Source organism: Punica granatum, chromosome 1, assembly GCF_007655135.1.
Source record: "Punica granatum isolate Tunisia-2019 chromosome 1, ASM765513v2, whole genome shotgun sequence".
In the NCBI taxonomy this organism is placed as follows: Eukaryota; Viridiplantae; Streptophyta; class Magnoliopsida; order Myrtales; family Lythraceae; genus Punica; species Punica granatum.
In genome coordinates, this window is record NC_045127.1 from 41,314,224 (window position 1) to 41,386,312 (window position 72,089).

The 72,089-nt window shown below is 38.7% G+C and overlaps 4 protein-coding genes and 3 long non-coding RNA genes across 9 annotated transcripts; 2 read left to right on the forward strand and 5 right to left on the reverse strand.

Annotated features, from left to right (window-relative positions):
- The first annotated feature begins 6,107 nt into the window (after positions 1-6,107).
- On the forward strand, positions 6,108-10,851 carry LOC116207185. Of its 3 annotated transcripts, none has more exons than XR_004156894.1 (5): positions 6,108-6,425; positions 7,249-7,802; positions 7,887-8,101; positions 8,216-9,617; positions 9,705-10,851. It is a non-coding gene; the product is annotated as an uncharacterized LOC116207185 (long non-coding RNA). The 3 variants fall into 3 exon arrangements; XR_004156888.1 differs by having other exon boundaries at positions 7,249-7,418; positions 7,547-7,802; positions 7,887-9,617; XR_004156884.1 differs by having other exon boundaries at positions 7,887-9,617.
- A 9,786-nt stretch (positions 10,852-20,637) lies between these two features.
- On the reverse strand, positions 20,638-21,498 carry LOC116206144 (disease resistance protein RPM1-like). Its single transcript, XM_031538925.1, has one exon. The coding sequence runs from the start codon at positions 21,496-21,498 to the stop codon at positions 20,638-20,640; it is 861 nt and encodes a 286-aa protein (XP_031394785.1).
- Positions 21,499-23,955: 2,457 nt separating this feature from the next.
- Positions 23,956-25,531, reverse strand: LOC116206150 (protein BREAKING OF ASYMMETRY IN THE STOMATAL LINEAGE). Its single transcript, XM_031538937.1, has 4 exons — positions 25,195-25,531; positions 24,740-24,835; positions 24,495-24,616; positions 23,956-24,182 (listed from the first exon to the last, which is right to left on the reverse strand). The coding sequence occupies exons 1-4, from the start codon at positions 25,522-25,524 to the stop codon at positions 24,083-24,085; spliced, it is 648 nt and encodes a 215-aa protein (XP_031394797.1). The 5' UTR covers positions 25,525-25,531; the 3' UTR covers positions 23,956-24,082.
- Positions 25,532-26,101: 570 nt separating this feature from the next.
- On the reverse strand, positions 26,102-29,960 carry LOC116214292 (disease resistance protein RPM1-like). Its single transcript, XM_031549695.1, has 3 exons — positions 29,776-29,960; positions 29,632-29,678; positions 26,102-29,519 (listed from the first exon to the last, which is right to left on the reverse strand). The coding sequence occupies exon 3, from the start codon at positions 29,231-29,233 to the stop codon at positions 26,408-26,410; it is 2,826 nt and encodes a 941-aa protein (XP_031405555.1). The 5' UTR covers positions 29,234-29,519; positions 29,632-29,678; positions 29,776-29,960; the 3' UTR covers positions 26,102-26,407.
- Positions 29,961-30,333: 373 nt separating this feature from the next.
- On the reverse strand, positions 30,334-37,031 carry LOC116214299 (DEAD-box ATP-dependent RNA helicase 5). The gene is made up of 13 exons (XM_031549706.1): positions 36,389-37,031; positions 35,901-36,025; positions 35,135-35,242; positions 34,245-34,325; positions 33,593-33,671; positions 33,191-33,276; positions 33,060-33,116; positions 32,905-32,972; positions 32,719-32,787; positions 32,518-32,611; positions 31,620-31,784; positions 31,434-31,526; positions 30,334-30,760 (listed from the first exon to the last, which is right to left on the reverse strand). The coding sequence occupies exons 1-13, from the start codon at positions 36,903-36,905 to the stop codon at positions 30,665-30,667; spliced, it is 1,638 nt and encodes a 545-aa protein (XP_031405566.1). The 5' UTR covers positions 36,906-37,031; the 3' UTR covers positions 30,334-30,664.
- Positions 37,032-44,771: 7,740 nt separating this feature from the next.
- LOC116192954 lies at positions 44,772-46,022 on the reverse strand. Its single transcript, XR_004154173.1, has 3 exons — positions 45,870-46,022; positions 45,233-45,512; positions 44,772-45,138 (listed from the first exon to the last, which is right to left on the reverse strand). It is a non-coding gene; the product is annotated as an uncharacterized LOC116192954 (long non-coding RNA).
- Positions 46,023-46,035: 13 nt separating this feature from the next.
- On the forward strand, positions 46,036-50,508 carry LOC116192960. The gene is made up of 2 exons (XR_004154174.1): positions 46,036-46,834; positions 50,068-50,508. It is a non-coding gene; the product is annotated as an uncharacterized LOC116192960 (long non-coding RNA).
- The last annotated feature ends 21,581 nt before the right edge of the window (positions 50,509-72,089 follow it).

Below are 72,089 nucleotides of genomic sequence, written 5' to 3' on the forward strand. Positions count from 1 at the left end.
TGAAAGCTATTCATAATGAAGATCAACGAACTGAATTATTAATAGTGCATACTGAAAGTACAGAGGCACATATCAAACAAGTAATGGAGGAGGTGATTGAGGGTGTGATCAGTCAAACTTGGGAGAAATAATTTCGTCCTTATCGATCAGGTTTCAATTAGCTTTATACTTTCCAAATTCACGTAAACAATTTTCTTCTTTCATACAAACATGAAAGAGCACTAATGATATTGAGTTATGTCTTGAATTATCTCAATTAGAAAGACACATGCCAAATTGCCATATGAAAAGTGGAGAAGGTAATTACTAATATTAGAAAATTTATTATTTTGGAATGATTCTTCAAAATTATGCACAACATTTTGTTTCTTAGAAAGATTACGTAAATCAGCTATTAATAAAGATTTGTTTGATTAACATCATCCTCAATAATATTTTGTGTTCCATGAGAACAAATTTTCATAAGGAGGCAATACGTTGTCCTTTCTATTATGAGCCATAAAAACCAGTGACAACAGAATGTCATAAGCTGACAACATATTGTCCCACACACTTTTGCCCTTTTTAATGGGCTCACGAACTAGAACTGGATAAGAAAGAAGGGTGGATGATAGAACCAACTAAATTCACTCGATAAGATAACTCGGAACGAGTAAGAAAAATAGATTTGATTCGCCACGCTCAAGGATGAACAATAAGAATCGGGGTTTTCGCCACTAAACAAGGAACTTATTCATATAAGAAAAGAGAGGAAACGCTCTAGGCAATTTCATTCAAAATATTCACCAATAAGTGCTTTTGAGATATCCTCTTACAATTAAGTAAATAGCATATATATAGAGGGTAGACACCTCCATTGACTTTAGAATAGGAAACTGACATCTAAACTCCTCTAGATTACTTTCCTAAAATAAAATAAGGAAACAATCTGAAATAGGAAACTTAAACTACTGAATCAAGCTAATATAGGAAATAATATCTAATTAAGAGAAACTATATTATAGCAATATATTAAATTTAATATATAATTAAGCTAAATTCTTGTTCCAAAGTCTTCTAAAATGCGTGTTTGGACCCGAAAATTCGAATACGCGTTGGGCTGCAATCTGAAGCACACCATGTAGGAATCACGCGCCTAACATAGCAATAGCGGGAAGCAGAAAATTCAAAATTTTCTATCGTGCAAAACCTAAGAACATGATCATACTAGAAGAATAGAGGCAGAAAAGCGTATTGGGCGCGATCTTATCGCGTAGAACTAATGTCGGCTCACCAAACCAAGCGCTTCATGTGTCACGCCTCTACCGGTATGCACGTCAACCTTATCGACGAAACTCCGGGCTTGACGGTGCTAGCGGCTTATACTCGAAGGAAGGCACTTACACAAGATAAAACTTTTAAACTAATGGATCTGAATAGGGCCCTTGAGCTAGATGTAATCATATTCCAACTTGCGAATCAGATAATTCCTTAACCCAAACATCGATGCTTTAAAGCATGGACCTAGGTGCCTATATATAGGGCTTTGGAGGAGGGATGGATGGATTCTCAAATCAATGTGGGATTGCCAAGAGTATGTTCTCTATGTGCCATTTCGCACATCCTTCTTGGGCCAAGTGGTTGGCTTGCCTCCATGCCACGTGTTGACTTCTCATTGGTCTACTTGTCATCATATGATTGGACCAAGTGTCGTACCCGATTCGTCCAAGTGTCAACTTATGATTTGGCCACTTGTCATTGCTTGACTATGCCACATGTTGACACATGATCAGTCCACTTATTTGATCCATTTTATCTAATAATCTGAATCCAATCAATCAGGAAGTTTAATCTTATTAAACTTTCGACATTTCCGTCTTGTGCTTAACCTCATCCAATCTCTACTAGATGAAGTCGCCTTCATCATTCGCCAATTCGGTTGTTGCGTGTGATCGTGTAGGTTCCCAATTACATTGGCAGAAATATCGAAATCTCTATTTCGACATTACAAACAGTGAGCGGCATCTAACAATGCATCATTGTTATCCAAGCAATCGGAAAAGTCAACTGTTTGAAGAACCTATGAACTATGTTACCTTGCAGCAATGTCCCTTTGCCCTCTATATCTCGATCGAGCCCAAGGCATGGTCGATATTATCCTTTGGATGGCTCAATCTCTTTTCTTGGTTCCGGGTAAGTCTATCAGAACAAATAAACTCGATATCTCTATATCGACTCATTTGGGTATGCGCATACACTTCCAAACTTCACCCACCAAGGGGCCCAATGAGATATCGCTCTCATTACGAAGGAATGAAAAATCCTATCTTGGTCACTCACATTCCTCTCCATGCTCTGTGACATACCCAATAACTATCTTTATAACTAGCCTTTTATGATGGCGTTCGACAGCTTCAAAATATACGACATTATATGAAAGAATCCATGGTGACTTTAAGTCAAAGGACCTCTACGCCATAGTCACTATGAAAAGTGCTAATGACAATCTCGTAACGACCCATGTAGCAGTCTCATGACGGGTCAGTCCAGTACGCATTACCCTTAATGCATACCTGTGGTGTGACTTAATGTCTCTACATCCATGACTTGTGAAATTTAGTCATCAATCGCCACCACACTGGCCTTGCTGCATTATTGTCGTCCTAGTTAACGATAATACTTTGACCAGGGACATTTGTAAATAGTGTTCATCATTGATAGAATCTCACAATCAAGTCATACTTGATGCCTATCGAACTTACTAGACGTTATCGTATAAAATGAAAACACAATCACATGATAACATAAATGCCTCATGGTATATAAATGTCATAATACAGAATTGATTACATATTGCTTCTAGGGCACACATCAATCCCAACACATCATCCCCTCTCGGTTGGAAAAATACGCGTCCTCGAGTCTTCATCAATCTTCTCTTGATCTTCATGCGTGCGCTTCGGTGCTTTTTAGCTTACCACTTAATGATCAACTTTTCTGTCTGGACTCTCTACTATAATTCTTCATAGATCGACTTCTTTTTGCTTCCTTGCTAACCATCTCTTTAGCTGAATTGTTGCTGCTTTCCCGATGGAGTCATAGATGCTTCGGCTAACTTGGCTCAATTAGACTTAACAACCCTAATAAAATCTTCCATGGCAATTTCTCTTTGAACCTACATCTGGCCTGCGTTTAAAATCAGTTCACTTTGGACCTTCTCTGGAGAGTTTGAAATTAGTTCCTCCCGAAGAATCTTGCCAATCGCTAAATCCTTCTCGATCAGAACATTATTATCTTGTGATGCTTGAGCTGCTTCATTCTTGGACTCTATTTCTTCGTCTTTTAATTTGCCACCCTTCATAGAAGCTTTTTCAAGTTGTACCTTTTCCTCAACATCAACAATCGTCATATGAAAAGCATTTGTTTTTCCATTCTCAAGAGGATAGGTAGACTTCATGCAATCGTCTTCAGATTCATAGAGATGTTCTTCGTATCCCAAAGGAAAGAATCTGACCTTTAAGAGTTGTTTCATACGCCTCCACGTAAATACCAAATCCCTTCCATCTTGAAAACGATTGTTTTGCAATTTCCCCCACCAAGTATAAGCTTTGCCCTTTAACCGATAAACAACTCTATCAATTCGGCTACCATCATCGGGGATGTCATAGTAGTCGAAGAATCGATCCTCATTCGAAATCCACACCAAGAATTTCTCGGCACTCATGCTTCCGTTGAAAGTCGGGATTTTCTTTGGACGATAATCCTTCTGCACCCATAGATGTCTTCTTATTCCACTGGAACTCTCGAAGGCTTGGGTCACTCACTCGAGTCGTGCTAAAATCTCTTCTCTTCGTTGGAATGTGAGGAGCAGGTCTTGGTCGAAAGTAAGCCCTCTTGGAACTCATTTGGGGTTGCCTTTAGCCATTATTTTCGCATATTTAGCAAAATCCACTCAATCACACGTGTGTTCACTCAGCCAACAAAAATAGAACCTTCGCTCTGACACAAAATGATGGGCTCACGAATCAAAACTGGATAAAAAAGAATGGTGGAGGATAGAACCAATTAAACTCACTTGATAAGATAACTCGCTACGAGTAAGAAAAGTCGCTTTGATTCGCCACACTCAAGGATAAACGATAATAATCGAGAATTTCGCCGTTAAATAAGGACCTTGTTCGGATAAGAAAAGATAGGAAACGCTTTAGGCAATTTCATTCAAAATATTCATCAATAAGTGTTTTTGAGATATCCTCTTACAATGAGGTGAATTGCATATATATAGAGGGTAGACACCTCCCTTGACTCTATAATAGGAATCTGACATCTAAACTCTTCTAGATTACTTTCCTAAAATAAAATAAGTAAACAATCTGAAATAGGAAACTTAAGACTACTGAATCAAGCTAATATATTAAATAATATCTAATTAAGAGAGAATATATTATAGCAATATGAGAAACTTAATATCTAATTAAGCTAAATTCTTGTTCCGAAGTCTTATAGAATGCGTGTTTGGACCCGAAAATTCGAATACGCGTTGGGCTGCAATCTAAAGCACATCAACTTTGACAACACGTTTGACAACATTCAGTGGCGAAATTACAATCTGTTGACACAAAAATTTTGAAATTTTCTAATGAGTGGGAATTTTTCGGCGTAGTTTTTTATTTTTTCAAACAAAGGCCGATGTTTGAAAAGCGTCGGCATTGAAAAACAACATCGGCCCTTGGCCCGTCTAAGGTGACGTATCTGAAGAGTCGGGAAAAGTTCTAAAAGCATCGGGATAGGGTAAACAAACAACGACGGTTTCTTTTGCGTCGGCTAAAGCTCCAAAAACATTAGCACATGATTAACAAAAGTTGACGTTTTCGGAAATGTCGGCTAAAACTGGTCAATCAAGACGTTTTGAAAATGTGTTGGAATAGACCCATTTCGGCCAATTTTTGCCGATGCTTTCCATTGCATCAGGACCGAAACGTCACCAAAACCACAATCTGCTGTACTGCTGAGAGGTGAAGTTTTTCCAATTGTGGATTTTTCTCCATTCACATTGCTCCAACCGAAGGCCTTCTTAAGAAGAAGAGATGCCATAACACCTAAATCATCAATCTATGTTGATAGTTCAAGTGTTACTTAGATAGATGAACTAACAAGTCCTATTGAATATTACTTCTATTCACAACAACAATTAAATCATGCCAAGTAATTTTCCATAACAATAACAATGAAATACCATGATTTTGATCATATTATCTGGAATCTTAAATGAAAAATCTAATGGTCACTTGAAAAAAATATAATAAATCGTATTGTTTTATGATTACATATAATTTTATATAATTAAAATATATTTCTATGGAGAAGGACGGAGCCGGTGAATGCTTATTCTTGCTCTCACTTATGTTGTATGCTTTTTCTAATTTAGTTACATGAATAGATTAAATAAATATTTTGCTTAATATAAACCTTAATATGCTTTTTTGTAACTTTATGTTGGTAGGCCTAGATGAGATTGAGATGTAGAATTTCTAAAAAGATTTATTTTGTTCTAATCCGGTACAAAATTGTTAAATATATATCATTAGACAAACTTCATTTTCATTACTTTTAAGGGTGATGCTATCATGATTGTTTGTTAAAAATAACTGCCGTAGTTGTTTTATTTTGGACCGTTGGATTGAATTTTGCAAGATTCAAGCCGTACACGTATTTTAATTTTTTAATAAAAAATTCACCCTTTTTATCTTTGAATTTCAATATTTTTTGTCAAGAATCTTCTCGAATATGCCCAACCACATCCGTGAACAAGTAGGAGTCGGTTTGATATTACACCGGACCAAAATCTATCGATTCACTTAAACAAATAATTCACCGTTTATTAAAAAAGAGAGAAGAAAAATAAAAATACACAATTATATCGACACCTACATGTTTATTGCCCCATTGTTTACATCAAAAACAAAAATAAAAACAATAAAAAATATTATGCTGCGTTTGATTTATTAGTGTAATTTTAAAATTATGATTTTGATTTTAACTCAACATACTACACAATAAAAATACATATTTTTTCAAGTCAAATTTATAATCTATCTCATTAATCTCTTGAACACGTCTGCCTTCGATCGCCGCACATTCCTGGCCGACTCCTTCCCCGCCGACTCCGACTCCTCCCCCTCCCCCTCCCCTCCGGGCTACTAACCTCACGACCCTTCCCTCCCGGCGGTCGCAACCTCACGGGAATTTCAGCAGCCCAGCAGCCCCTTCCTTCCCTTTTCCTGGCCGGCTCTTCCATCGGACTAGAAGCCTGTTCAATCTTCGACGCCACCTCCTCGGAGGCATTCTTCTGCGGCTACAAATCACTTCTGCCATCCCCGGCCATGGCCTCACCTGACATGCCTGAGCCTTCCAGCCCGGAGTGTACCATTGTAACCGACGAACAGGTTCGAATTGAAAATTGTGTCTAAATTTCTTGTTGCATGTCTCTAGAAGATGTCCGTGTCAACTACAAATTGGTATTAATGTGTGTAAAAGAACTTTAGGGACAATCAAGAGGGCTTGTTTAATCTTCCAAAGGTCAGTTGAGTTTATGTTGTGTCGGTTGTATAGAAAGCGATACTTTGTATAAAATACACTAAAATGCAACAAGTAGCTATTGCAAAATCTTGCTCAATTTATTTTATATAACTAGAAGCTCCGTGAAAAAACTCAGTTCTACCTCTAGGAAAAGTTAAGTATTCTCCGATAACTTTCATCTAGTTCTTGTGTCCCTTCCGCTAGCTTTGTTTGTGGAGCATTGTAAAACCATATCTACATCAAAAGTATAGAGAAGTAGTAGGAAGTAGAAAATATAGATCAAAAAAGGTTTTAGCAGCTTATAATGTAACAGACCTTATCCCTGCTTTTAGGCCAAGGGACTAGCTTTTTGTATCCTGTGGGATAGGAACAAGACAGGTGGGAGCTTCACTTGGATAGTGCCTTTTTCTTGGTGCTGAAAATGCGTTTTCATCTGATGTCAAGTTTGGTTAAAATTTTGTTAATTTGTCAAATGCTACAATTGGTAGTTCAGAGGCAGCTATTATTTCATATTAATAATAAATATATACAGTCTTTTTATTTCATATATTCGTATATTTCCGGAAATATATTTTGAAGTATGGATCATAATCTTCCATGTCATGGTATCTATTTTCTGACCTTGTATTTAGATACCAAAATTTTAAAGTCTTAACAATTGCCCCAATGTCTCTACAATTTTCTATGCAGATAATGGATGAGCTCAAGAAGGAAATGGCTATCAATTCCGGCATTGGACAGATTGATATGATAGAAGAAGACGCAGTTAGCCTAGGTGATGATGACAACCTGCATAATTCGTGTCAGGAACAAGCGAGGACAGATGAAGACGACCAACAATCATGCAATGAGATGTCCTGGTTAAAATTATTTGATAATATCAAGGAAATCATACAGCAAGTCTTGAAGAACTTTTCTTTCAAGTCATTGGAAAGAGCTGAAGCATTTTACAAGTTTTTTATGCTCATGAGATGGTTTTCGGTGTCAGGAAAAAAGGAGCTAGTTCGAACAAGACTAGCAGGGTTATAACATCAAGAAGATAAGTGTGCATAAGAAAGGGTTTACACGAACCACGATTCCTCAACTTGCAATCCAGGAAAAAGACCACCGAGGCCATTAATGAGGTGCAACTGCAAGGCACACATTCAATTCAAGCGCAAGAAAGATGGCAGGTACTTGGTGTCAAAGTTTGAGCCCCGACACAACCATGATCTTGTAGCAAAAGAGAATGTCCAACATCTCAGGTGAATTAATATCATATCTTCGCAATGTTATTCTTTTTGGACAATATTCTTTATGATGCTCATTGCATTTTATATTGGTTTCAGGTGCTTCAGAAATATCCCAGATCCAAAAAAAAAAAAAAACTGCATAAGGAAGAGGTTAAGGATGGGGACTCTGAAACCGTGCTGGCATATCTATATGGAAAGAAAACTTCTGATCCATCCTTCTTTTTCGAATATACAAGGGACAAAGAAGGCAGGCTCGAGAAGCTGTTTTGGTGCAAAGGGACATCTCGTGCGAACTATGTAAATTTGGAGATGTAATTGCTTTTGACACAACTTACAAGTCTAAAGCTTATAACAAGCCCTTTTTGTCGTTATAGTCGGAATCAATCATCATCAGAAGAAGCTCATATTTGGTTGTGCCTTGGCAGTACATGAGGATGAGAATTAGTTCAGCTGGGTGCTTATGCGAGTGATTGAGGTGGGAAACAGGAAAGAGCCAGTGTCGGTGTTGACTGACGGGAACAATGCCATGGCAAATGCAATTAAGGAAGTTCTCCCTAAAGCAAAACACCTGTTGTGCCTCTGGCATCTAATGCGAAACATCAAGGTGAAAAATGGTGGCAATAAGTTTGCTGGTGGTTTTTTTGATATGTTTACAAGTTTCGAAAGCCAGAGGACTTTGAGTTAGCTTAGAGGAAACTCGTTGGGGTAAATGGAGTCAAGGACAAAAGGTGGGCCAATGAATTATATGACGATAGAGAGAAGTGGGCAGAGGCATTTATGGGGGGGGGGGGGCACTTTTTTGCTGGAATCAGGAGCACGCAACGCTGTGAATCTATGCACAGATCACTGAAGAGAGTGCTAGAACAAAAGTTGATGTTGTATAGATTTATCCAGTTGTATGATCAACGGCTTGCCGAGATGCGATACAATGAATACTTAGATGATTTCAACACCTTGCACAGTGAACCGGTTATCGATGGAGCACTTGCCAGTGTAAAAGCTCATGCGGATAAGTTGTACACGAGAAATTCGTACAATATACTGTGCCAGGAGATGAAGTACGAGGCCATGTACGTGGTTAAATGGGAGAAATCGCTTTCCGACGGCCCAAGTGAGCCAATCTTTTGTTGGTTACAAGAAGTTGAGCATCGACATACCTGGTATGTTGTGGGACGACACGATGGCTACAATACAATGGATTGCTGTTGTGCAAAATTTGAGTCCACTGGGTATCCATGCCGTCATATTTTTGTCGTCTTGAAGTATGCGGGAATGAAAGAAATCCCTGGCAGGTGCATTGCCATGCGTTGGACCAAACACGCTAAGCCAGAAGTCATTTCCAGGGAACTAAATTCTCAGTGTGAAAGAGACCCTGCAGTCATGGCTCAGTATGCTTTCCTAAGCGCATGTGCTAATGAAATTTGCTAGAAAGCAGCAGCGACTCTTGAAGGCTTCAAGGAGATGCAGGAAACATTTTCTAGGATATCTCACCAGCTTAAAGAGAGACGTGCTAAAACAAGCAAGAAAGAAGATGTTATGACACGGTTTGGAGTTGGTGATCCCGGGGTCGTAATAACAAAGGGTGTGAAGAAGAAACAAATTGAAAAGATGTCGTAAATGTAGCAAAATCGGTCACACACAATGGACATCCCAGGAAAGGATGGCAACACTGAAAATCTAACACTGATTTAAAAAGGATGCAAAAGGAAGAAGATCAACAAATGGGTCAGTCAATCAACTGCAGATGATGACATGCCTGATGGCTCAGAGGAAGGGGGTTTGATGCAATACAAGCCTAATACATACACGGAGGGAGAGTTTCGAGAGGTAAAATAATTCTCTTCCTAAAAATATTTGAATTGTGTTTATACCAATATCTTGTGTGGCATCGGTTAGGACATAGCTTTTTGGCAGGTTATGAACGATCAAAATATTCGTAGTATGGATGTTGATCCCACAATTATAGATTGGAGTCCAGACAGAGAATGGTAAAAAAGTAAGTCATGCAACTTTTTACTTCTGTGATCTGATAATCTGTATGGTTACAATTTTGTTGAAGTACAATTCCAGCATAGGGCTGTAAGGGCTGTGAAGATATCCTTTGAAAAAACTTATTGCTGATGATTTTTGTAGACGAGTCTTTTTGAATCTTCTGAAAGTATATATACTGATGTACACTAGTAATTTAATGATAACATGAGTTTGAACATGAGTTTATTCCTCTCAAACTTCTATTTGGTATCAGAGCCTCCAGGGTTCTAAGACATCTCCCGTGGCTAGTCAGACCACTCAATTGGCTTTTCCTTTCCCAGATACTGTTAATGTAGTAAACTTCTTTACTCTCAAGCTTACTGAGAACAAGTACTTCTTGTGGGAGACATATGTAATGTCTCTAGTCGAAAGCCTGGACTTGCTAGGTTTCCTGAATGGGGAGACCGTCCCACCTGCGAAGATGGTGCAACGGGATGGAGCAGGAGTCAAGAACCCAGACTATACGTGTTGGGTATATATTGACCAATTGGTAAAGTCGTGGATTATTCGCACACTGTCGGAGGAAGTTCTTGGTCATGCTGTTGGATTGACCACGGCAGCTTGGAGACCAATAATAGACTCTTCTGGTTTCTCCATAAAGGACTCATTGAAGAACAGGCTTCTTTTGAAGGGCGCAACTAATCAAGGGCTCTACACAACTATGATCCACAGTTTGCTGTGTTCTTCTCTCAGAGGAATAAATCTCTGAATTCTCTTACGTGGCATCATCGGCATGGACACACGAACAACTGCATGCTGTAGCAGTTGAAGCAGAAGAATTTGATTTCATTGAATAAGATGTCAGGGTCGTTATCTACGAGTTGTCATATCAGTAAAAGCTCTAAACTACCCTTTTTGTTTATCTGATAGGCGGTCTAGGTTTCCACTTGAGAAGATCTATTGTGACCACGTAAATAGAACAGGCAGTAAGCATTATTTTCTCTTCTTGCAGTACCTGTATACCCACTACTTGTATATATACTGATGTACACCAGTAATTTAATGATAACGTGAGTTTATTCTTCTCAAACTCTTTTCTCTCAAACTCTCTCTCTGAAAACTTCTATTTGGTATCAGAGCCTCTAGGGTTCTAAGACCTCTCCCATGGCTAGTCAGAACACTCAATTGGCTTTTCCTTTCCCAGCTACTACTAATGTAGCAAATTTCGTTACTCTCAGGCTTACTGAGAACAACTACTAGTTGTGGGAGACACAAGTAATGTCTCTTGGTTGAAAGCCAGGACTTGCTAGGTTTCCTGAATGGGGAGACAGTTCCACCTCCGAGATGGTGCAATGAACTTCGCTTTGATCATCCAGTTTTAAGTTTCCTGACCAAGTCATCGCGCATGTCAAAGAATTCCAACACCTTGAGCTTGGTCAGGTGCTCGATCCCGATGTCACATTCTGCAGCAACTTACATTGCTGTATAATTAATCGGACGAGGCAAGGCATGGCCCCTTCCTCCACCCTTATTCCTGTTCGCATGCAAGAAATCATCGAGACCTAACCTCTTAAGTTCTTACAACCTTTTCCATTGAAATGCAGTACCTTCTGTTGGGTATCCCTCCAATTTGGAGAAAGTTGGGCTCAAATTGTGTTGGGCTTTTATTGGGCTTTAATAGGCCCAAGGACCCGCTTTTGTTAGGATTTATTTTGCAACACAGTGGCTGATCTGTAGAGAAGAACAGAACAGAAAAGAAGCAGAATACAGAGAGCAGCATAGCAGAATTTCAGTCCGACTATCTAAAGATCAAACCTCGATCGGAAGGGTAAACGAACTCCAATTGGGACGAAAATTTGACAGAAGTTTCACGACGTGTGGAGCTAAGTTCTGAACGGTCAGAATTTCTATTCAAGTTCTGTAGGTTCTGTTTCAGCTGACTTTGTGAACCACCCGGTGTGGGAAACGAATTTAGTGTTTGAGTGATCTAAGAGAGTATTTCTCTTGAGTTTGGTGATCCAAGGGTTTACCCTTGATGAAAGACATTGTATAACCTTCATTCATAGTGGATCGTTGATTCGGAGTTGGTCCCGTGGTTTTTCCCCATATCGGGATTTTCCACGTAAAATTCTTGGTGTTCTTTTCTATATTGCTTGTTGGTTGATTTGATTAGTTCCTATCTCGATTACACTAGTAGGGGAGGAAGATTAATCGCTGCGTTGTAGTTTGGTTGAGCACATCCCTTCCCAATAAGTGGTATCAGAACCTCGGGTTAGAGAAGTTTGAGTTTTTTCGGTGTTTTTGCTAGTTTCACGGGGCCAACGGAAGCGAAAAAGGAACAGAAATTCAAAATTTCCTACCCGTGAAACTAATCCCAAGACCTACTAGAAGAATAAAAGTAAATAAAAGCGTACCTGGAATATTTATAATTGTCCACTGGGCGTTCCACGCGTGAAGCCTCTATCGGTGTCCACACCGACTTTGTCGACGAGTTTTCGAGATCGGTAGTGCTACTGGCCAATACTCAAAGGAAACACCGATGCAACACCCGAAATTTATTAGACTAATGGACCTAATTTGAGTTGCAATTCAACCCAAATTATATATATATAATATGCATACACACTTACGCATATATATATATATAAGTATATGCATATACACACACATACAAGCATTCTTGTAAGCATGCTTACTGCCCCCTTTTATAAGTAATTGGGAGGGGTGAAAATGAAATCCCAACCGATGTAGGATTTAGGGAATTAAGGTTCCCTTATGACATGTGTCCTTACACATGTTCATCCACATAAAAGTCATGTGCCACCATATGCATCGTGTATCAATACGGTCCATTTAATCTAATAAATTGGATCTAATTAATCGACAAATTTAATCTCATTAAATATCTGATTAATCGATCGCACCATAAATCATCTAATCTCTATTAAACGATTTTATTTGTTTCAAAATATCTCGTCAATTTAGTCGTAGTGTGTGACCCTATAGATTCCCAATTACGTTGACAGTAATGTCAAAATCTCTATTTCAATATTACAAACAATGAGCGGCATCTAGCAATGCATCACTGTTACTCAAGTAATTGGAAAAGTCAATTTCTCGACGAACCTCGTGACCTACATTACCGTGTAATATAATCCATTGTCCTCTATATCTCTATTGAGTCCAAGGCATGGTCAATGACATCCTTGTATGGCTCAATATCTCTCTTTCTTGGTTTACCGGATAAGTCTATAAAAAAAAATGAGTTCAATATCGTTATATCGACTCATTTGGGTATGCATACACTTTTAGACTTAACCACCAAGTGGCCGTGAGATATCGCTACCGTTTCGTGGGAGGGACAAATCCTATCTCGGTCACTCACATTCCTCTCCATGGTCTGTGATATACCCAATAACTGTCTTTATAACCAGCCTGTTACGGTGGCGTTTGACAGTATCAAAGTATATGACATTACATGTAGGAATCCATGGTGACCTCAAGTCAAAGGACCATTACACTATCGTCACTTTGAGATATGCTAATGACAGTCACGTAACAACCCATGTAGCAATCTCATGGCGGGTTAGCCCAATACACATTACTCTTAATGTATACATGTGGTGTGACTTGATATCTCCATATCCATAACCTGTGAGACTTGGTCATCAATTAACACACACTAGTCTAACCGTATTATCGTTGTCCTAATTAACGATAATACTTTGACTATGGACATTTAGGAATAATGTTCAGTAATTATAGGATCTCACAATCAAGTCACACTTGATGCCTATTGAACATACTATTCCAAAGACATTATTGTGTAAAATCATATTTAGCGCAATCTACACAATAACAGAAATGCCTCGTATTACAATGAAATACATATCATATTACAAAACTGATGATAGATTGCATCTAGGGCATACACCAATTCCCAACAGTTTTCGAGATGGAGTTTACAGGATCTATATTCAAGTTAAATGCAACCAACTACTCTATATAGAAGTCTCGGATGGAGGATCTTCTATATTGCAGGGACTTGTATGATCTCATTGAAGGGGATTCCGCGAAACCCAAAGATAAGGATGACAAGGTTTGGGAACGCACAAATCGGAAGACTATTGGTTTGATTCGACAATGGATAGACAATAGTATTTATCATCATGTTGCTCAGGAGACGAATGCAAAAGCTTTGTGGGATAAATTGACAAATCACTACGCGAGGAAGACTCCGCAAAATAAGGCCTTTCTCGTGAAGAAGTTGGTCCATCTTCGTTACTAGGATGGAGGTGATATGGCTGTGCACATGAGTAATTTCCATGATATTGTTAACCAGTTGACAAACTTGGAGATAATATTACCCGATGAGTTGCAGGCTTGCCTACTTTTAGGGACTCTACCGAATAATTGTGACACACTTGTGGTTGCATTGAGCAATTCTGCACCAAATGGGAAGCTATCGTTGGCCACGGTGACAAATAATTTATTTAATGAGGAGACTAGAAAGAAAAGCTTTGGGATTTTCATTCGGTTTGAAACTTTGGTTACTGAACAACGGGGGAGAAGTCAAAGCAAAAATTCCTCTTCCAAGCATAGTAACTCACGTGACAAATCGAGGGGTAGATCAAAGTCGAAGACGAGGAAAGTGGTCACTTGCTATCACTTTGGAAAAGAGGGACATTACAAAAAGGAGTGTAGAGCTCTGAAGAAAAATCAGAATTGCAACGGTGAGAGTAAGAAGGAAGAAGGCACTACAGCAGTGGCATCTGATAGAGAGACCTACATCATTTGTGATGAAACCTATGTGAATTTCACGTGTTAGGACTTTACTTGGGTTGCAGATACAGGTGCCTTGTTTCATGTCACTCCTCATCGGGATTTCTTCTAATCTTACACTACCGGGGACTATGGTTATGTGAGAATGGGGAATGGACAGTCATACAAGATTGTCGGTATTGATGATGTCTGTCTAGAGACCGAGCTTGGCTGCAAGTTGCTTCTGAAGAAGGTGAGGCATGTTCCAGAAACTCGTCTTAACCTAATCTCGACAGGTCAACTTGATGATGAAGGCTACAGTAACGAATTTAGCAATGGGAGATGGAAGCTCTCCAAGGGTTCGTTAATTGTGGCACAGGGTCAGAAGATCGACACTCTCTATAGGTTGCGTGCTAGGCACAACTCCGGTCAGGTTGATGTTGCTGAGGATTATCCCATCGAGCTATGGCATAGGAGACTTGGGCATATCAGCGAGAAAGGTATTCAAATTCTTGCTAGAATGTAGTCTTTGCCCGTTAAAGGTATGCACTTGAGCACTTGTGATCACTGTTTAGCTGGTAAGCAGATGAGAGTTTCTTTTGTTAGAAGTCGTCCCTCTAGATGCGACCATATACTTGATCTTGTGCATACTGATGTTTGTTTCATGTCAGATAGATCTCTTGGTGGTGCTCTCTATTTTGTGACCTTTATAGATGATCACTCTAGGAAGGTTTGGGCTTACCCTATGAGAACTAAAGATCAGGTGACTGATATTTTCAAGAACTTCCATGTAGCAATGGAAAGAGAAACGGGCATGAAGCTTAAATGTGTCAGAGCTGATAATGGTGGTGAGTACAGGGGTCCTTTCGAGAACTATTGCAGGACTCACGGTATCAAACTTGAGAAGACGGTACGGAAGACACCACAGCAGAACGGGCTTGCAGAAAGGATGAACCGCACAATTGTTGAGATAGTTCGTTGTATGCTTTCTCAGGCGAAATTGTCCAAGTCTTTTTGGGGCGAGGCAATGAGGACAACAGTTGATCTTATTAATCTTACACCGTTAGTTACACTTAATGGAGATGTACCCCAGCAGGTGTGGACCGACAAGGAAGTATCGTACAAGCATCTCAGAGTCTTCGGGTGGAGGGCATTTGTTCACATTCCTCGAGATGAAATATCAAAACTCGATGCTAAGGCAAAACAGTGCATCTTCTTAGGTTATGCACATGAAGAGTTCGGGTACAGGTTTTGGGACCCTGATAGCAAGAAGATCATCAGGAACAGGGATGTTGTGTTCTTTGAGGACCAGACAATCGAGGATTTGCAAAAGTTAGAGAAGACTAGAGTAGGCAGTCCTCACGAGATCTCTATTCCTGTACCGGTTGATATAGAGCATCTAGTGGAAGAGGTATCTGGTGAGTATGAAGAAACCACGACTGGGGGTGAGATTCCTCAGGTAGATGATGTAACTACAGATGATACAGGCTCGCAGTTATAGTTAGAGCCTGCAAATAATCTACCTAGACAATTTGACAGAGTAAGACGACCTTCTATAAAATATCCGCCTCATGAGTATGTGCTACTGACTGACGAGGGAAAACCTGAGTGCTATGATGAAGCTGTGGCACATGAGCACAAGGAACACTGGTTGAAGGCGATGAATGAGGAGATGAACTCCTTGTCTGAAAATCACACGTATGACATAGTGAAACTACCGCAAGGTAAGAGGGCATTGAAGAACAAATGGGTCTACAGGTTGAAGATAGAGAACTCACGACCTCGACACAAAGCTCGACTGGTAGTGAAAGGTTTCAACCAGAAGAAATGAGTTGACTTCGAGGAGATCTTCTCGCCCGTGGTCAAGATGTCATCTATCCGAGTTGTTCTCGCATTGGCAACTAGTCTGAATTTAGAGATCGAGCAGCTCGATGTTAAAACAGCTTTCCTGCATGGTGACTTGGAGGAAGAAATATATATGGAGCAACCTGAAGGATTCCGAGTTAAAGGTAATGAGCATTTGGTGTGTAGGCTGAGAAAGAACTTGTATGGGCTTAAGCAAGCACCTCGGTAATGGTACAAAAAGTTTGACTCTTTCATATTAAGCCATGGCTACACACGGACAACTTCAGATCATTGTGTGTTCGTGAAACAATTCTCGGATGATGATTTTATCATTTTACTGTTATATGTAGATGATATGTTACTTGTTGGTCATGATATGAGCAAGATTGTAGAGTTGAAGAAAGAGCTCAACAAGTCCTTTGCCATGAAGGATTTGGGACCAGAAAAGCATATACTTGGGATGCATATTTCTCGTGACAGATCAAGTGGAAAAATTTGGCTTTCTCAAGAGAAGTACATCGAGAAAATTTTGGATCGGTTCAATATGGGTAATGCTAAACCAGTTTCATCACCACTTGCTTTTCATTTCAAACTTAGCTCGAAGTAATGTCCTACATGTGAGAAGAAGAAAAAAGAGATGAAGAAAGTTCCTTACTCATCAGCTATAGGAAGTTTAATGTATGTCATGGTCTGTACAATGCCAGATATCGCTCATTCTGTTGGTGTGGTTAGTCGTTTTCTCTCAAATCCGGGGAAAGAGCATTGGAATGTGGTTAAGTGGATCTTGAGGTATCTCAGAGGAACATCCAAAGTGTGTTTACACTTTGGCACTGGTAAGCCGGAGTTAGTGGGCTACATGAATGCGGATATGGTAGGAGATATCGATTCTCGAAAATCCACCTTGGGATACTTGATGACTTTTGCAGGGGAAGTTATCTCATGGCAATCAAGGCTTCAAAAGTGCATCGCTTTGTCTACAACGAAAGCCGGATACATTGCGATGACTGAAGGTTGCAAGGAGATGTTGTGGTTGCAAAAGTTTTTGCAGGAGTTGAGCTTGAAGCAAGAAAGGTATGTTCTACAATGTGATAGTCAAAGCGCTATTCATCTTTGCAAGAATCCCACTTTCCATTCAAGGTCGAAGCATATCGATATCAAGTTTCATTGGATTAGAGATGTGTTGGAGTCCAAGCTAGTGAAGCTAGACAAAGTGCACACTGATGAAAATGGAGCTGATATGATGACAAAACCTCTCGCTAGGGAGAAACTTCATGTTTGCTGAAGTATAGCCGGTATGCTCGAAGCCTCCAAATAGTCGGGAGGGAGAGTTTGTTGGGTATCCCTCCAATTTAGAGGAAGTTGAGCTCAAATTGTGTTGGTCTTTTATCGGGCTTTAATAGGCCCAAGGACCCACTTTTGTTAGGGTTTATTTTGCAACACAGTGGCTGACTTGTAAAGAAGAACAAAACAGAAAAGCAGCAGAATACAGAGAGCAGCAAAGCAAAATTTCAGTCCTACCAACTGGAGATCAAACCTCGATCGGAAGGTAAACGAACTCCAATTGGGACAAAATTTTGACAGAGGCTTCACGACGTGTGGAGCTAAGTTATGAACGGTCATAATTTATATTCAAGCTCTGTAGGTTCTGTTTCCGCTGACTTTGTGAACCACCCGGTGCGAGTGACGAATTTAGTGTTTGGGTGATCCAAGAGAGTATTTCTGTTGAGTTTGGTGATCCAAAGGTTTACCCTTGATGAAAGACATTGTATAACCTTCGTTCATAGTGGATCGTTGATTCGGAGTTGGTCCCATGATTTTTCCCCACATCGGGGTTTTCCACGTAAAATTCTTGGTGTTCCTTTCTATATTGCTTGTTGGTTGATTTGATTAGTTCCTATCTCAATTACACTAGTAGGGGAGGAAGATTAATCGCTGCGTTGTTGTTTGGTTGAGCACATTCCTTCCCAACACCTTCCAATCATAACTTCCTGCAACTCCAGATGGGCAAGATTGGGCATATCTTGGAGAGATGAGAGTGGGTCATCCTTTTGCTTGCACTGTCTCAGGTGTATTGTCACTAGGCTGTCGAGGGTGGGAATCTAATGGGGAAGTGCCAGTAAACGTCCTTTTAAGTAGATCCTCTGAAGTAATGGAGGCGGTGAGATGAGGTCTTGCAGATCAAGGACTTCATCTTCTTCCAATGAGTAAACAGATTGTAATGCCCCAATTTCCTGGCCTCGAAAAATAGGAATTGGGAGGAATTACAAAGGACTTAAAACTTTTATACATATCCATAAATCAATAAATATATAAATATGTAATAATAATACATTATTTTTCTATAAATAATTCGTAAATACAATTAACAATTAAAATACATAAAAATTCATTTTGCTTCTGTTGTGCACTCTGATAACTCTCAAAACTTGTAATAACATCTTAAAGGACAATTGGGAGTAAGTTCGGGGAGAACCTAGTAAGTGATAATGACCAATACTAGCTAGATCGTGCAGGTAAAATAACTCATTTCATAATCATACATATATTTTAATTGTGGAACACCAATTCAATATTCACATACAAACATACATATGGCTACGCCCACACTAGCCCGTAAGAAGTCCAGAAATTTTAATCATTTAGTTCAGCGTATATCTTCACCGGCGGAGTCCAGATTATAGCCAAATGTACCCATACACAAACAAAGTTCCACAATCTTTGGTATCAAATCATATGCACAAGATCAATAGTGTCCACACATGATCCATAGTTTTAGCAAACAGTAAACCACCAATCAATATCGATTTCAAGAATTATTTTCTTTTGAAAATATATTTTCTTCCCCAAACACTAGTAGGAGTCACGATCACATACCTAGCAAATCTTGGAACCTCAAGTCACCGTAGAATGATCAAAATATATTAAATTTTCATTGGGCTTATACGAGTTTGGATTCATTTCTACTTAAAAGCTCAAGCTGATAAGTGGTGGTATCCAAGCCATATATTAACCCATGGATTTTCCTTTTCTTTTCCGATGTGGGATTTGATAAGAAGGAAATCATGTACATATATATATATATAGGAAATCATATATAAAGACAATTTTCTCTCAATTAAAACAATTTGACCATGAATTGATTGCAATTACCAAAAGAGATATTGTGGAAGTTAAAATCAGATTTTGGATATTTATTAGAATGTCTAATAAATCAACTTTTCGGTAGCAGATCAAATCACAAAGGAGCGAGTGGAAAATGAAAGCATATGAATGGGTTTAGAAATTCATAATCATAGCAATTTTAAACAAATCAATTGATTGGCAGAAGCAAATATTGAGGGAGGCACGAATAAATATACAGAGGATCAACTTTAGAAAATTTATTTATTGGATCAAAATCAAGAATAATTACAGAACCAACTTTTTTTCTTTTACTTCCAAAATTAAAAGAATAATTTCCTTATAAACTCAATATGGTAAAAGAAATATGGGGTATTACATAGACAATGCACACAGATTGGTCAACTTTCCAATTGATGAGCAAAATGCATTCCCGTCTTCTTTCTTCAATTGGAGGATGCCCAACCTCCTTAGCTGGGTCAGATTCCCAATATCCCTCGCAATGCATCCATGTAGCAGAGCTTTTGCAGAGATTGCAGACACCCAATATCTGCGAGTGTCCTGAAACCATACTTGGAGTGTGAATAGGAAATAGTTTCATAGTGGTACACGAGCAGATGTCGAAGTCGTTGGAGCTTCCTGATCTTCTCAATGGGCAGTTCAGTGACATACGTATGCTTCAGATCAAGCGTCTCTAGATTCTGAAGATTTCCTATTGATCTTGGAACCGTTCTTACTTCGCTGCTCCTGAAACTCAGGTACCTTAGGTAATACATGTCAACAACTTGGACCGGAAATTTCCTGAAGGGAGCAGCTCGCAAATCCAACACGGCAAGCAGCTTGGGAGCACACAGGACTGCTGCTTTTTTTTGCTGATTGTTTGTCCACAGCAAACGTGGACAAGGAGCGAAGTCAAGAGAATGACCTGTTCCAATCTGAAATCTGAAACTTGCCATGTATTGAAAGGCGGCAAACAATTATCAGGCCATTCAGAGTTCTGTTCATCTAGCCTTGCAGAAAGCTTTGCTTGATCGACGTTCTGATGGCAATTTGCTGCAACAGGTGGTGCATGCGGCATAGTTTTACCCATCCATCACTCGCTGCCTTGACCACTTACAGCAAACTTCTGTTCAGGAGTTCATTAAGGTAGTCACCGGCAACTTCTTCCAAGGTCCTGCCTTCTCTTTTCTTGGACAAATCCTTCTGCCACCCGTAATCTAATCAAACTCATGCACTTGATCACATGACCCTCCAGGTAGACACTCAAGTGCAGGAAACACGACTTCAGGTAGTAAGGCAAATCATCAAAACTGAGTGATAGCACCTTGTTAATTTTTCTCAGCCGGTCATTGCTGTCAATCTCCACTCGTAGTGTTCTCCTGACAAGGTCCCACTCATCGACTCTACGAATGTCTTTCGAAGCCAGAACACCACCAATAGCCACGATTGGGAGGGGCAACCCTTCGCACTTTCTTAAGATAAATTTGCTGATGACCTCTAAGTTAGGAGGGCAACTGTTCGCCTCAAATGTCTTTCTATAAAAGAGCTTCCAGGACTCCTCTTCAGGCAAGGGCATTAGTTCATAGACCTTCCAGCCAAAATTTGCACAGGAGGCTGATGCCACGTCATTGTTTCGCATGGTGAGCATCAGCCTACTGCCATGCTTGTCATTTGGAAATGCGTATTTGATGGCATCCCATTTCCTTTTGTGCCAGATATCGTCAAGAAATATCAGGTACCTCTTGTTAAGCAGCACGCTCTTTATCATCATTTTCGGCCAGTCACAGTTCGAGGTGTCTGCAGCTCTTCTTGGAGTCGATTTTCTGGTCTGACTGGCAACCTGTTGAAGATGTCCTTGAGGAGCTCTTCGGTCTTGGAAGGATGGAGAAAGCGTCACCCAAACACGAACAGCAAAATGCTTCTTCACTGCTGGATCATCAAAGGCTTGATTTGCGAGGGTTGTCTTCCCAAGCCCTCCCATCTTGACCACCAATATTAGTTCCCTGTCCATGGGACCTTCAACCAGCCACTGCAGAAACTGCTTCTAGGGCTCCTCAATGCCGACGAGATCAGCTGTGTCTGACAGAAGGGGACACCCCTCGTTGGTCGTGTGATGGATTTTCATAGTCACCAGTTCGTGTGAGCTGTCCAACCTTCTTGAACTTGTGCCAGAGCCTTTTGTTCCCTTCACAGATGCTTTGGATCCTTGAACTGACACGTCTGAATTCAGATACAACCCGGTAACGAGCTTTGATGATCTTAATGTTCCAAGAAACCTTAGAGAACAATCCATGATTCCCATACTCATGCTCATTCATCGAGATGAGTTTAAATTCATCGAGAATATCTTCGATGCAATAAGCGTGATCTCTGCTTTGTTTGACCCATACTTTGACTTCATCATCACTTTCTGTCGGAGAATCTGCAGTCCTCAGGAAGGCCTTGACACGTGCAAGTTCATCTCTCACATGAATCAACTCCTGCTAAATGTTGCCAAAGAATGGGATCCCATTCTCTAACAAGCTTGACAGCTTGTTCAGCAGAAAGGTCACTGGACCTTCTGCCATTTTTCACTTCCTCGACATCAAACCGTAGGGGACCTCATAGTAACTGCCTTATGATCATATCAAGTTCCTCAGAGATTTACTCAGTCTATTGAATTCCAAAATTCAATTTCTCTTGCAATAAGGATATTCTTGTTTATATTATGACTAGTGAGCTATGTTATGATTAGCTGTCTTCAAATTTAACCTTTGTGCTGAATTTCCTGTGGTTTTCAAATGAAGAAATAGTGAATTTCTACATTATATCGGCCCAACTACCCAGAGAAAAGTTCAGAGTAAAGTACGCTGATATCAAATGCCGCCTAGAAGGTCGCTAGAAGTTGCCACACCTTAGAGAACAGTGATACCCCGTAGAAGTTTGTTTCTCAAAAGGCATGGTGTAGACCTATAGTTCTTGATTTGGATACTTCCAGCCCCAGTTTTTAAGCACCGACTCAGCAAATCGACTGGATGATGTTTCATGTTTGTGTTCTCTGTCCGATTGTTCCAAGTTGGCCAATTTTCTTTTTCTCGGTTTGGTTTATGCACAGTTCAATCCCACTCGTACATTTCCTGTAGGAAAATGATATATGAGTCCACTTTGGCATGAAAATTATAATAAAATCGGTCAAAAGAGACCCCTCTTGAAGGAATTAAACAAATCAAAGACGTCTTTTGCACAAAACACCATCAGCAGATAGACAAAATCGAAGATTTCTATTAAAAACATGAGTGATCTTTCTGGTAAAGTTTTTCCTTTATGTGGTGAGTAATGCTTCTGATAAAAATATGACTCTTGTCACTTTCCATTAGCTGGAGATCCAATATCAAAGCCAATAGTAGGAAAAACAACTTCTAATGACCAAGCCACTTGCTTGGAATTTCTCAAATCACTGCAGTTCCATGACAACCGGAGCGAGAAACAGAAAGGGTAATTTGGTGTAATAAGGAAGACTTTAGAAGCTGCTTCCATTCAAAATTATATTCAAGAAATTAGCCCGAAGTTTCTGTGTTAGTTTCCTTCTACCATTAGTTTGTGGTGAGACTGTTCTGGTCGTGGTATCTGTCAATTATTATATATCCGAGCGTAGACATTTTTATATTCTCAAAATGGTAGTTTCCTTCTACCGGGGGCTAATAAGTTTGTGGGAAGACTGTTCTGATCATGGTATCTGTTTATTATTATATATCCGAGCATAGACATTTTTATATTCTCAAAACGGTAACTTTCATCTTCCAAATGGATCAAATATTGAAGTAATGGGAACATTGCAGGACACAGACCCAACACACAACATCGGAGATGGAAGTAAAGAACCAACTGAAATGAGTAATATGTCATGCAGCATCAGGAAGTCGCAAACACTTGGTTTAATGGGTATTTTCTAGTAAAAAGGTTGAAACAGGTCATGTCCGTGGAACCAATAAAACATGTGCACCTTACACAACTCTCCACCAGAGGCTCTGCATGATTCACATAGCTTGCAATTGGAATTGAGAAATTATTTCTCAGCAGTAACTCCAGCAGTGATCCAAGACCTAACCATCGAACCACAGTATTTAAAATTTATAACTTGGTACGCGAAGGGTGGCCCAAGTTGAGCATACATTTGAGAATCCTCTTCAAAACATGGACAACATCGTATGGTTTAAAGTATCTGCTTTCTTGTCAAATTTGTAGTTTATTCTCTCGGTGTTTGCTGGAGCTATCCTTGATAAATGTCTCTCAGCTAGTAAATATGAAGAGCAACCATGGAGCTGATCTGACTCCGTTCTTTTTAGCTTGTTTGATTTAAATCCATTTTGCTTGGAGGGTAAGCAACAATTTTGTAACTGTAGATTGTGATCAACATTTTCATTCTACAGAACCAACATATCTCCAAAGTCGTCCTAACTCAGCATCAAATATAGACTAGTTGTGGGTCTATTTTAAGCAGGTTTCATTTCATTTCGCAAGTCGAATCCTGCATGGTATAGTTCAGTATCTGCTATTTTACCACAAAACAGACATCACAGAGAGCAAAAGCAAGTGGTAGCTCATTCCTTTCATGTTCAGAATTTAAAGCAATGAAAAAGAATACGAAGGGTCCGACGCCTTCTTTCAACTGGTTGTGGCATTTCAACTGGGCTGCCAATCCAATCCCATCCTAATCTGCAATTACATATCCAAAACTTCGTTCATCATCGTCATGGTCTCTGATAACAGCTACATACGGTCCGTTTGTTTTCAGGGTTAAAATCACAAAATTTTTAACTTTAACTTTAACTCAACCCACTACACAACAAAAATACACATTTCCCAAGTCAAAAATTTTAACTTTAACTTTAACTCAACACACTACACAACATTTTGTCATTTTCCACAATCAAAATCAAAATTATTTTAACTCTGAAACCAAACGTACCGTAAGTGACCCTACCCTGGTTTTTGAATGCAAAACCTGTACAGCAAAAGTGTGCTTACCCGGGAAAGCTAAATGAGCCATCACTACCGGCTGATTGTCTTCCTTGTGCCCCTTCGTTTTCTTCATCTAACTCAATTTGGTCGTATCTCATTCTCGTGCTTTCTTCTCCCATCTCATCATTCTATATCGAAAAGAAAGAATGCAGAAGGCCAAAATAATTGGATTCCAAGTATTATAGGAGAATAATGCATACAATCTTTTCTTTCATGTACAAGAAGACTTGGAATAAAAGCTTGATACATACCTGATTCTCAGAAATCATCAAGTTGCTGTCTGCTGTTCTTTCTCGATCCCTGTTTGAAATTTGACCATAATTGCACCGCTGGACTGGCTCCGCACTCTAACCGGAAAAATCAAGTTATTTGCATGAAAAAGTATGATTATTAAACGATTATGGTAGACTTGTAGTTTTAATTCAATTTTCGGATATATCCACAACTCCTACTCCAATTTTTATTCCTGATTGGAATAGGACGTAATATAATAGATCGCTGACCTTCTAAAAACTTCGGGCATGGCCTGCTCCCTTAATGTGATGGGCGGTGTGATCATTTTTCCAGTAAGGGTTTCAAATGATTTTATTGACATGAGTGTTCTATATTGAAAAAAATCTTCTCCTTTGAGAATAATCAAAAATAGTATTTTTTGGAATAATTACCAGTCAAAAATATCTTTATATCGTTACATGACCGGACCAACTGATTCATTATCAAGACAGTTTATCCTAACCTTCGGATTGACAGACCTTGAATTTTCTCCAACTTTATGAAGAGGGTTTGGGCTCGCTGCTTCTTGCTTACGGTCCTCAACCACATCGAGCACTCCGTCCTCTCTAATGCGGAAGACGATATAATCTTCATCAGTAGAATTTGCCCAACTAGAGTCATTTGGCCAGTTTTCGGCTAAGGCCCGATTCATACAACTTTCGGAGCCATGGATTTGACCTCTATCTTTCTCGCTTCTCTTGTGGCTCGGAAAACTTCTCTTGCTTTTATCCCGTTCTTTCCCAGCTTCCGAGACAATAGCCATGTTTCTATTCGGAGTAGATGAAGGAAATTCACCAGTCTTGCTCTGCGGAACAACAAAAGGATATCAAAATATACGAGTTGCCCTGTCAAAAATACAATAAATGGATCACTTGTTGAATGCATTTCTCTTGTACCCCGAGAGAAAGCTGCAGTCTCGGAACAATGCTCCGTCACACCCAAATCATCCTCAATATCAACGATCAGCAGGAAGAAGAGGGCAGGAGTGAATATTTGAATTTGAAAAGAGAATTCATAAATGAAAGATTAATTACATTATTAACAGCCAATTTGGTAAAAAGAGAAATAAATGGAGATATAAATGGCAAGCTCCACGAGTATTTATATATACATATATGTACTAATATATACACTCCAATGGGGATAATATATGTTTTCATTGACATTCTCAAACAGAGAAGAATCTAATGAAAGCTTCGACAATTTTACATCTAGCTTCTTTGTTCCCAGTCCGAGTAATGAGCCATAATAGCCATTAAAATTAAGGACCTATTTGGTAGGCCGGAATCAGATTTGGAATGTGATAGGCAATTCATATATTATCAATAACTACAAAGATAGGAACAGATCTACTCTTCAGAAAATTCGAAAAGGAAACTGAAAAGTATGTTAAAAGTCGGCAAAAGTACAAGCCAAGGGCTCCAAACATCCCAATGCCAATGAGCGAATGTTCATTTGAAAGGTGACAGAACATTTCCCGTCAACTAATTATTTCGACAACATCAAACGTTGACAAACAGATACAAGCAGATAAAAAGGTAATCGATAACAAGAGATAGATATAGAATTCCATTATCTGAGCATATGAGGTAGATGGTTTTCGGGGACTTAGGAGAAACATTAAACTACATTGAGCTAGTAATCCATCACTTCCAACAACGGGGCAGCTCCCCCGAGGTGAAAGTTTCTTGAGAAGAAGAACACTCTTCCCCACCCGATCTCTTAACTGTCTCGACATCCCAGCAACCATCCCTGCAGAAGCCATAACGAAGCTCGGGAATGTGTGCAACCTCCTTGCAGTCTTCACTCGCTTCATCACGCTTGAGTTTCCTGACTAGTTCATCGTGCACGTCCAAAAATTCCACCACTTTGAGCTGGGTCAGGTGCTCAATTCCCAGTGGGACGTTCTGCAGTAACTTGCACCTCTGTATAATCAGCTGCTCTAACCCGGGCATGGCCTGCTCCTCCACCTCTATACATGTGAGTCTATCAAAAAGATCGAGGCCTAATTTCTTAAGCTTACGGAATCCTTTGCCCTCAAAGTGGAGTACCTCCCAGTCATACACCTTAAGCAGCTCCAGATGCACGAGATTGGGCAGTCTTTGGAGTGACGGAAGAGGATCATCCTTCAGCTGAGACCATTTCAGATGAAGAGCGATCAGAGTGTTCATGGAGCAAAGCCAGCGAGGTAATGCCTCCAAATGGCCTGTCAGGTAAATCCTTTGGAGCAGTGGAGGCAGAAAGCAGAGGTGTTGCATGTCGAGAACATCGTCCTCTTTGAGTGAGGAAACGGATAAAGCACGTAGATTGGTCAGCTTCGTAATGGACGAACACAGAGCTGCTCCATCTTCCTCCTTCAACTTGAGGATGCACAGCCTTCGTAGCTGAGTTAGGTTCCCTAACTCTTGCACCATGATGCGGCTCCTCTCGTCATCTGCCTCTATGTAGCAGAGCTTTTGCAGAGACTGCAGAGCTCCGATACCAGCAAGGGTCTTAAACCCGTATTTAGTGTGCACATAGGACTCCAATTCATACCGATAAACGAGGAGATGCCTGAGTCGCCTTAACTTCATGATCTCAACTGGCAATTCTATCACATTGGTATGTTTAAGATCCAGTACCTCTAGATACTCGAGCTTCCCTATCAAACGTGGAATAGTTTGTACATGGGTGTACCGCAAACTCAGATACCTCAAGAAATACATGTCAACTACTTGTATCGGAAACTTATTCAGAGGTGAATATTGCAAGTCCAAGACTGCAAGCAGCTTCAGATGAGATAGGGCTGCCTTTATGGAAGACTTGTCGACTCCAAAAGTGAACAGAGAGCGGAGATGTGAAATCGATCTCTGCTCTGGCAAATGCTGAAAAATGCCGTGCATTGAAAGGTGGCGAACCTTTTCAGGCCAAAGTGGGTTCTGCTCATCCACTGCCACCGCGAAGCTTTGCTCTTCCGACTTAGAGATGGCCATATCCCGCAAGAGGTGGTGGATGCGGCACCTTTTGATCCTCCCATCACTCGTTGTTTCTGCAACCTGCATCAGGTTTCTGCTCAGGAGCTCATTCAAGTAGTCCTCTGCAACTTCTTCCATAGTCATACCTGCTTTCACTTCAATGAACCGTTCCTCCACCCACAGCCTAATCAGCCTTGCACTTTCGATTACATGTCCTTCAGGAAACACGCTCAAGTGCAAAAAACATGATCTCAGGTAGTAAGGAAGATCATTAAAACTGTGGGAGAGTACCTTGTTGATTTTCTTCAAACGGTCATTGCCATCAAGAGAACGAAGACTGCGCAGAACTAAGTCCCACTCGTCTTTTCTGTGTGTACCTTTCGTAGCCAAGACACCACTTATGGCCACAATTGGAAGGGGCAACCCCTCGCACTTCTTCAAGATATCCGTGCAGATATCCTTTAAATGAGGAGGGCATGGGTTCCCCTGAAATGTCTTCCTGCAGAAAAGCTTCCAAGATTCCTCGTTCGATAAGGGCATAAGATTATAGGCCTCCCCAACCAAATGCTTGCAGGCTGCTGCTGCAATCTCAACATGCCGTGTGGTTAGCATTACTCGGCTGCCGCAATCATTATTGGGAAATAAGTACTTGACAGTTTCCCATCTATCCGCGTGCCACACATCATCAAGAATGACCAAGAACCTTCCTTTGAGCAGCAAGTTCTTGATTGAGATCTTCAGGAAGTTGATGCTCGCTACACCCTCTCTTCTGGGAGCTTTCCTCCTCGGCTCACTGGAGAGTTGCCGGAACATGTCCTTGAGGAGATCTTTCGTATCAAAAGATGGAGAAAGAGTAACCCACGCCCGTACCTCAAAGTGTTTCTTCACTTCGGGGTCCTCGTAGACTTGCCTCACCAGAGTCGTCTTCCCCAAACCGCCCATTCCATGAACTGCCATGGCTCCAGTCCCTGAGAGTCCTCCAAGCAGCCACTGCATCAGGTGACTCTTGCGCTCTTCTATCCCAACCAAATCAACTGTGTCCAACAGGAGGGCATCAGACTGATGATCCTGCCACGTACTATCTGCACGAATAGTGCTCACTCGTTCTCCATTTTGGCTAAACTTGTGGGACAGCCTTTGATGCCTTTCACAGATGCTTCTGATTTTCATGCACAAGCGCCTGAGGTTTGGCATGATACGGGAACGAGCTTTGAAGTTATTTACCCATCGGTGGGCAAATCTGAGGTATCCTTCTCCAGGTTCATGCAGCATGAGTAGTTTATACTCATCAAGGACATCCTCGAATTCATATGCAGCATCTCTCAGATGCTTGACCCACGTTTTGACCTCATCGTCATTCTCCTCCTCTACATCTGCAACCCTCAGGAATGCCTTGACGTGGTCTAGTTCTTGCCTGGAAGAAGTTATTTCTTCCCGAACATCAGTAAAGGGTGCGAACTTCTCTTCAATAATGTTGTCAATCCTACCAAGGAGATGGTTAACTGCAGCTTCAGCCATCTCCTGCTTCCTCAACTTCCTCAACTTCAAGCAGTTGATTTTGGCAGTGATGGGATCATCTAGATGTTCCCTGAAAGTCGAGGTTTATCGAGGTGCTCACGAATGTCCAGTGGTCTTACTCTATATATATATATATATATATATATTATTTTTTTTGAGTGTACGAAATCTAAGCGAATATCCTTGCACTTTCCTCACGGGGAATATGCTTACAATCCGTATCTAAACAACGCCTAAGAAACAGAGTTGAGGAGCCAAATCGTACTTCTCAAGAAACCAAGCAGACCTGCAAGGATGAATTAGTTAATCACAATCAATATGTCATGGGAAAATGACCAAATTTTTTATGAGATGTGAAGGGCAAATAATGATACAAAATATACAAAGTCGTCGCTGACCAATGACCATAGCTGGAGGTGACTCAGACAAAGATGCATTGCAGGGCCTAAAATGAAGAAAGTGAGGAAACAAATATTAACTAAGAAAAAGAAACAAAGAGAAGTTATTTTCATATGCTCAACTCCAAAACACGAAATACTTACCTCGAACTCTCATACGAACCAGATCAGCTTCTTATTGATACCAATAAACAAATGCTTCAATATAGGCAAGGCGGCTTCCTCGCTTCTCCCTGACCGCTTAAGAATGCTCTGAGATCAGTTGCTTGCATTTTTAGTACAGCCACATCAACATGGATGGACAAATGCTTCAATATAGGCAAGGCAGCTTCCTCGCTCCTCCCTGACTGATTCTGAGATCAGTTGCTTGCATTTTTGGTACAGCCACATCAACATGGATGGTGACGCATCGAGCATTTCGAAGAAGTCATCTCTGGCGTATGCATACAAGTCATTTTTATGCATATATTATTAAGCCAATGGGAGGAGAAAGTCCAGTGTCTGAAAATAGAATCATAGACCCATTAAGATGCATGAATGAATTCAGTCTTTCGGTCCACTATACTTTTATTATTATTATTATTATTATTATTATGACCTTTCTTTTTTTATTCACAATTGATTAACCAGACCGTGCCAGAACATTAATGGAAACATTTTTCAACCCCACCGGAACAAGTAACAATACTCCGGGTCAGTTGATGGATACAATATCCAGGACAGAAGAAGCTGGGATCAATGATCATTACACCAGTCCGGTAATGGCTTCAATCTGTAAAAGAATCACTTTTACATCCTGACAATGCTGCTGAGGAAACTATCTCTACCGGCTACAGATAATAACGAATAAAAGATGCCACAAAACTGAGGCCTTCAAATAACTAGGGCCCTTCCCTACCACATACTACAGTTTCAGAAATCCCTGATGACACTCTTTCTTTCTTTGGATCCAATGAATATGAAGAAAAGAAATAAATGTGTATCTTGCATCGAACAGTATACACTTAGTATTAATACTAAAGCTTGACGCCATTCAGTCTTCCTCATCGGAGTTGTTGAATGTGATCTTTGTAGCTTTTGGAGCATCTGCAGAAATTTCTCGAAAATGAGCCCCATAGAGTTTCGATTCCTGCAAAATCACAGACAAAATAACAATCAGAGACTGGGAAGTGCCATCCATGTAGCTTTAATCACAGATAAAAGATGGGCCTTTCTCATTTTGGTTCCCAATCCATTTCACTGTCTGAACTAAGATAGAAGTGCTTTGCCACATCTTTCCAGTCCTATGCACTTCTAATTCACCAAACCCATGATAATAAGCTTTTCGGTCCAACCCCAACACCATTTATTCCTTTAGAATCAAGTTATAAATGGTGTCGATGCTCTCAGAGCAAAATCTAGCCTTGTTGTAGCCACAAACAGGATGAGGTCATAAGCTATCAACATTACTCATAGCTTCGGAGACATTATCGTAATATTATACTGTACATAAACTGTTTATTTCTAACTAACTCTTAGGTTTTTTTTAGAAAAGGCTTATAATTCATAAATAGGGGGTTTGGGGGCATCACTGTTAAATCTATGAGGTTGGATTTTGAGAGGATGTATTATTCTCGGGTCTCAGGTCCTTCAGTAATCAATTCTCTGTTAATTTCTACCGTTGTAAACAATTTGCTTCCTCTCTGCATCCCATTTTTTCACCACCAGATAGTTTAGATTCCATCCAACGGCTACATTTTCATGCGCAGAAAAGATAATTATGTGCTCTAACAGGCAGCAGCAAAATCCCGAATCATAAGTACCTTTTTCTTTACATGGGTACCGAATTTTAGGAGGGCTTCTGGCACAATTTGCCCAGCCTCCTTGAGTACATTGACCAGTTCCCCAGCAAGTCCCTGAGTCGACAATTCCATAACAAGACAGACTCATCAGTTACAGTGTTCAACTAGTGAAGCAGCACATCACCAAAGAGAATTCCAAATCCTTACCTTGTTCTCCTTTGTGAAAAATGTATGGGCGACTCCCTTCTTCCCAGCCCGCCCTGTTCTTCCAATTCTGTGGACATAGTCCTCGGTGGTGAGAGGAAAACTATAGTTTATCACCACCTCAACATCCGGAATGTCAAGTCCTCGAGCGGCAACGTCAGTCGCAATCTGCATAAATTCATAGATGCCGACATAAATAGCTAAATTTTGTAGACCTGTTGAAAGTAACACAATCTTCCAGCCACTTCCTACAAATATGCAAGCTCCTACACGTGGACTGGCACTTTCAAGTTTTGAACCAAACTTCACTCGTCTCTCTTTCTTCTAACTGAAGCCAACACTTAAGGTTATAAATTTTTCAGTTTCTCTCTCCCCCTTATGGTTTAGATGTCTTTCAGATTGTATAAATTACTTGATTAACTAAGGAAGCACAAAAATGACTCAGATGGGTACTAACAGAACTTTAGGGATACCAGGATCTAGAATAGATGTTTGATGGAGACCAAATAATGCAAGAGTAACTAGACAAGAAAGCCAATAAACATAGAAAGATAAAAATTATAAGACTCGGGATATTTCCTAGAGAAACTCCATGTCAGAAGCCTTAACGTAGCATGTCAAAATATCCTAATTGGGGAATTGCCGCTTAGCGTACATGTAACCCAGGGAAGGAATTTTCTGAACAATGACAAACAAACACAGATTAACCTAGAAAAAACATTACAAGAGCCCAACAAGCGAGACAGGCTAGTTAAACTAGATGACACAAGCTCACATGCTTTTCTGCGACATTAGTTTTTTTCATAGATCAGTCCCTCTACCACAGCTTTTCCAGCAAAGCACCCTAGGACGCATAATAACAGTCTTCTATGTTGCTAACAGAATAAAATTATTGACATACCATCAAAGGACAGCTTCCCTTCTTAAATAGAGCAAGTGCTTTTGTACGGTCATGCTGTGCTTTGTCCCCGTGTATGGAGACAACCTTCCAGCCCCTAGGATAATAAAGGAAAAAAGAGACAGAGAAAGAATAAGAATGTCTCATTCATTGCACAGCAGTTATCCTAAAAAAATATGCATACATGGAATAATGTTATCAGACCTTCCTTGCAGCATCTTTTCAACACGTGAAGCTTCCATCTTGTACAACACAAAGACCAGTACTCTGTTACTGAAGAAACATATAAGCACTAATTGTTAGTTCAACAGAAAATAAATGAGAACTTCAAATATCAGACATGCAATCCTCAATTGCCAAATAGAAATATTAGATCCACAGCCATAGTACCTCTGTGAACTGTGATACTTTTGTAGTAGAGCCACTAATCGATCATCTCTAGCACGATCATCCAAGACCTACATATGCAAGAGAAGTTGTCCTATAAGCACTAATCTGAGAGCATCATTGCTAAAGGAAAAATTTATTCTTATGAACACCAGTACCTCAACTATCTGCATAACATCATGATTGGCAGCTAAATCCTCTGAACCAACCACTACCTACAGCAAATTCATCAGTCTTCGGTATTTTATATAGAAGAGGGTAAAAGTCGATTATAAGTTAAATTCCACACCTTGACAGGATTAGGATCCATGAACTCTTGAGATAACTGATGTACCGGCAGCGGCCATGTGGCACTAAACATTACCATTTGGCGAACTGAAAATGATTTAGAAACTTCTCAATAACACATATATATACCCAAAATTTTGATAGAAGCGGAATGAAAATGAAACTAAATTAAGTTTTGAGTTTGAAATCTCAAAAACAGTGCTTCCTTGGCAATTTAAATAAGTATAACAATTCTTGCAGTTGGTAAAGAAAAGGAACCTAACGGACGGAACTCTATGGGAATGACAAGTGCCAGAAAAGTAAGTCAAAATGTGTTAAGAGACAAACTTTTGACAGCAATTGGGAAGAAGCAGTAGGACGGTTGACAGGACTAAGTAAATATGGAAGAGAAAAGTAGACTAACCAGAACAAGTCTTGCTCAATATAGAGCGAACTTCCATTTCGAATCCCATGTCAAGCATTCTATCTGCTTCGTCAAGCACCTACAAAAAGTCAAATATCACTCTTGCCCAGAAAGATATTCACAGAATGTCAGCAATTGCTTTTCTAAGAATATATCTTACATTCTCCACCAAAACAATTGAGAAATTCGATCAGTATTAGAGTAATATTACTACAATTGAAATACTCTTTTCTAGTCTGATCAATTAAATGGCCCTGTACATCCTGTAATAGCGGAATAAAAGAGGCTAAAAATTGTTGAAAGTCAGATTCTCAACATGCTCTGCCTGACTTTGAGCAAACCAGTGATAATGATAGACAAAATCTTTTATCAAGTTAATGCAGAATGCTTTCCTTCTGAAATCTAACAATTTCAATCAAACTTTGAAACTATTGTTATATGCCTAATTAATTGGAGACTAGTATAAAGCATGAAACTTTTCAGCACATTCTATTACCAATCTCCCAACTCTTAACACGCAAAAGAATAAAATAACCATATTTCAATTGAAGATATCACTTGACTTTTTTCAAGTGAACATACAGAATACACAAATCATTTTAGTTTTTTCAAGTGAACATACAAAATACACATCAGATGACTCTCCACTTACCACAAAAGCTACTTCAGAAAGACAGCAGACACCTTCTTCAACTAGATCTTTCAAGCGTCCAGGTGTTCCAATCACGAAGTCCTATTGATAGTATAGGTATTAAACATTCCAGCTCAGTAATCAATTACATATTACAAATAAGTACAACTTAATACATTATTCAATAAGAAGGGCACTACTTTATCACAACTGCAGTATCGCTACCAAAACTAGAAAAGCCATTTTTAAATGTCAAAAGATCTAAATAGATGGAAGTGTATTGAGAAGAAAAAGGAACAGGAAGCTCCAACTCCAATAACTTACAGAAACAGCTCCATTGATCAAATTCGATGGTTTGCACATTGCAAGCCACTTGTTTAAGGAAGTTTACCATCTGTCAAATATTTAATGATCTTATCACCAGTATCAGTGGGTCTATCATGAAAGTATCTAACCATCTTTTCAAATGCTTATTCTACTTTTTTCACTATATGGGATCTCTTATCCTCCAGGCGAATTTCTATTACATACTCTAACTATCAAGCAGTATTAGAGCATGGTATCACCATTAGAGAATGGAGAATAACAACCATCACTAATGACCCACCATACAATCCTTTTCAACAACTTAACATCCTGGTTTTTGATACTAAAAGTTTTCAATCAGACAATACATAAGTTCAAGTACAACAAGATGAAGTAATGACCCAAGTTTGTAATAATTTCAACATACGTCACAACTACTTAAAATTATTAACATTACAATCTAAAAAATGGAAGAAAACGCACATGTATTTTAACAACACCAACAATTCCAGTATTTGCTAATATATATCTAATCACACTGCAAATAACAGATAAAAGAATGGAAATTCCACGTGGATTTAGAGTGAAAGATCAAAATCACCCACTATTCCAGCCTTAAGAGCAGATTTTTGTGGTCCTTTGGATGTTCCTCCATAGAGGCATACTGATGTTACCCCACTAGCTTTTCCAGCATCGACTAGAACATCAGAAATCTGCAGAAGAGAAGATGTCAACAGAGTCAATAAAACAGTCAACAATTAGTGAAACCCCATGTGTTATAAGTTATGATCCGGAAAGCAAGTATGTCCATTAAATAGGAAGATCTACATGAAAATCCCACAGAAAGATAATCAGAGGGGAAAGTATAAATGAGTATGTCAAAGTTCATAAAATTCCTCGATTGTTATTGCAGCAATATACGTGATTGTATACGTATGTATCTAGGTGATTTTGTTTAACCTTAAAAATATCTCTTTTTTTAATAAATTTGAAAATGACCATGCTTTACTTTCATTTGATTTTTTGAAGTGTAATTTCAAACATAAACTAGAAGTTGACAAAATCACAGCAATACTCATGTACTGCTGCAATAAGAATCGGAGTATAACAAAGCAAAAGCAAGAAAATTTACGCTCCTGAAGACCCTGCTTCCTTTCTATCAGACTCTGTCACTGACAGGAATTTCAGTCAGCATTCCAGTCAGCAGTGTGGCCTTTACAAGCATTGTAATCCTTACGATGTTCTAGGCATGGTGAAAGTAGAAGCTTTGCAACATGTGACTCTGACTCATCACACTAATTTTATCACCAGAATAAGTCAAACACTTCTATCCTCAAGGCCAAGAACAACAAGCTTATAACTCGGACATACCTGCTGAGCCAGCTCCCTCGTAGGTGATAAAACAAGGCAAAGTGGACTCCTCCCCTTGGACATCTTCCCCTTCCTCTTGTTCAAAACATGCATAATCCCCGGTATCCCAAAAGCCAAGGTTTTACCTAAAACCACAGCAAAATATCAAACTCCATCAGCAAAACCCACTTTCACACTCTCCAATATCTAAGGACCGAATTCATATATCAGTATAATCAAGAACATCATGATATTAGTGGCTTCGTGTCAAATCACGCGAATTCATATCATTCGGTAATTTCCATCGGAGGCGTGCATTTATGCAAAGTCAATTCATTTTCTTACTGAATACACACGAAGCAACTAATTCAAGCAAAGAACATTTAGATAACTCGTAGCATTAACGGCATACAGTAGAACCACTTGAATGCTCACGAATCAGCCAGTTCAAGTTCATTCATGGATTGTATACACAGGTAAGTACTAACTCCCAGCCTCGGCAAACCTACCTGACCCAGTCGCGGCGATCCCGATGAAATCGCGGCCGTTTAGCAGGAAAGGCCATGCTCTTGACTGTATCGGAGAGGGCTTCTTAAACCCCTTGCAGCACTCCAGCACCTCCCCGGGCAGCTTCGAGCCCTCGAACGACTCCACCGGAATGTACTTCGGTTTCTTGACATCTTTCCCGCTCACCACCACGTTCCCCTCCCTCACCTCCTCGTCGGCCCCACCACTTCCACTGTCACTTGAATCTCCCTTCTTATGCTTCTTCTTGTCACTCTTCAGCTCAAATTCCAGGTCGGTATCGTCCAGCTGCTTCTTCTTCCTCTTATAGCCGGACCCATTCTGGTACTCTGGTGATAATCCTACGACCTCCTCCTGCACTTTCTCCTCCTTTCCGTGCTTGTCCTTCTTCTTCTTCTTCTTCTTCTTCTTCTTCTTATCTGATTTGAGCTCTTGCTCGGGGATGGCCGTGGGGGCAATTGGTTCGCTATCCGATGAGGATTCTCTCCACTTCTTCCCCATTGAAGGAGCTCGAGCTCTGAGTTCCGGAAATGGCGATGGGGGAGTTGGAGCAGAGCGAACACCAACGCAAAAGAGGCGGGGCAGGACGGGAAGGAGGTCTTGCTGTTTAGGGTTTTGACTTTCTGATTATGGTCAAACGGCGGGGCGGTTTCCAGTTAACGGCGTTAAGCGCATTTGCAACCGGTATCCTCTCGTAACTTCTATGGACAAAAGCCCTCCGCTCGTTCTACAAGAGTTCACCGTTGCCCCTTTTGCTCAGCTCGTGGTGAGCCGTCATTTCATGCTGCTTATATATTATTATTTGGGTAGTCATTTAAAGTGATTTTGCAATATATTCTCAAATGTATTTAGATAAGCGTTCGCGAAATTAAATTAGTTAGAATTTATGTCTGAATAATCGGAGAACACTAAATGAAGAAGGGAAAAGAAATGGAATAAAGATTGGATCAATTAATCATGTATGCTCTTAATATATGTCCTTAAATAATATAAGAAGAATGCAAGAGAGGAGGGCGAGAGATAAGATGAGAGAGGGAGGGGGAGAGAGAGAAGTGAAAGAGAGTAATTTTTTTAGTATGTATATGTCCTTAATCTAAGGGTCTTTAAATAATATAATATAAATTATATGAGTATAATAGTCAACAGAAAGTATAGATATATATTTAAATAAGGATCGTATTCGCCCTACGCGCAGGCATTAATTCTTATTGTTCTTTCTAAATCTATGAAAAGTATTTTTAAATAATTATAATTAGAGTTGAATGCACTTTATCACCCGATCAATGAAGTGAGTATAAATTTGCCCCCTAACTTTCAATTTTTTACGGATTACCCCTAACCTTACTTGAAAATAAGTAAGGTATCCTCTCAATTAGATTTCACTCAGAATTCTAGCCAAACGAGGGATTATGCCACTCGCGCGAGTTGTCAATTAATAATTTACGCCTAGGGGTGTGCGGGTCCGGGTACCCTGTATTTTTACGATACCTAGATTCTATCCAATAAAGGATATGTTCCAAAATTTTGGAACCAAATCCTATCATATTCAATCCTGGAACCGGAACTTATCTGAAACTTGTATTATACCACATGTTTGAGTACCCTGTTGAAATCTGTAAATTTTTTTGTATCGTTAAATAAAATAAAAAATGTCTCATCCATAATTAATAATCACGCAAAACATAATGTCGACATAGATTTAGATTTTTTAAAATATAAGAATATCTAAATATAACTATATATATATATAATAGAGGAAATTATTATCCATGTCCATATATCAGTTCCGATTCTGGGTACCATAGATGCAAGAATCGGAACTAATTTTCACAGGTCTCTTATTTTAATAACCGGATCCTATCCTATTTTCAATACGAGTTATTTGGATTCTACCCTAATGAGTAGGTTCCGATTGGTTCTTAGTATACCCGGGTTCGTACACACCCTCATTTACACCCACCCTGCCCGATTCCAACAAAGCAATCCTCAGGAATAGCATTATAGCTCCTTTAATTGGATTATATAGGCATCGAGTGAACAATGTAAACTTTATCCCACTTATTGGGAGAAGAAAGTGGGTGGAGGAGCGGTGCCCTAATCCACAAATTTAACTGTTCAGTTCTTTTTTTTTTAGCTAATCAGTTGATAGAGTGACAATTTTGTCCTTTTTAATACGACATATGAGTGGCATGTGTAATTTTTTTGCCGAAATTTTGGTTGAAATTTGATTGAGGGGACATCTTGCTTATTTCCAAATGAGGTCGGTGGATACTTCCCAAATATTTGAAGGTTAAGGGGCAAACCTAAACTCACTTAATAGGTCGGGTGATAAAGTGCATTTTAACTCTCATAATTATAATCTATATATATATATACAAAGTTGTATCACCCTATTGAATATGATTGGAATAATAGTATATATCAAAATAATGTATAGATTATTTCTATATATCGAAATATGTATGTTAATTCACATGAACAAAATAAAAAATAAATATATATGTCCTAGAAATATATATACATATGTATATATACACAAAAATCTATTTTGAGAATTATTTTAATAATTATTAGTAGACAAGTGATCATATATTTATTTTAGATATATAATATAAAAAAGGCTATTTTTATTAGTTTATTTAAATTTTCATATTATCGAAATACAATGTAATTATTCACTTTATATAATTCAACAAATTTAATGAAATTATAAATAGCCAATAAACTCGTGCCTTGCGCGGGATTTATTTTTAACATGAAATGTGTGCTTTTTCCTTAATTTTAAACCTCCTTACAATTTAGATTTATGTATGTAATTACTTGTGAAAAATTTTGAAAAGATATTTTCTGACGTGAACTCTGATATCCGGAAACTCAATTGATCCCTGACTAATCCAGTCGAGTGGGGTCGACTACTAAGGGGTAAAACTCTCACAGCGTGAATTTTCTACATTTACAAGGACTCGAACCCCGAGACCTTACTTAAGCGGAACAAACGCCAAACTGCTTAAACCAACCCACATTGATGTTTTCTTAAGAACTTTTTTTGATAATTTCCATACGGGAAGTTGTGCATTTGTATACATACATGTGTTAAGAGAAACTTGATTGTTCATTGAAAATGACAACATTGATTGAATTTTTATTTAAAATTTCAGCCCTACAAAAAATTTAAATTAGGCAAATAAATCGATTTTCTTTTACCTTTTTGATGTGTATGTATATAATTCAAATATAAATGATCTACAAATTATAATTATTATAAGATATCTTTTTTATAGGTACAAAAATTATATCGAGTTACCCATTATTTTATGACAAACTTCCCCTCTTTCTTTGCGTCTTTAGTAGGAAACCGGAAGCATGCATACTAGGGAGATAATAATCTTTAGTTTCATGCTTTAATTAAGATCAGAAAAAAGTCAAAAGAAAAAGACTTCTAGTTCCATATACGAATTATAATAAATTTATAAATTAGAAATTGTTCTAACATTATCATGAATTTCTTAAATTCATATTCTCAATATATCTAATATTGTTAGTAATAATTTAAATGAAAAAATAAAACACGGTAAATTATATTAAATGTTTGGAAATATTTTGATGTACTTGGTTTGAATTTAATCAAATGTAATTTTACTATGGTTGAAAGCCCAATATATATGCTGGAGTAATATAGATTAACTACAATTTTATTTTTATATATTTTTATATTAATAGATGACATTTTTAAATTTCTAAGTATATTTAATGTCTTCCAAGACTTTTGAATATCTTGCACATGAAGCAATCCCTTCTTGGATGTGACACTTGACAAAACCACATTCATCCTTACACATGAAGCAACTTCTTTTTAGATGTGGCACTTGACAAAACCGCGTTCATTCTCACTTCACGTTTTGGCATTATATATTATATATAGATTAGAAAATATGTAAACTCAAAAAAGAAAATTTCATTTTAGAGTTAACTATATTTTCTTTTTATAAATTCTTTTAAAGGCAATGATGCTTATGTTCATCATAGGATTTAAAAAACTCACATGCTATATCTTTTATAATAGAAATATCCTCACACACGCATAAAGTAAATATATTTTATATCTTTTAGTAATATATCTTTTAGTAAAGATTTACCAAATTTTTAAAATACCTTATTACTGTTATTATTTCTTTGCAGGTTCATTGCTCTTTACTTCATCCTACATTCTTTTCATGTATGCTTGAAAATAATTGTTCTAAATAGTAATATATATTAGACAAATTGACGTATTTAGAAGGCGTAATTGTACACTTAAAGATGTAATTATAATTTTCAAGTATATTCATTCTACTTGAACTGTTGTGGGGCAGAAAACTTTATTATACTTTTGAAGTGTAATTTCATATTTAAACAATTTTCTTTGTAACTCGTTGTGGACTAAAAGGAAATGTGCTTTTAATCACCTTCACGAATGTCCCGTAAAATGTTCTACTTATGATCTCTTAATACAATAAATGTTATTGATCAATTTATTGCTTATAAATAAGGATTCTTGATCATTAGAAAATGTTCAAGTTTTATTATAGATAATAGAGTACTAGAAATGTGAATCCTTTATAGTAAAATTCTAGGGTTTGATGTTGACAAGACAGGTAGTTGCTTTAAACATATTCAAGGTAAATGGACAGTTAAAGGTAGTAGATATTCCTTTTCCCACTCCTAATAATAATTTGGTATCTTCTCCTGTAAATAGAGACATCAATGGGGCACATGAGTTAGTAGATCCACTAACTCTTTGATAAAGTTCTAATTATCCACATGGCATGGTTGAGTAAGTACTGTTAGGAAAATAATTATGGGTAAGTGTAAGCACCTCGTTTTGACCGGCCTCCGTCAACGACCAACAAATAATTTCCCAATCACATTATCGATCAAGGAGTAAAGGAGTAGCCTTAGAAGATGGTCTTCAAGATATGTCAGATAAGTCATCAAGTGATATCCTGGAGCAAATCATTTATGATGCCAATTTTTAAAAAATAAGGTAGTCGGATATATTTTTCTCATGGTTTACACGTAAAAAAACAATGTCTCAAAAACGACGTGTAATTCGTAGAGATATTTATTTTTAAACCCAATTATCCTTACTTTTCCTTAAAAATTGGTACCTTAATTATTTTTTACTGATGAAAACTCGATCTCTTTGATTCTCATTTTTCATTTGGTAGAAGAAGAGTTTGAGACGGAGGAATTGATATTCTCATGTAGAGAGAAATATTCATTTCGAGCAGCATTCTTGAGTCATAAAATATTTTTTGATAATTTTCTCTGCTAAGATTGTGCTTTAAATCTTCAAAAATGGTGAAAGTAAAGTTTTTTGAGAAGTTTAGAGAATGAGGCGAGATTAAAAAAGATCGAGCTATTTCAGTTTGAACTAGTTGAACTCAGTTCGGTCACTTGATAAATTTAATGAGGCCTTGCAAGAATACTACCCCTGCCAATGTACGAAGGCGCGGGTAGTATCCGTGCCCGACGCAGCTGGCTATACGTCAGGCACGTGTCAAACCTCTAGAATTTTCAAAATCTTCTCATTTTAACCCTGCAGTCTTGAAATTACAAATGGACGCCCGAGTCCCCTTCCTTTATAAGTAAATGGTCATTTTTCAGAAAAAAAAAATGATCTTTTGGCAATCCATGTGCTGGAATCTCTGCCAAGAGAGCCCAAAATTCCAAAAACTAATAGCTTGTTTGGTAACAAAGTTACATTTCACTCAACTTCACTACAAAGTTTTCAAAATTTCAAAAAGATCAAATTTTTTAAAAAATTTTCAATTTTGCCCCACCCCTTCTCTCAAAGCACTGTTCATAATCTTTTTCATTTTCATGCCCTTCTTCTCTCTTCTCTAATTGATCACTTCACTTCCATGGCCGTCTCACCAATGACAAGCAAATTACAACTCATGGTAATAGTTCTCGAGCCACGGTGAATCTTAGATTTTGATTTGACAAATCTCGAGCAAGAAATCAAACCAAATTTCACCTCAAATTTAAATTTGACGAAACCCTAAACTCTAGAGAGCCAAGACCTCCTTTCGCCTCCTTTATTGGACCCTCAATGACTGGGACAACCTCATCGGGAGCGACAGCCTAGGCCGTCCTCGTGTTCTTCGCATGGGGTCCTCGTTTCTCGACGGCTCAAGGGTCTTTCCTTCCTAGGAAGGCACATCTGCCGTCGTCAAGTCATCGTCCTTGTGGTTGTCCCCCTCCCAAGCGGTGAGACCGTGAGCTTCCTCTACCCAGATGGGAAACGTAGAGGCTAAGATGGGGATTCGATCGGATTTCGTGGTGATGGAACGAAGAGCAGCAGAGAGAGTGAGAAGAGATAGGGATTTGAGTGGAAGGAGGGGGAGGTTGGGCAGTTTTTGAAAAAACAAAAAACATTATGGGTCAATTTTCAATTTTTAAAAATTTGAAATCAAATTAAATCGTAACTCTACTCCATTACTGAATTCACCATGACAAATTGTTTGGTTTTAGAATTAAAATTTTACTCTACCAAACTCTATTTTTCCACAAATTCAACATTACAATCATTACTGTTTTGTTTCTTTCTTTTTTTTAATAATAATATCTCATTCATATTTTTTTCTAATCATTTTTATAATCAATTTTTTAATAATAAATTTCGTATCTACTTCAAATCTATATATATATATATACATATATATATTTCACACATTCATATATTTTTCAACATTTGTAATAATTATTTTTTGTCTTTTCTTATTCCCAAAAATTGAGTTGAGTTAAAATCTCAACTCAAAAACCAAATACACCAAACCTATTCAACAAATAGATGACACTTATTGAAATAAATTTGATCAATAATACCTAATATCCAATTCTAGGCCCAGGTGAGCAAGATTAATCAATTTCATGATCAAATCTACGTGGCCGAAAGCTAAGCAACAAGATTAAACCATTTTAAGCACTAATTAGCCAACAAAGATCACTCGGCCCTTCCCTAGCAAGAAGACCGTGAGCTAAGCATGGAGAATTAACCAATTTTAATCTCCAGTTAAGCCACTTAACCACTCGGTTCTACAAACCTGATGCCTCAGCAAGAAATTTTCAAGTTAATCCTGGCTAATCAAGCCCTAATTAGCACATGGTATCTAGCTCATGGGACTATACCCTAGCATGATACTAACACGGGAATTAAAAAAAAAAAGGGCAAATTACAAAAAAAAACCCAAATTTTGTAAAATATTTCGGTTTTGTCCTAAATTTTGTTTTGTAACAAAAAAAACCATAAGTGTTCTAAAATGTCTCAAAAATGACCTCTGTTATAACTTCCGTCAATTTTTGCCTACGTGTGACCTACGTGGACTATTAAAGGGACCCACTAGCCTACATGTGACCTACGTGGACTGTTAAAGGGACCCACCATCAGCAACAAAAATTGACGGAAGTTATAACGGAGGTCATTTTTGAGACATTTTAGAAAACTTATGATTTTTTTTGTTACAAAACAAAATTTAGGACAAAATTGAGACATTTTACAAAACTTGGGTTTTTTTTTGTAATTTACCCAAAAAAAAAACCTAAAAGCATGGTTTACACTAGATTACTACATATGCGCTCTAGAAATGAGAAGGAAAGCCGAAAACCGACTCAATAGGAAGCTCAGATCACAGGCTAGACAGATGCCATACATGCCTTATTGTATCTCCGTTCAACTGAATTCGGGTGGTAAGAGCTTTGAATCGAACACCGGGATGCTCAAGAGTGGTATCCTTACTATTTCGGGCTTGCATATAGGCATAGAATATCCTCAGAGTTAGGTAACCTTGAAGTGCATGAAATCGGGATAAGTAGCATTTGGCCATGATATGATTAGGCGTAGAGTTGTATAATTATTCTCAATTTGTCATGAAATTGATGTGTCTGCTCCTTGTTAAGTGGAGTGGATTTCTGCCAAGGGGGTTTAGAGTCTTAACTAGTTAATTTTGGTCCAATTAGGTGAAAACTACATGGATTAAGCTTAATAAGTCTCGGCTATATTCATCCAAAAAAAAAAAGTCTCGGCTATTAGGAAATTGATGTCAAATTGGTTTAATTGTCTTATAAGGCCTAAGAACAATAAAATTGCTCAATCTGTGAAGTTGAGTTGATGTGGCTGAGACAGCCCTTTGGTATCAAGTGTCAATGTGATGATTAATTGGTTAATTGGAGTTCAAACCAATTAATTTAGGTATATTTGACATTTAATCATGGGAATTGAGGATAATCACTCTCTAATTAGGTGTTCTAGGCTTAATCGGGAAAGATCCAAGTATCTTTAGGGTAGGATCCTAGAGTTAGGATTTAAATCAATTAAAGTCCACATTTGGTTTAAAAGATAGAATTAAATTGAATAAAGACTCAATTTGTGTGAAAATGGATTAATTAGAATAAAAGTGGATGAAAACCCATCAATTTCGCAACAGAACCACTCAAAAACCCCATCTGCTCTTCCCAAATCCTATCTCCAACCTCAAGACACCCCACCACCTCCAATGGATCCCACCGATTTTTACTATTCCCTTGCTGAACTGTTGAACACACAGATGACTTGGGACAACAAGCAAGCTGCCATGGAGCTCCCAACCAATCAAGAAGAATCACAGGACACAATTCCTTTGACCCTTCTCATCAAGTCGTTTGGTTTCAAACCCCCACCGCCAAAGGCCATCATTCCCCGCCTATTGCAAGCCTGGAACATAAGAAAAGGGGTTATTATTGCGCCGAAAAAATATGCTGAAGATCTACTGGTCTGCCTTTTCAAGGATAAAAGAGATATGACTTACGTAGAAAGAGAACGAGCCTGGTCTGTGCAAGGGGCTCACGTGATGATATCTCGCTGGGATAAAGGGCTTGCACTGGAAGAAGTCAAGTTTGATAGCATTTCTTTCTGGATTCAGCTCAGAGGAATCCTACCGGAACTACTCTCAACAGATAACATCACCAAACTGGCAGCAAAAGCAGGCAGAATTGTAGAGGTCGACTGGAAAGACACCCCTTCCCTACCGAAATGGTACGTTACCCTCAGAGCCCTTGTCAGAATCCCAGTAGCAAAACCCATATGCCCTGGAAGATTCATCAACCGAAAATCAGGACCAGCAAATGGGTTTTTTTCAAATACGAATTTCTTAAAACCTTTTGCTATGACTACGGCATCCTTGGCCACGACCAAACCCATTGCACCTCTGAAACCCCAGCTCCCCCCAGCCTTTACGACCCTTGGCTCCGCTTTGACCACCAATCCGATCTTCTCCCACCACAAATCGCAGCTTCTCCGCCCTCACCGCAACATTCCCCCCACCGCAATCACCAAATCGATCGCCCCAATCGATTATGCAGCCTCCAGAACCCGTATCCTCCCCCTCCCCCAAACTCAGAAGCCCAAAATCCAAGAAACCACAGTATCAGGTCACCTCGACTTACCTCGACAGCACATCCACTTTGACCGATGACATTGACAGCGCAGGAACTAGGTGGAATTACCCTGCAAAGAGTCATGTCGTTCCGACCGTTGGAGACTCGATAGGAGAAGAGGACCGCCACAGTGAGGAATCCTTCCTGCATCGAGGTTACAAGGCAACCCTCCATCACACCAGACCCGCTCAGGAAATTGGGCAGGGCTCGGTTTTACTCACCGACACCCTCTACTCGGGCCTAATGGAAGAGCAAGCCCAGATTGCTGCCCAGTTCCAAGCGAAGCCCAGTCCTGACCGAAGCCCGCAGTCATCACAGCCCATTTGCAAACAAAGTCAGGGCCGAGACCATCAAAGAGGCCCAGTCCCACGCCCAAGCCCAATTCCACCCCCAAGCCCAGATGCCTCTGCTGCACGTATTTTTCCAAGGAGAAAGAGAAGGAATGATACTTCCATGGACGAATTCCTACGACTCTCAGCACCTTATGCTAGAATCTTCAATAAGATGGCACGAACCATAGGCGAGGCAATGCAGGAGGACTGGAACGCATAGCACTTCAACAATACTGGAGGGGACTTTAATCGAAATCAATCGATGGCTCTCTAACTTAGCCCGATGCCTTCACACCAATACACTTTGCAACCATAGTTGGACTATGAAGACACTAACATGGAGCAAGAATCAACCCCCGAACACATCCAAATGGTCGAGGAGGCGGGCCTTATCAAGCCCCCAAAGAAGCCATGAGTCTACTTGCATGGAACTGTTGGGGGATAAGAGGAGACCCGACAGTTCGAGCTCTCTGTCTCCTCACTCGGAAGCATCGCCCTAGCATAATTTTCTTATCAGAGACAAAATGCATTACTAGCCAATGCAATAAAATAGCAAAACGTTGCAACCTGGACGACATCTTCACAGTCGACTCCTCCAATGCAGCAGGAGGTCTTTGTCTCCTCTAGAACTCTGAATTAAAGGTAACTATCGAAAAATCTTCTCCTTACTATATTCATGCCATTATTGATCACCATGTTCTGCCTGCTCCTTGGATTCTTACTGCTATATATGGGCCCCCATACATGCATGCAAAAACTGTCTTTTGGTATGAATTATCTGATATTGCTAATACTATTGACCAACCTTGGTTGATTGCGGGGGACTTCAATGAAATCTGTGTTGCTTCTGAAAAACAAGGCGATTGTAACTTTGCCACATCTTCTAGATCTTTCTTGGATGCTTTTCTTAGTCACTTGGGATGTGTCGATCTTGGCTTCATTGGAAATCCTTTTACTTGGAGAAATAAGAGACTAGGCCTTGCTTCTATAAAACAACGTCTTGATAGGGCTATTGCAAATGATGAATGGAGAGCCACTTTTCCTAGAGCAGGGGTTCTTCACCTTCCACAAATCCGATCAGACCATAACCCTATTTTAGTAAAATTGTGGATGGAATCTTCACACAAGTCCAAACCTTTTCGCTTTGAAAAAGCCTGGACCCGAGACCATACTAGCCATGATATAGTCAAGAATGCTTGGAACAAAGCTGTTAACGATAGTAAAGCATACTAACTTTCTTCCAAAATTAGGGCTGTAAAGATAGATCTCAGGAAATGGAATAGAGAGGTTTTCGGATACTGTGATTCTAACATTGCAGGGATTCTGAAAAAGCTTGAAGACATTCAATCAAGACACCCCACTCCTGATTCCAAACATCAAGAAGAAAAGCTCATCGGCGACCTTGAGGAAAACCTACTGAAGAAGGATATTATATGGCGACAAAAGTCAAGGGAACTTTGGTTGAAAGAGAGAGACAGAAATTCTAAATTCTTCCACTTATCTATTGTCATCCGAAGATGGGCAAATCACATAACAGCCATTAAAGATGATAATGGAGATTGGTGCCACGATCGTGAAGGAATAGGCCAATACTTCCTAAGGAACTTCCAAGATCTCTTCAACTCTTCTCATCTTGATCTACCTGAAAACATGGAAGACCTAATCAACCATACCATCACTGCTCTAGAAAACGAAGGGCTAATCCAAATCCCAGATGATATGGAAATCATGATGGCCCACTCAATCCCAAACCTCAAAGCCCCGGGACCTGATGGCTTTCCATCCCTTTTCTACAAACATTACAGAGAAACGATGAAGCCACTACTCATATCAGCAGTCTAAAGCTTCTTCACCTCGGGCTTTATCTTAAAGGAATGGAATAACACTTTTATCAGTCTTATACCAAAATGCCAAGGTGCCTCCACTTTCAAAGACTTCAGGCCCATTAGCCTTTGCAATGTCTGCTACAAAGTCATCTAAAATTCATTGTAAATCTTTGCTTGGCAAAATCATCTCCCCGAACCAAACTGCCTTTATTGAAGGAAGATGGATCAACGAGAACGGGCTTCTTGCACAAGAAATCCTTCATACAGTGCGGAAAACCAAAGCACGAAGGGGATGGGTCGGAATGAAGATTGACTTCTTAAAGGCCTTCGACAAACTGGAATGGAGCTTCATTAATAAGATTCTGGAAAAGCTAGGATTCCACCTAACTTTTATATCTTGGATCTATCAATGCATCTCCACAACCACATTCTCCATCCTGCTCAACGGATCACCTTACGACCATTTTTCACCATCCAGAGGTATTCGACAAGGAGACCTAATATCACCTTATCCGTTTGTTATCTCAATGGAAATTCTGTCACGACTACTCTACAGGGCTGAAACCAATGGAATCATCAAGGGCAATCAAATTAGTAGGGGAGGACCACAAATTACCCACTTAATGTTTGCAGACGACCTTCTCATACTCTCAAAAGCATCAGAAGCAAACATTAGGAATATAAAGGACATCTTCGATAAATTTTGTTCCTGGTCGGGCCAAGAAATCAACTACACCAAATCAAGCCTATTCTTCTCCAAAAACACCTCAGCAGAACAGAGAAGAAATGTCAAATCCATTCTCAACATGAAAAAGCTGAAGGACAACGCCAAATACCTGGGCAATCCACTCTTCATAAAGAGGGGAAAAAAAACAATCCTTCCAATTCCTCATTGATAAAATTAAGTGCAAATTGGCATCATGGAAGGTAAAAGCGCTCTCCTGGGCGGGTAGAGCCACCCTCATCAACTCAGTAGTCAATAGCACCCCGATCTACATAATGTCACTATTCCGACTTCCAAAATCCACCTTAAACACTATTGACAAAGTCACAAGAAGATTTTGGTGGGGTACTGCCAGGGAAGAAGGTAGCTACTTGCTCCAAAGAGTTGGGAAAGCATTTGCTAACCAAGATCAAAAGGAGGATTAGGCTTCAGAAGAGCGGGAGGTTTGAATAAAGCAATGCTCTCCAAAACAGCGTGGGCACTAACAAAAGATAACGCCAATCTTGCTGGTAGTGCTATTAAAGCAAAATATGGCAATTTCCTCAACACCACTAATCGCACCTCTTCCTCCCAAATTTGGAAAGGACTACAACGGTGTAAAACGACCATCCAAGAAAATACGTGCTTCTCAACAAGTAATGGCTTAACCATTTCAACATGGCATGATCCATGGATCCCAGGTACGCAAAATCATAAACCCTCTCCAAGAATAAGTGTAACTCCAAATCCAGCTCTAAAGGTACGTGATTTAATGCTTTTCCACCCAAAGAGATGGAACACCCCACTACTGATAAACCTTTTTGAGCAAGACACTGTGCAGAAAATCCTCAAAATCCATCTGGCCCAAGAAGATCAAGCGGACTCAGCAGTGTAGATCCCAAATGCCTCAATGAAGCATTCGGTCAAATCCTTTTATCTTACTGATCAACATCATAGATTCCAAAATCATAGCGGAATAATGTGGCAAGCAATCTGGAACCTAAAAATCCATGAACGGCTCAAACTTCATCTTTGGAGAATAGCTAGTGAATGCCTCCCCTGGTTCAGCGAAGAAAGCAATCCATGCCCTCTTTGCCAAACCAGCTCCGATAAAATAGAGCATCTCTATGGCGATTGCCTTTTTTATCGTGCTGCCTAGAGGGAATCACCTTGGAATTTTCATTCAACCTTTATCCCATCCACCAATATGAAGGATTTAATTAATTTTGTTGCCTGCCCTCCGCGCTTTGTGTTATCGAATAGCAATGATAGGGCCAATTTCTCCTTATATGTAGCTATCCCTTTATATCATTTATGGGACTATCGTAACAAAGCTGTTTATGCAGGAAAACATGTCGATCTCCATGAAACCATCAAGAGCATCAAGAACCACTTTGCGGATCATATCAGGGATGGACATGGAGGACACATCGGAAATGGGATCCCTTTCGAAGCACCTCTACAACTCCAAGCTTCAAAAATTCCTTCTGGGTCGGAATGGAACATCATCAGTTCGGATGCTGCATGGAATAGCAGCAGATCATGCCTTGCTGGAGTCCTATAGCAACCGAAGACACCGCCTTTGCTCTCATGGTTCCAAGTCTCTCATGAAGACTCACCTCTCCAAGCTGAGGCCAAAGCTGCACTCCTTGCCCTCAACATTGCAGCAGAAAGAGGAGCCACAAAGATCTGGCTTCGTTGCGACGCTTTGCTACTAGTGGAAGCCATTTTGAACCCACGCTCTTCCCCATGGGAAATTAGAAACATAGTCTCTGATATTATCTTGACTTTTAATATTTTCTCGGATTGGTTATGTTCTTAGTTTCCTAGGTCCAATAATACCCGTGCTCATGACCTAAGCCATCTTGGTTCTAGGTCAAATTTTCATTCACTTTGTATTTTTGAAAGGTATCCTGACCTCAGGACTTTTGCAGGCACTTTTCTTGATTAATAAATATTTTGAATTATTCAGCGAAAAAAATATGGGTTTTAAGCCTATTTCCTCATTTTGGACGTGGATTGGGCACATCAAAGGCCCATCGAGGCCCATGAATGGGATGATGGATGGATTGAATGTATGGAAATGTATGTACATGATGTATTAAGGACGTATGGTACGTGTGTAATGTACAAGTGATGTAATTTGTATACCTACACTTGTACATGTGTATACATATACTCGAATATGACCCTAGACTCTTCGGGACAAACAATTGCACAATAAAATTAAAAGTGTTAGTTAATTAAATCTAGGAGGTTACTGATTTCGGGCAACACTTTTACTTGCAGGCGTTGTTAGTATTATAACAAGACCCCCGAATCTAACTCTTTGGTTAAAGGCCGAGTCAAATAAACAAGTCCCTAAGTGGTTAGTATCCTAACTCGATTAGTGACTTAGGTGACTCATCGGCCAATTTAAAAACGGTACAGTGACGACTCCTACCAGTCTCAAGCCTTGGACTAATCTAACCGTATTGAAGTCGCTTAGTGGGCCTAAAAACCCTATCGATAGTAAGGAAATTTGTCCCAGTGATTATTTAGTCTAATTAGGTGAGAGCGATTAAGATATCTAGTCACTTTTAAAGAAAGTTATTTCTAGTCCTCATTCGAATTTTTCTTTTTGTTAGAAGAGATGAGGCATGTGCACTTTATGGCAATAAATGAAACATGGGAACTTTTAGAGCAACCTGAATGCTGCAAATCCATGAGTTTTTGGATCTTTGGGCTCGAATTCGATGAGATCAGGGCTTAAACTCTTAATTATCTTACTAATTACGGGAACCTAGGCTCAATTTAGGGATTTTGGGTCAATAATTCGGCAGACTCTCAACACATGAGAATGACCAAAAGTCCTTAATTCTTGAAAGGACCCTTTATTTATAAGGAAATGGGAGTTGGTGTCATTTTATAAATACCGACAATTCAGGGACGGAAATGCGATTTTATTTTGAAAATTTGAGAGATCCGAATGGGTTCAGCTGTCCAAACCTACCAGTTTGGACGTATGGCATGCGAGCTCGGTTACCAGTCGCGCCATGCAGTTAGTGACCACGTCTCCGTACAGTGACGCGGGAGAAAACCCCCCCATCCTAAATTTCCACATCGGCGGTGTACGGACCCGAATGTGGACTCTCGTCGGGGCCCGCATTGCGCGCTTTTGGATCGCGCGGCTTGGGAGTGTCTACCTTCCCGTGGGGACGCGTGACGGACATGCGTGAGAGAAGGAGTCGTCACTTATCATTTTACGACCCGTAAGTCGAGGGCGGATAAGTTACTCGGGTCTAGGGGTATGGAACACCTAGTTTGTCGTTAAGGCATTGATTTGTGCGGAACCGGAAAGTCCGTGTTCGGGGGTTCATGTTACGTGCGGGCCTATATCCCGCACGCCCTTTCGGTACTCTGGTTTGCTAGAATTGCATGTTTTATTATTTACCGCTTGAATTAAGTTGCACTCGGCTCGCACGTTTTGACACCGGAGATTCGGTGAACCAAACGATGTCGATTGAGAAGCCAAGAGAGAAGTAAACCCGTATGTCGGGGAGTTGGTTCACAATCTTGCGTTACAGTTCATCGAACCATAGAGGTTAAATTCCTGCGTGAACCAGAACTGCGAATTCTTGGATTTACTTTCCTTTGGGAAAGCATTAAACCGATTCGATTAATTCAACTCTCGGACCGTTCGCTTACCGACTGGAATTCTTACAAAATAAAAGTCCTTACAATGCTCTCGAAAACAATAAATACAAATTACAAATGGCCGAATTCCAATCGACTCGCGTTCGGTTATTATTCCACTCTAACTCACCGTGTGTTTAGGGAAAAGACCGAAGAACTGAAATTCAATGCACACTCTCACTGAATATGGTGTTGGATCCTATGAGTGTTGATTAGGGCGTTGGACCCTGTGATCGATGATTAGGGCGTTGAACCCTAATATTATTCGGCCTAGGGATCAGGCTCGACTCTCATGGCAAACAGGTGCAGAATGATAACACGCAATATGTTAATAACAGACAAAGTATTTGTTATTGTCAAATGTACGTATCTTAGCAAGTTTATTGACCCAGGGGTGTTTTTGCAAGCAAATGCCATATGCTAAGCAAACGATCATGCAAAACATTTTGCATTCGACTTTATTTTGAGAACTTGACAAAGAGAGTCAAATCTCATGTGTATAGATTGCTTTTATAGTTGTTCGGTGTTATGATACTGAATTACCACTGAATTGATCCAAACTTGTATTTTGACTCTAGATTTGGAACCTAGAGTTTCACCTAGCCATTTTCTAGCATTTGGTTAAGTCGAGTGAAATGATTAGTTAGGTACTTGTAATTTTGATGCAGAATACCCAACTAACATCTTAAACGATGCTAAGATGACGGAAAATCACAAAATGATGTTCTTGCCCTTGATTTGAAAATTTGTTTTCAGAAAAGGAGAACAACACAATACGGATTTGAAAGTATGAGGGTTTTGAAAATGGCATTAACACCGTTTTGTAATTCGTCGACGCAAGTTACAAATTAATGTCCAATTCATACAAATTTGTTTAAATTGAATGAATTAACTGTGTGAACGTCCCGATTAACTCGTTCATGGAATTAATGCTTAAGGTTATGCCGAATACATTAATTATGAAAACGATTCGTGATTCGACGACCAAAACGAATCCATAATGATCAAGGATAATTCGGTTAAATAACCGACAATACCCTTATAACCGAATGGATCCGAATGAGTCCTCGATACACAAACCCATGCATGTTTGTTTTAAAAAAAAGTTTTAAACGATGTTTTAACATGGGAATCGTGGAGATATCGAAATTACAAATTCACACAATTCGAGAAACGAATTAAACTCGAGATAAGGAAATCATTCTTGATCCAAGAAAGGCCAAGAAGCCCTTGACTTCACCTTGTCAAAGATGGTCGAATACTCTCATGGCTCAATTCAAATCACAAATGATTTCCTTGCCTTGGTTTAATTGTTTTTTCGCATGCTCAAATATCAAACATGATGAATAACACATTTTTTAACAAAAGTCGGTATTATCATGATTTGAATAACACATTCAACCATGTAAACATACACAAACGTGTTATTTAAGGAATCGATAAAATAATACCGGCTTCATGCATGCAAGAACAACAAAATAAACTCGGAAACTAACTTGGATCGGCTAAGGAGACCAATCTTAACCTGAAAAGAGCAAATTAAGTCTCGGCCATCCCATTTAGAGACTTGGCCGAGAGCTTGCTTGCCATTTCCGGGTCGGGATGGTCTTCCGAACGACGATCCAAACCTTTTTCCGACATGCTAGCAAGTTATAAGGTGGTAAACATGCATAACATAACATAAAAGTGTATAAAAATTAAGTCTTACAAGTTAAACATGCATAAAACACCATAATACTCCATAGCCATGCAAATAACGTAAAAGGTTCTAAATTCTCTAAGTCGAGAATGTTATACCTTGCCTCGGGATACGAGGAAAGAATCGTGAAAGTGTTTGAGAGTCGGGTGATTCGGTTGAACGCTTGGAAGAGTGCTCGGGTGCAAGGGCATGCACGTTCGGGGAGCTAAGCGCACAGGCGTGCAGTTGGAGTGCACGGGAGGCGCGCGCGAGGCGCGCGGGAGCACACGAGTGGCGCGCGAGACGCACACTGTTCACCCGAGAAGGACGATCCTTCACCCAAAATGCACTAAATGGCCTGAAAAAATAATTTAAAGACTTCAAATGGAAAAACCAACTTCACCAATGAACTCCATGGGTCCAAAATGAGTGGGATATGGAGTTTGAGAATTTTTGAACTTAAGTCGGAATGATGAATATCGGCTTCCGACTTAAGAACTCAAGGCTCTCTTTGGATTTTTTTTTCGTTTTTCTTCTCTTTTCTTTCTAAGTGCTGAAACTTGCTGGTTCTTGAGTGTTCTTGGCTATGGAGTTTGAGAGGATTTCTTGAAGGAGAAAGGTTGGAGAGAGTGTGCAAGAGGAGAAGTGATTATCTTAATCACTTCTGGGCAATTTATAGGCAAAGCAAATGACACAATTAGTGAAACAAAGCATCATTAGTGGGCATGCTTAGGAGGGGCGGTTTGCTTAGGGAAATATCTAGCCCTATCCTCTTCCATTTGCATTAATGAAGAAGAGATCAAAGCATTAAATGGCATTGAAGAAGAGTTGGAGTGTTGTCTTCAAACTCCTTGGATATTTTTGGCTAAGAGTGAGCAAGAGTGGAAGAGGATAAGGCTTGGCAAATTTCGGCCATCCTTAGGCAAACCGTGGGATCCCACGACCGAAGAGGAAAAATCGGGAGAAAGCTTGGGTCTCGATTGGTCACGTATTCGAAGTTCGTGGTTTGAATTGAACGTCGAATTGTTGATATATGCGAGAAAACGGATTTAATGAGCTCAAGATTGGCATTTTTCGTGGAAAATTGCTAAATATCTGTATGAGGCTCGAAAGCCGGTTTTGCTCCTTTTATGCCTTCAGAGCAAGGTTACCCACTTCTGACAGCATATCCTGTATCTGGATCCCACGTCGGTCATTTTGACATAAATTGTCAAATTACGTGGGCACTTGACCCTTAAGCCGGTAATGCAAATATGGAGCCAGAGATGTCTTAAAAGGCCGAAACTGGATTTCTCAAATTACTTTCTGAGTTTCTTGGGCGATCCGGAGATCACTGTGATATCTGTTTGCCAAGATTGGGCCTTTAAGGATATGAAAAGTGCATTTGAGACCCTTAAAGCACTGCTCGAGGGGTCTGGATGAGTTGTGTGATTCATTCCGACGATTTCACATTGAGCGTTGAGATAAGCGGCACTGGAATTGCCAACCATCCGGCGTCAAGTTTCCCCAAAGAGGACCTCCGGATATGGATTTCCACTGAAAATGGTCTTTTGTGCTCCTCGGAGGTTACTCGGGAAACCGAGAAGGGTTTTGCTGTCTGTTTTGCCCAATTGCGAATGTCCGCTGGAGTTTTCAAGGCAATGTAGTATGAACTTTGTTTACCGTAATTCCGTCAGATCAGTCTTCGGTTATGCTCTTCCGAAGAGGGGTATGCCCATTTTGTCGCTCGAAAGTCATTCAGGGTGTTTGTATGACTTCCAAAAGACAATCTGAAGCACTTCTCGTGCTCTGTATGATTGTGGGGCATGGCCGCATCTGATATTTGGAATTAACTTTTCTCTGAGAAACCGACATTTTTGAACTTCCACTGAAAAGTTGTCTGTATACAGAAAGTTGTTATGTATAGAGCAGATGATTTGTGAAATGCGTTTGAAGGCACTTTTCATCTGTTTGGCATCGATGTGGATTTTTGAAGTCCAATATTAGCTATCTTGCTACGGACGAGCGAACTATCGGAAAATATGATTGTCCATGTAGTACACTGGAAATGCCGGTTTTGGACATTGTTGAGCTCTCTAGTCACTCTATTACCCTTTGGTGACCCCTGGAGTCCTTCTGTCACGTGTGCATGTCTTCTGCTCAATTTTGCCGACTTGAGGATGAATAGTGATTTCTTACTCTGCCGAGCCGTTTTCTGTATTCCTGCTCAAGTCATGGTCTGGACCATTGTTGATATCATTGTTTGGAAATGTGAGCCAAATGGGGTGCTGACAGGTGGGAGTTCACTTGAATCAGTTGAATTGAATTGGTTTGATTAGGCAAAAATAACATATCTGCCCTCAAACTTTCAAAACCTTACATTTTCACCCCTTTTCGGCATTTTACAGCACATTTGAGCAAAAAACATTTAACGAAAAATAGCCTCGGGTCTAGAAACCATTTTTTTAACTGGAAATCAACCCGACATGTATATTTTTCGATACGTGAGAATATCAATTTTTCTCTATTGAACCCTTGCCCTTCTAAATAAATTATGCGAATCAAATGATTTTAAATAGAGAATATTTAAGGTGTCTTTTTTTGTCAAAAATATGAGCAATTGGGATTTAAAAACAAAGTCTCCAAAGGCTGGGCACCACGTTTCACAATTCATTTTACACGTGTTCCTTCGGAGTATAAAATTTCTACTAGTTGACCCGTATTGCTTTGAAAGTAGGCACTGAAAGTAGAAATTAAGTACTTAATAGTCGATGACTCATATGTCTCATCTTGAAAGTCCATCTTCTATGGGCTACCATTAATTGTATATTTACGATTTATTAAAACAAGCTGTGATTCTATCTATTGAGAATTAGACAAGCGACTAAGGTGTATAAGTGATCTTTTAGTGGGTTAGCAATCCTCAATTAATGGGTGTTGTAGATTTTTTTTTTGATATAGGCTTGTAATGGCTCTCCGTTAGAGTTATAATATATTATGAGCTAGGTCCATCTTGTACCCTAATAAGCTTTTGTTGTCTCATTGATGCTACCTGATCTAGAGGGTTAAAGAGAGGTAGCTCCTAGTGCAGTTGATCAATACAATCATGGTTTCCAGTAAGTCGTAGTTCTGCATCGAGTTTGAGTACTTATCATGGAATTCACATATGTTACCAATAATAGTGTAATCTAAATGTGTATACGGTATTCCTAGGAGTTGAAATCTACTTTGAGTTCTATCAATTTGAACTTCAATTGTTAAAGGCATGTATCCGAATTAAATGTGTATTTTAGGGAACATTTATTTGAATTAAATGTGTATTCTAGAATATTTTAGGGAGATAAAAGTAGTCATATCAAACTAGTATAAATAGGTATCATGGGTGATGGATGTAAGCAAGTTTAGTTATCGAATACAATATCATTGCAACTCAGGATTGAGTTCTATCTCTTGACATAGTATCTCTTAGGTGGATTTCTAAGGAGTATTAAGTGGTATTCTCTCTACTCTTGGAGGCTAGGTTCTTCTCTCACTAATTCCTCCGCCTTTAGTTTCCACGTTCAAAGAGTCAGCATACTTCGGGGACTTTCTCGAAATTGGATCATGAGGCCTTGGTGGAGTTTCTTTAAGCCTACACATTCGTGATCAAGCACATGAGTGACACTCAAAACCAAGTTGTTGATACTTTGAGTAGAAGATGTGGATTGCTTTTCTCGATGCAAATGAAAGTGTTGGGCTTTGAAGTCATAAATGAGTTTTATGAGGATGATCTAAATTTCTCCAATGTTTGGAGTGAATGCTCTAAAGGCGATAGGAAGGATTTTTCTTATAAGATGGATAACTTTTCAAGAACAATCAATTGTGCATTCCTCGTTGTTCTTTGTGGGAGGCAATCATCCAAGAAGCACACGGTGGTGGACTTGGAAGTCATTTTGGGCGAGAGAAAACCCATGCGAATTTCTATTGGTCGAATATGGCTGAGATGTTTCACGATATGTAGAGCATTGTCGAACTTGTCATATTGCCAAGACTCATGCACAAAATAATGGCTTATACACACCACTTCCCATTCCTTATGCCCCAAGGGAAGATGTGAACATTGCTTTTGTGGTGGGACTCCAAAGATTCAAGGAACAAAGAGTTGATTATAGTGGTGGTGGTCGATAGTTAAAGATGACACTCTTTATTTCATAACAGATAGACCTCCAAACATTGATCCAATTCGATATTTGTGCATTATCTTATTTTTCATTTTACGAAGATCCATTATAAATGCCTATTTTTATCGAGTTTGAGAAATATTGTAAAAATCTTTTAAAACAATTCAATCCATTCAATGCTACTTTTTCTGCCTTTATTTTCTATACGTTATCTTTCGTGGACTTTGGATTTATGTTCATTCTTAATAAGCTTTTGGTCTATTATTAGCCAAATGACTATCCCGATATTACCATACGAATTCCATTTATTACAACTTAGACCCGACCATTATTTAAATCCTATGGATCTTCATGATCGTGATTGTAATGCATTGACTTGGTGACATCAAATGGTGTTCGTAATGTCACAACTTAGAACAATTCTCTAGCAATTGATAGTCATGTGAAAAGTTGCCTCGCATTGGAAAGCCACATGACATTATTGGATATCATAACAAACATTATGTTATTCATATCTTATAATGATCGTCTAAATCCATAGTTTACTCCACTACAACATAGACGTCAATTAAACCAAAATAATATCTTTACTACTATTGAAATGAAGAACTTGGTATCCCCTGATAGTTTTTTTTACTTGATTTTACCGAAGTATCGTCAATTTCTTTAATGGTATACAACGAAGTTAAAATATAAGATTTAAGTTAAGGGCACGACTATAAAACCACCTTAGAATCTGAACACTCACTTCTCTTCAGTCCCTTTCTATGAGATCCGACACCTTTTTGCAAACATGATTACATATACATATACTTACATATGCTTATATATATATATATATTATACTTTTATGGCTGGAGCATTAATTAAAAAAAGAAAAGAAAGGGTAGCATGGGCACCACGTGGCCCCAAAATTTTTCCCTTGAGCAATCCTTTGCCACCGCCATCCTTTTGATTTCATTTGTTTTATTGTTCTTTCTTTCTTTACTTTGTTTCTAGGCTGAGGGAAACGAAGAAGAACAGAGAGAGAGAGAGAGAGAGCTAGAGGAAGTAAATAAGGCTGAGAGCTAAGGGAAGCTCACGAATGAGGAAGAAGACTAAGTTTGGAGTTCTTGATTAGTAAGTTGATTGTCTATCGCTTAAACATTTGTATTCCCTAAGTTAGACATATGCTAGGGCTCCCTTCTCAGTTATTTCAGCTCAAGTTAAGCTTCAAAGAGTTAGGTTTGCTGCAATTCAATTCTCACCGTGGCTGATGCATAAAGAGGGTTAATTTGGGCAATGCTGAGTTTTCTTATGATGATACATGTGTTATTGAAAATGAAATTATTCTGATGGAACTTTTGATGTTCTTGTTTGATCTCGACTTGCTACAATTGAATTGGACATCGGGGATCGGCGTGAAAGATTTTTGCAGTTAGATCCACTCATAGTATAAGTAGTAAGTTCATGTGGGTGAGAAAAAGTAATCTCTTGAGATGTATATACATATTAGAGATTGTTGGATAAAAAGTACTCTCTTGAGATGTATATACATATTAGAGATTGTTGGATTTGATATATATATTTGGGAGTTTATGGAAAGCATGTTTTGATAGGAATAGTTTATGTGGTAATGGATATCGAGAAAATTTAGGGAAAACTCTACTGAATTTTCGGGTCGTGACATTTTTGGTATCAAACCATTGGTTATAGGATTCTGTAGACTTAGTGTGTCCAATCCCCATCATTTTTTATAAGTTGTGGTCCTAAGGCAGGATATATCTCTTAATTGTGTATATTAAATGCTTGACTAACTTGTGATTTGCTCAGGAAAATTAGTAATGGCACCCAAGCGTGCGGGTCGGGTTCGGCATAGGTACCATGCAGTCGAGGACTTAGCTGATCCGAATGTACCCCAGTCTATGACAGAAGATCAAGTCTCTCAAGCTCCTCAAGAAGTTGCTGCAGCTCCCGTCGAACAAGATCCATCGATCCACCAAACGCTAGCAGTAATGACTCGTCTAGTTGAGCAGTATGCGCAGCTAACTGAGTAACAAATGACCTTCTTCAAAAGGCAATCAGCACAGCCGAGTGCACCTTCATTTCATATGAAGCTACAAATGACGCCGTATGAAAGGTTCAAGAAGTATGGTCCATCTCATTTTTAGGGAAGTGTTGATCCTATAAAAGAGGAGAATTGGATAGGCGGAATGGAGACGATTTCTTAATCATGGAGGTTTCAGACACCCAACGTGGGGCACTGTAATCTTTTATACTAGAAGAGAATGCTCAATACTGGTAGGAGGCCACCCAGAGGTGACTAGACCCAAACTCCTTACATGTTATCACTTGGTTCGAGTTTATACAAGCATTTTATAACAAGTACTTTTCAGCCTCTTTTCGGCGCCAAGGAGCGGAAATTTCTAAATTTGAAGCAAGGGGACCTTAGTGTAGCCGAATATGAATTAAAATTCACTAAGTTGTCACGTTTTGCCCCTACCTTGATAAGCGATGAGACCTCCAAATGCAGTAGGTTCTTGGATGGATTGAACCTCAACATTAGTGCGCCTTTCAATTTTGGAGAACCTAATATTTTCTAACTTATATAATAAAGCTATTATCGCCGAAGAGGACTTACAAAAGGAAATTTCTTAGAGGGAACAAAGCATAACTTGGCCTAGTAGCTCGGTTGTAATGAGTTCCTATTTACCACCAAAAAGAGGTGGGTTTATTTAGAGTTTCAATAAAGGGAAATCAGTTTATCAGCAGGCTCCGCAATGGCCTCATCAAGATAAGAGCATGACAATGGAGGTTGTTTTCATTGTGGACTTTGTGATCACTTGAGAAACAATTTCCCGCAATTAAGGAGTCGAGGGGTTACTTGCTTTAGATGTGGCATGAAGGGACATGTGCATAGGAACTATAGGCAACCTACAACATCGACATTCAATAGTGCTAGTATGGGCAACAGGCCATCAATGATGAGAGGCTGTGGACAGGTGAGCAGTAATAAAAGTTTTCAAAGCCCAGGGAGCGGTTTGATGGTGAGCTCAGCGGGCCAGACTAATAGACCAATGACGTAGGGTACATTGTTCACCTTAACGAAGTAAGATGCAGATGTTACTCCTACTACATTAAATATCTTTAATAAGCCTATACATGTACTTATAGACCTAGGTTCCACTCATTCATACATCTCATTGTCATATGCTATGCATTCTGATAGACCACGACAATCATTAGATAGTCGTAAATCCATAGCTACACTTACTGGGGAGAGTGTAATAGTTAAGGAAGTGTATTGAAGTTGTGTACTACAAACAGGGGATAAGGAGATGTTAGTAGATTTAATACTCTTAAGTATTCAGGATTTTGATGTTATCTTTCGGATGGATTGACTTGCTTCTCACAATGCTTCTGTGTTGTGTTGCAAGAAAGAGGTTATCTTTAGAATACTATATGAGTCCGAATTTAAGTTTCATGGAGATCAGTGGAGTGTTCCATTCAATTTTATATTATTCCTCGAGGCGACAAAATTCCTAAAAAAATGGGTGTGGAGGATATTTGGCAGTGGTTTGCAAGTTTCCAGATGTTTTTCCTGATGACTTACCTGGTCTTCCTCTTGATTGAGAGATTGAATTTACTATCGTGTTAGAGCTCGATATTGCCCCCATTTCTCACGCTTTGTATCGTGTGGCCTCGTCAGAGCTAAAGGAATTGAAAGTCTAGCTGCAAGAATTATTAGAAAATGGATTTATCAAGCCTAGTATATCTCCTTGGGGTGCTCCAGTTTTGTTTGCGAAGAAGAATGATGGTTCACTCAGATTATGTATAGATTATCGGCAGTTGAATCAGGTCACAGTAGGCAATAAATATCCTTTGCCCCAAATAGATGACTTATTTGATCAGTTTCGAGGTGCCACTGTCTTCTCGAAAATCGACCTTAGATCTGAATACCGCCAGCTAAAGATAAAGGACTCTGATGTGCCCAAGACTGCTTTTCGCACTCAGCATAGACACTATGAATTCCTTGTGATGCCTTTTAGGTTAAGAAATGCTCCTACATCTTTTATGGATTTAATGAACGGAGTCTTCCAGCCATATCTTGATCGATTTGTGGTAGTTTTTGTCGATGATATATTGGTGTACTCGAGAAGCAGGGATGAGAATGAAGAACATCTCCGAGTTGTGTTACAGATTTTGAGGGAGAGAAAACTTTATGTCAAAAATAGTAAATGCGAGTTTTGGCTGGATCAGGTGGAATTCCTCGGGTATGTGATTTCATGTGATGGTATATCAGTGGATCCTATGAAAATTGAATCTATTTTGAATTGGAATCGTCCTACAAATGTAACCGAGGTGAGGAGTTTTTTAGGATTAGCAGGTTATTGTCGAAGATTCGTGGAAGGATTTTCCCTTATTGCTGCTCCTATAACTCGATTAAAGCGAAAGAGTGTGAAGTTTGAGTGGGCAGATGCGTGTGAGAAGAGCTTCCAGGAGTTGAAGAAAAGGTTGACTCCCGCCCTAGTGCTTATTATTTCATATACTGAAGAAGGGTTTGTGATCTATAGTCATGCATCCCGTCAAGACTTACACTACGTATTAATGCAAAACGGCAAAGTGGTGGCTTATGCATCTCGGCAACTAAGGAACCATGAGAAGAATTATCCAACACACGATCTTGAATTGACAGCAGTAGTGTTTGCTCTTAAACTCTGGAGAGATTACTTGTATGGTGCAAGATATGAGATTTATACAAACCACAAGAGTTTGAAATATTTGTTTACTTAGAAAGAACTCAACTTGAGATAGAAGAGATGGATGGAATTAATTAAAGACTATGATTGCACAATCAACTATTATCTAGGAAAGCCAAATGTCGTGGCGGACGCAATGAGTCAGAAATCATCAGCAGGATTAATAGGTATCTAGAGTGTTCAAGACACACTTATTATTGAGCTAAGGTCATTGGAAGTTAAACTAGAAATGACCAAATCTAGAGCATTAATGGCCATCTATGATGTGAAATCAATGCTAATTGATCGAATTCGAGAAGTGTAACAAGGAGATTCATTTTTGGTAGAAATGAAAAAAAATATAAAAGAAGGCAATGTAAAGGAAGGCAAGAAATTTGAATCTCTCTTGAAAGAGGATGACACACTTATGTTCGAGAATTGAGTTTGTGTACCTGATGACATTGAATTAAAGAGGGAGATTCTTGCACAAGCCCATAGCTCACCATTAGTGATGCACTCGGGAAGTACTAAGATGTATTATAACTTGAAGGGAAGCTATTGGTAGGATAACATGAAAAATGATATGGCTGAATATGTTGCTATGTCTCTAGTGTGTCAGCAGATTAAGGCATAATATTAACACCAGTCCGGATTATTACAGCATCTTCCTGTTCCTGAATGGAAATCGAAAAAGATCACCATGAATTTTGTTTCGGGACTTCCTCGAACACAAAGAGGGCATGATTCTATATGGGTAATAGTTGATAGACTAACTAAATATGCTCACTTCCTACCAATTAGAATGACATTTGGTGCTGATCAACTGGCGTAATTGTTCATTAAGGAGATCATAAGGTTGCATGGTTTGCCAGTATCTATAGTATAAGATAGAGGCTCCATTTTACTTTAAAGTATCGGGGATAGTTTTGTTCATATCATGGGTACGAAGTTGAATTTGACCACTGCCTTTCATCCTGAGTCAGATGGGAAGAGCAAGAGGACCATTCAGACATTAGAGGATATGTTAAGAGCGTGCATTATAGAATTTCAGGGCAGCTGGGATGATTATCTACCTCTGATGGAATTCGCCTATAATAATAATTACCACTCTAGTATTGGAATAACTCCTTACGAATCGTTGTATAGCCGGGTTTGTCGAACACCTCTGTGTCGGAATGAGGTTGGAGAGAGGCAGTTAACTGGACTAGAAATAGTCGATTTAATAGCTAAAAAGGTCAAGGTCATCAGAATGATTAAAGATGGCTTGAGGGCGACAAAAAAATTATGCAGATAAACGAAGAGAGGACCTCGAGTTTCAGGAAGGGGATCGAGTTTTCTTAAAAGTATCACCATGGAAAGGTATTATGAGATTTGACAAGAAAGGGAAGCTTAGTCCTAGATATATCAGGCCATACGATATTCTTAAGCGCATCGAAAAGGTATCATATCGGTTGGCTCTACCCCCTGAACTATCTCGTATTCATAACGTGTTTCATGTGTCAATGTTACGTAAGTATATGCCAAACCCGTTCCATGTTCTGAGTTATCAACTGATGGAGCTAAATTAGGACTTGACATACGAGGGAGAAGCAATGGAGATTTTATATAGGAAAGAACAGGTTTTTTGAACCAAGAGAATCCCATTAGTGAAGGTGTTATGGAGAAGTCACTCGAGAGAAGAGGCCACTTGGGAATCCGAGGATTCTATGAGAGTTAAATATCCATATTTTTTTTTGATATCAGGTAAATAATTTTAGGGATGAAATTTTTATTAATGAGGGAAATTGTGAGACCCGACACCTTTTTGCAAACATGCATACATACACATATGCTTACATATGCTTATATATATATATATTATATTAAACTTTTATGGTTGAAGCATTAATTTTAAAAAAAAAAAGGTAGCATGGGCTCCACGTGGCCCTAAAATTTTTCCCTTGAGAAATCATTTTCCACCTACATCCTTTTCATTTCATTTGTTTCTTTCTTATTTCTTTCTTATTTCTTTCTTTACTCTATTTATGGGCTGAGAGAGACGAAGAAGAACACATAGAAAGAGAGAGAGAGAGAGAGAGAGAGAGAGAGAGAGAGAGAGAGAGAGAGGGGGGGGGGGGGGAAGTAAACAAGGCTGAGAGCTCGGGAAGCTCACAGTAGAGGAATAAGACTAAGTTTTGAGTTATTGATTAGTAAATTGATTGTCCATCGCTTAAGCATTCGTATTCCCTAAGTTAGACATATGCTAAGGCTCCTTTCTCAGTTATCTCATCTCAAATTAAGCTTTGAAGAGTTAGGTTTGCTGCAATTTAGTTCTCACCGTGGCTGATGCATATAGAGGGTTGATTTGGGCAATGCTGAGTTTTCTTATGATGATACATGTGTTATTGGAAATGAAATTATTCTGATAGAACTTTGGATGGTCTTGTTTGAACTCGACTTGCTGTAATTGAATTAGACATCAGGGACCAGCGTGAATGATTCTTGTAGTTAGACCCATTCATAGTATATGCAGTAAGTTCATGTAGACTGCTATAAATATGTTAGGATCTAAAACTTTTGTTTAGTTGGTTTACTGATGAGAGTGAGAAAAAGTATTCTCTTGAGATGTATACATATTAGAGCTTGCTGAATTTGGTATATATATTTGGGAGTTTATGGAAAACATGTTTTCATAAATGGATATTGATGAAATTTAGGGAAAACTCTACTAAAATTTCGGGTCGTGACACTTTTCTTGACTTACACATAGCATACTTTCATCATTCATGCCCCCTCTTTTTCTTCCTATTACTTCGCCTCTGTCAACTCATCTAATTTTCTTTTTTACCACATTTCAATTATCACCCCATTTTTTTTTATTATTTATGGCCCCAATTTACATGGTTCAGTAAACAAATAAAACTAAAAATAAAATTTAGAAGTGAATTTTGTAAATTTCTACCTTCATACTTTGTTATTCATGAAGTTCTTATCTAATATCACAATTTTAATATTTTATCTCTCGTAGCGTGGGTGTAGAATCTAGTTTCTTTGAAGTTGATTAGTTACATTTGCAACGAAAAATATTTTTTCCATCTGGAAAAAAAAGAGCCAATTAGTTGTATCTAAAACTCCATTTCAATGTTATCTCCACGTATAAAGACATATTTACAATAAATAGGTGTACATCTACAATATTTAATATATAAGAGACAAAACAATCATCAATGCTAGCCAATATTGTTCAAATCATAAATACCAACTCCTCATTCTCCGACTTATCACATACATGAACTCAATATTAATTGATGACCATCAATAATCATTACCTAACGATGAATTTTAGTATGTTAAATATAAAAAATCACAGTATATATACTTTGGACAATTTGTCAATATCATTTTAGTATGAACTATTTTCTTTTACATGAAAATTTACCTATTATCAATGTCGATTATTACCACATCTATCAAAACGTAACTTAAGTTGTCAATAATTTTAATGAGAAAATCTAATGTGGTAAATTTGGTATGTTAACGACGACAACATGCTGGTATAAGAAGATGATGATTGTATAAGAAAATTTATGACACTTTCAGATTTCTAGATGTCTTGATCTCACTGTTTAGTGTCAAAAGAATATATTTCTCATAAGATTGAATCCAAATCTCACACCTAAACTTTTCATACTTCCTACCCGTTATGTCCACTTTTTGTTCTTCTTCTTCTTCCAATTGTAGCCACCACAACCATCTTCACAAACATCTCGAAAGAGTCAAAAGTACACATATCAGAGAAGTCATAGACCAACTAATATTTCACTTTTACCAGAGTGTATCAGTAGAAGGTAGGGGCCACTTTTGTGATTTCCACAGTATCAGAGGTCATCTATCATTTCATAAAGGGATGATTGTATAAGAAAATTTATAACATATTCAAATTTTTACATTTCTTGATCTCACTGTTTAGTGTCAAAATAATATATTTGTCAAAAAACTGAATCCAAATCTCCCATTTAAATCCTTCATACTTCCTACCCGTCATATCCTCTTATTCTTCTTTTTCTCCTTCTCCTCCTCCTCCTCCTCCTCCTCCTCCTCCTCCTCCTCCTCACCCTCATCTCAATTACAGCTACCAAAACTCTCCTCACAAATATCTCGAAATAGTCAAAAACTAACATTTTATAGAAGTCATAGACCAACTAGAACGACTTTCACTCTTCCTAAGAGTATTGGTAGAAGTTAGTGGCCACTTTTGCGATTTCTACAATGTTAGAGGTCACCTACAATTTCAAAAGAAGATAATTGTATAAGAGAATTTATAACACTTCCAAATTTTCACTTCTTGATCTCATTGTTTATTGTTAAAAGAATATATTTGTAATCCAAATCTCCCACTTAAAATTATCCTACTTCCTACCATCATATCCTCTTCTTCTTCTTCTTCTTCTTCTTCTTCTTCTTCTTCTTCTTCCAATTACAACTACCAAAACTCTATTCACAAACATCTCAAAAGAGTAACAAATACACATCCCGAAGAAGTCATAGACTAGCAAGAAAATCTTTCACTTCTTCCTAAGAACATTGGTAGAAGGTAAGGGCCACTTTTGCTATTTTCACATATCTTGATCTCATTGTTTAGTGTCAAAAGAATATATTTGTTATAAGATTGAATCCAAATATACCACCTAAGCCCTTCCTACTTTCTATCTGTCATATCGTCTTTTTCTTCTTCTTCTTCAATTACAACTACCAAAACCCCTTCACAAACATCTCAAAAGAGTTAAAAGTTCACATCTCGGAGAAGTCATAGACCAGCTAGAACAAGTTTCACTTCTTCCTAAGAGTATCTGTAAAAAGTAGGGACGTTTGTGATATTTACATTGTTATGAGTCACCTAAAATTTCAAAGGAGGATGAATGTATAAGAAAATTCATAGCACTTCCAAATTTTCACATGTCTTGATCTTACTGTTTACTGTCAAAAGAAAATAATTGTCATAAGACTGAATCCAAATATCCCACATAACTCTTCATACTTCCTACTCGTCATATCTTATTATTATTCTTCTTCTTTACCAAAACCCTCTTCACAAACATTTCGAAAGAGTCAAGAGTACACATCTAGGAGAAGTCATAGACTAACAAGAATAGCTTTCACTTTTTCTTGATAGTATCAGTAGCAGGTAAAGGCCACTTTTACGATTTCTGCATTGTTATGGGTCACTTAAAATTTCAAAAGAGGATGATTGTATAAGAAAATTTATAACACTTCCAAATTTCACATCATGATTTCACTGTTTAGTGTTAAAAGAATATATTTATCAAAAGATTGAATCCAAATCTCTCACCTAAATCCTTTTTACTTCCTACCTATCATATACTCTTCTTCTTCTTCTTCTTCTTCTTCTTCTTCCAATAAGAGCTATCAAAACCCTCTTCACAAACATCTCAGAAGAGTTAAAATTACACATTTCGGAGAAGTCATAAACTAACTAGAAAATCTTTAACTTCTTCTTGAGACAATCAATAAAAGGTAGGGGCCACTTTTGCGAATTTCATATTGTCAGGAGTCACCTAAAATTTCAAAAGAGGATGATTGTATCATAAAATTTATAATACTTCTAAATTTTCACATATCTTGATCTCACTATTTAGTATCAAAAGAATATATTTGTCATAAGACTGAATCTGAATCTCCCACCTAGACCCTTTTTATTTCGCACTCGTCATATCCTCTTTTTGTTATTCTCCCAATTGCAGCTACCAAAACCCTGTTCATAAACATCTCGAAAGATTCAAAAGTAAACATATCGGAGAAGTTATAAATCAGCTAGAGTATCTTTCACATATTGTTGAGAGTATCTGTAGATAGTGAAGGCCTCTTTTGCAATTTTCACATAGTCAAGAGTCTCCTAAAATTTCATAAGGGGAATGATTGTATAAGAAAATTTATAACACTTCTAAATTTTTACATGTCCTGATCTTAATATTTAATGTCAAAACTATATACTTGTCAAAATACTGAATCCATATCTCCTACCTAAATGCCCACACGATATTTTTAAATTAAAAAAAAATAGTTTCAATTTCAAAAATAAAAACAAAATATATCAAAATAATAAAACAAAACTTGTGAACCTACTGAAGAGAACGAGCAGGGACCATCGTTTAGGTCGCAAACAATCTTGGTAGAGGTAATGGCGGTTTGTGTTAAGAGAATCAGTACTCAAATTTGCGAGTCAAGAGATTAAAAAATACAGGAAAAATAAAGGCGATTGTGGTTCGGTATAGAGCTGGCAATTCATATCGTGTCGTATTTATATGTGTCGTGTCTAAACGAACGTGTGTCATCAAAGTCATAACTCGTATACGACACGATTAAACATGTTAGATTTTAAAAACATGAACACGACCTGTTTATATTGGTGTCAACTCGAATACAACATGTTGAAATTGTTTATCGAAACGTTTCATAATAGGTACACGTATCCATACCTATGGGTTAAAACACAGTTACACGATGATAATCTAAATATCAGATACGTGCATAACACACTCATAAGTGGAACACAATCCATATACAACATACATTCTTAGTCTAAGATTATAGTAACAAAATGGGAAACCGAACTTGATGACCTTCACCATAAGTTTCATCACTCGATAACAAAAGACAATAGTTAAATTAGCAAAACATCGTGCCCTTTTCCAACCAAGGAAAAAATCCAACTCCACATGCCATCTTCAATGGAACCTAAGAATACATGTTCAATATAAGTAAAAATGTTATTGCAATATAAAAGTTAAAGAAAAAAAGAAAGAAATATTTGCTTTTTAAAAGCCTTACTATTTCTTAACCACCGTATTGAATCCTTGAATTGATGACTCCTCGCTAATATGTAAGTGTTGGGAATTGGTGTATGCCCTAGAACCAATCTATCATCAGTTCTGTAATATGATATCTATTTCATTATAATACGAGGCATTTCTGTTATTGTGTAGATTGCGCTAAATATGATTTTACACAATAATGTCCTTGGAATAGTATGTTCAATAGGCATCAAGTGTGACTTGATTGTGAGATCCTATAATTACCGAACATTATTCATAAATGTCCATAGTCAAAGTATTATCGTTAATTAGGACAACGATAATACGGTTAAACTAGTGTGGGTGTTGATTGATGACCAAGTCTCATAGGTCATGAATATGGAGATATCAAATCACACCACATGTATACATTAAGAGTAATGTGTATTGGACTGATCCGCCATGAGATTGCTACATGGGTTGTTACGTGACTGTCATTAGCATATCTCAAAGTGACTATAGTGTAATGGTCATTTGACTTGAGGTCACCATGGATTCCTACGTGTAATGTCGTATATTTTGATACTGTTAAACGCCACCGTAACAGGCTGGTTATAAAGATAGTTATTGGGTATGCCACAAAGCATGGAAAAGAATGTGAGTGACCAAGATAGGATTTGTCCCTCCTACGAAACGGGAGTGATATCTCACGGCCACTTGGTGGTTAAGTCTAAAAGTGTATGCATACCCAAATGAGTCGATATAATGATATCGAGCTCATTGTTCTGATAGACTTACCCGGTAAACCAAGAAAGAGAGATATTGAGCCATACAAGGATATTATCGATCATGCCTTGGGCTCAATAGAGATATAGAGGACAATGGATTATATTACACGGTAATATAGGTCACGAGGTTCGTCGAGAAATTGACTTTCCGATTACTTGAGTAACAATGATGCATTGCTAGATGCCGCTCACTGTTTGTAATATTGAAATAGAGATTTTGATATTACTATCAACGTAATTAGGAACCTACAGGGTCACACACTACGACTAAATTGACGAGATATTTTGAAATAATAAAGTTGTCTAATTGAGATTAGATGATTTATGGTGTGACCGATTAATCGAATATTTAATGAGATTAAATTTGTCGATTAATTAGACTCGATTTATTAGATTAAATGGACCAAATTGATGCACGATTAATACGGTGACACATGACTTTTATGTGGATGAACATGTGTAAGGACACATGTCATAAGGGAACCTTAATTCCCTAAATCCCACATCGGTTGGGATTTCATTTTCACCCCTCCCAATTACTTATAAAAAGGGGGCAGTAAGCATGCTTACAAGAATGCTTGTATGTGTGTATATGCATATACTTTTATATATATAAAAGCACACACACATATATATATGTGCTGATACATATATGTGTGCATGCATATATGTGTATGCATATAAAATATATATATAATTTGGGTTGAATTGTTCAACTTAAATTAGGTCCATTAGTCTTAAAATTTCGGGTGTTGCATCGGTGTTTCTTTCGAGTATTGGCTGCTAACACCGCCAATCTCGAAAACTCGTCGACAAAGTCGGTGTGGATACTAGTGGAGGCGTCACGCGTGGGACGCTCGGTTAACAATTTTAAATATTCCAGGTACGCTTTTATTTACTCTTATTCTTCTAGTAGGTCTTGGAATTAGTTTCACGGGTAGGAAATTTTGAATTTCTGTTCCTTTTCGCTTCCGTAGATCCTGTGAAACTAGCAATTGGTATCAGAGCCTAGCTAGTTAGAATCTGAGTAGATAATAGCATAAAATATGATTTTATGCTTGGTACTGGTGTGATTATGTTTGATATTTGCGGTGCATAACTGTTAGACTTGGACTATGTGCTAGTTGTGTTAGTATAATAGTTATACGTGTGGACTATTATGTAATGATTACATAATAGTGTATGGTGAGATCGATTAAATGTTAATAAAATCCCTCAAAATATTAAGTCCATATCCTTCCACCGTGTAACGCTCGCCAAGACCAAGATCGATGAGTGCGTAGACCTTGCCCTCGCAGGATGCCCTCATCTATCCTAGTAAGACGTTGTGTTTACCAGTGGGTCGGACTTAACTGAGCAAGCCTAATAGGATTAAGAGTTCAGAGGCATGTAGTTGGGCATCGATCTATAAGATAGATTTGAATAAGGAGTTATTCACTCAACTAATCAAGAGTTACATGTGATGCAATTGGGAAAGTGAGTTCCCTACCTAAATAGCCAGTTTTGGGTGAATCAGCCATCGCTGACTCAGAGCTTGGTGAGATATGGATCTTGAACTACTATGAGAATAATATTTTCT

Excerpts from the sequence above, each read along its gene's own strand:
- LOC116206144 (XM_031538925.1), bottom strand. The coding sequence starts at position 21,498 with ATGGACAGGGAACTAATATTGGTGGTCAAGATGGGAGGGCTTGGGAAG.
- LOC116214299 (XM_031549706.1), bottom strand. The coding sequence starts at position 36,905 with ATGGGGAAGAAGTGGAGAGAATCCTCATCGGATAGCGAACCAATTGCC. Across the intron at positions 35,243-35,900 it reads CGAGGGAGCTGGCTCAGCAG|ATTTCTGATGTTCTAGTCGA; the intron begins GTATGTCCGAGT and ends TCTCTTCTGCAG. Across the intron at positions 34,326-35,134 it reads CTGCTCTTAAGGCTGGAATA|GACTTCGTGATTGGAACACC; the intron begins GTGGGTGATTTT and ends TACTATCAATAG.
- LOC116214292 (XM_031549695.1), bottom strand. The coding sequence starts at position 29,233 with ATGGCTGAAGCTGCAGTTAACCATCTCCTTGGTAGGATTGACAACATT.
- LOC116206150 (XM_031538937.1), bottom strand. The coding sequence starts at position 25,524 with ATGGCTATTGTCTCGGAAGCTGGGAAAGAACGGGATAAAAGCAAGAGA. Across the intron at positions 24,836-25,194 it reads ACTGTCTTGATAATGAATCA|AGTGCGGAGCCAGTCCAGCG; the intron begins GTTGGTCCGGTC and ends TTTTCCGGTTAG. Across the intron at positions 24,183-24,494 it reads GGCTCATTTAGCTTTCCCGG|ATTAGGATGGGATTGGATTG; the intron begins GTAAGCACACTT and ends ATGTAATTGCAG.